Source organism: Tiliqua scincoides, chromosome 2 (assembly GCF_035046505.1).
Source record: "Tiliqua scincoides isolate rTilSci1 chromosome 2, rTilSci1.hap2, whole genome shotgun sequence".
In the NCBI taxonomy this organism is placed as follows: domain Eukaryota; kingdom Metazoa; phylum Chordata; class Lepidosauria; order Squamata; family Scincidae; genus Tiliqua; species Tiliqua scincoides.
The window spans coordinates 50484781-50556869 of NC_089822.1; the positions used below are offsets into that span (position 1 = coordinate 50484781).

At 41.8% G+C, this 72089-nt stretch overlaps 2 protein-coding genes and 1 pseudogene across 6 annotated transcripts in view; 1 reads left to right on the forward strand and 2 right to left on the reverse strand.

The window, feature by feature from the left end:
- Positions 1-16956: 16956 nt before the first annotated feature.
- Positions 16957-55175, reverse strand: PGGT1B (protein geranylgeranyltransferase type I subunit beta). Of its 2 annotated transcripts, XR_010793827.1 has the most exons (10): positions 55041-55122; positions 49447-49565; positions 44300-44367; positions 39234-39385; positions 35169-35301; positions 26963-27008; positions 24301-24485; positions 23939-24047; positions 19839-19906; positions 17538-17628 (listed from the first exon to the last, which is right to left on the reverse strand). XR_010793827.1 is itself a non-coding variant. In XM_066616144.1 (9 exons), the coding sequence occupies exons 2-9, from the start codon at positions 49526-49528 to the stop codon at positions 17447-17449; spliced, it is 957 nt and encodes a 318-aa protein (XP_066472241.1). In that variant the 5' UTR covers positions 49529-49565; positions 55041-55175; the 3' UTR covers positions 16957-17446. The 2 variants fall into 2 exon arrangements, 1 of the variants encoding a protein (XP_066472241.1); XM_066616144.1 differs by lacking the exon at positions 19839-19906 and having other exon boundaries at positions 16957-17628; positions 55041-55175.
- Positions 48457-48572, forward strand: LOC136643467 (5S ribosomal RNA; annotated as a pseudogene).
- Positions 55176-60090: 4915 nt separating the features above from the next.
- The window catches only part of CCDC112 (coiled-coil domain containing 112), a 14528-nt gene continuing 2529 nt past the window's right edge, over positions 60091-72089 (reverse strand). Inside the window, exons 2-10 of one of the 4 annotated variants that reach the window (XM_066616080.1) lie at positions 71457-71566; positions 70668-70789; positions 68422-68511; positions 67757-67832; positions 65845-66229; positions 62221-62637; positions 61362-61457; positions 60314-60432; positions 60091-60237 (exon numbers count right to left, since the gene is read on the reverse strand). In XM_066616080.1, coding sequence (XP_066472177.1) covers positions 60207-60237; positions 60314-60432; positions 61362-61457; positions 62221-62637; positions 65845-66229; positions 67757-67832; positions 68422-68511; positions 70668-70789; positions 71457-71566 — 1446 coding nt within the window. In that variant the 3' untranslated portion in view covers positions 60091-60206. Of the gene's footprint in view, positions 60238-60313; positions 60433-61361; positions 61458-62220; positions 62638-65844; positions 66230-67756; positions 67833-68421; positions 68512-70667; positions 70790-71456; positions 71567-72089 lie in introns of those variants that run through there. The other 3 variants (XM_066616081.1, XM_066616082.1, XM_066616083.1) reach the window with 3 other exon arrangements.

Consider the following 72089-nt stretch of genomic DNA (forward strand, 5'->3'; position numbering starts at 1 on the left):
CCTCCTCACTCTAGAAATAATAATAACAACAACAACAACAACAACAACAACAACAACAACAACAACAGGTATTTATATACCGCCTTTCTTGGTCTTTATTCAAGACTTTATTCAAGGCGGTTTACATAGGCAGGCTTTATTAAATCCCTATTAAATAGGGATTTTTACAATTTCAAAGAAGGTTCTTTCTTTCAAGAACGACTACATTCAAGGTGTTTCATTCTGATCTGGCTTCACATTCTGGCCTCTGGCCATAGAAATGCCCTGTATATTAAAAAAAAATTAACAAATGATGAAAGTAACCCTGGTACCTTAGGGAGAAATGTTCTATCTCAACCTGCTAGTTTTTTACTTGCAAGGTGTAGTCCAGTGGATCTCAAACTGGTGGGTCACTACCCACCAGCTTGAGAATGAGTGCCCCTGGCACTTTAAGGGGTGGGGAAGGCAGCAACATGATCTGCAAGATTGTGTCACTGTCAGGGTAACAGGGGCTTTTTTTAAACATACCCCTTCCCGCAGCAGCCTCCTGGGTATGTGGGGAGCCCCACAGAGCCCTCTGCAAGGCTCCCTACACTCAAAATAATAATAAAAAAATGCAATCATGACCCACTTCTGCCACTGTGGGCAGGGGAAAGTTTTTAAAAAGCTCCTGTGATCCCTGGTAGTGACACAATCCTGCAGATCACATCACTGCCTCCCACCTGCCCCCACAAAAACCGTGGTCTCAAACTCCCTGTGAGTTTGAAAACTGCTGGAGTAGTCATTTGTAAGAAGCGGCAGCATTAAAATATATGACTTCCTGCTCATGAGCCTACCATGTCATTCCCACTTATTCTGTGGATACATAAACCAGGTCAGAAAACAAATGACTTTTACTCACTTCTAGAGTTGGGCCCAACTACATGTCATGTGTTCCATTGTTCTCTTCCTCCAATGTTATGAGAAAAGAAAAGCAGTTGTGGATAATGAGACTCATGAAGATGGGTAATGGGGGCTGCTTAAATTCTTCTGATCAGTTGTGTGCTCAGAATTGCTTTCCCACCCCTAGTGAGAAATTGTTGCTTTTGAGTGTAGGTAACAGGTTCAACAATGTCATGTCAATTATGCAATAACATAGTTTGCCTGAAGCAGTTCCACAGGACACAGGGTTGTTTTGAGGATAAAATCTTCTTTAAGGGACAGTTTACAAATTTCAGCTTGGGCTACATTCGCATTCAATTCAGGTGAGTGAAACTGAATTGTGTTAAGATATTTCTCTTGGCACTAAGCACACAATCCAAAACAGATTTTAAACCCATAAATTGCAAAGAGTTTAAGTAGATTTAACTCTGTGTTGGATTGTGATCTGTAAATATGATCTATTTCATGCATATACTCATGAACAGTCAAAACAACACGAATAAATATTGCTCATTCAAAATTCTTTGCCTGATCAGATGAACAAAGGTGATGTAACTTAACGCCTTTGTTTGTGTGAAAATGGCATTGAATGATAGGATATTGACTAAAGAAGCAGAATAAAACATCTACTCATGCCACTAAAAATCAGATGTGTGTAAGGTATTCTTGAATATATAGTTGATTCTGGATGACTATTCTCTGGTTAGATTAATAATACCCCATGATGATCAGTTGATGTCTCTTCATGGAAGCTAGTTATTGGGACAGGTTCCCTGGGTACCCCGAGAGCTGTCTGGTATGTTTTGAAGAAGACAACCAGCATATCTTGTAGGTGACTCCCCCCCCACACACACACACACAAAGGGGGGAGAGCAAAGGTATGTGTGTGCATGCACTCAGACAGAGCTGTGAGCTGTCTGAAGACACCTAGGGGAATGCAGGACCTCCCTCTACAAATCTGATGTGGAGCAGTGGATATGCTGCTTTATAGGAGTGCTTGCTGATTGCCTCCCCTTATGCTCTACCTGTGTATTGCTAAATAAAGCAGAGCTTATAAAGCACTATATGTCTCACATGCACACTCACCCAAGGGAAAGCAAATCCAAAGAGCCCCATTCCTGGAGCTTCTCACACATGGGGAAGTAGGAAAGTGTGCATCAATACAACAAAAGCACCGTATAAGGAATAGTGGATCTCTATGCCTTCCTTTTCTATCACAGTCAAAAGCTGGATCTCATATCTGGCTCAGTTCAACCGTCTAAGGAAGAACAGTCTCTGCTGTTTTGGTTTGAAAGAAACAGAGTGTCTCCTGCTTTCTGAAGCATTATCCTCTTTGTCTTGCCTGAATTTTAGTGAACAGGGCCAGAATTTTCCCAACAGGTCAGGATTTGAATGGCTTCACAAAATAACAAACAAACATCCTGAGAACCTGGGAGCTACACTCTGCTGAAAAACCTGACCTGGACCTTTTATGTAACCTCATTGAACCTCCCTATAGAGTTTGTCTGCAGGTTACTTTAGAACAGCAAAATGGCTCTTTTCAGAGGCTCCAATGGTTAAGGTTACAGTAGTAATACTGCTCCTTCTCCTTTCTACAGGTTATCCCTCAAACAATAAACTCTAATTTCTCAGGAACCTGAACACATGAATACATATCAAGTTCGTCTGTTACCAAATACTCTGCACTGCTATCTGATGCTTCATTAGCTAAATAGCTTGGTCTCTTGGCACATCTCCACTCTTTGTTCCCCACCTTCTAATGCTGTCTTCCATTTTTGTGACAAAAGGATACAGACTAACAGCCTAAGCCTAAGGAGAAAGAAGAACTGTCAACGCTCAGTGCGGATGAGAAGAGCTTCATAAAAGTGGTAACTTTATGCTGCTTGCCTTATTTGGGTTTTGATAGCAAAGCAGATAAATGGGCTTCTGCCACTGTGGCCGATGAGACCTTTTCGCTGCCAAATTCAAGTCACCTCACCTCACCTCATGATAGTCCGATAGGCTGTACTCTTTGGGCGCTGCTTTCATCTTGCTGAAATACTTTCACCTGGCCCAGAGAGGCGCCTTGGGCATAGGAGTAGAAGCAGCAGCAGCTGCAGTGATACAACCCATCTCTCCAAGGCAGTTGAAAGGGCAGTTGGCCCTTTCAAGCCACACATCCCCCTCCAGTGGTCCCTCTACTGCTTGCTAGTCTTTGTTCTTCCTATTGCCTCTGCCGTATCTTGAACTCTGCACTGTACCGTCATATTCTGCTGTTGCCTGCCTTTTCATTCTTCCTGTTCACTTGTTCCTTTTTCACTACTTATCCCCTCCACTCCATGCTGCACGCTTTGGGCCCAATCCCATCCAATTTTCCAGCACCCATGCAGCTGTGCCAATGAGGGCAGTCACAGAGGTATCCTCAAGGTAAGGGAATAAACGTTCCCTTACCTTTGGGCTCTGGAAAGTTGGATAGAACTGGGCCCTTTAATTCTTTGTCCTCTTCAACCTGTTTGCTATTTCTCGCTAAATTTTTAGTAACACCGCCCCCTGTGACATCACTAAGGGGGTGCCAGAGGTTGTGTATTGCACCAGGTGACACCATTGGGGGGTTGACACCAAAAACTCTGGAGCCCAGGTCTACTGGACTTTCTGAAGCAGAGCTCAGGTCTACCTGCCCAGTAGAACTGGCCTCCTGGTCAGCTTGGCCTCTGCCATCTGCTCTCTGTGAGGCCAGAGGGGAGGGAGGGAGATGATTGGCTGGGCAGATCAGGTGTACCCAGAGCTCTGGGGGCAGAGGTGGTCCATGGGGGTGACACCAAGCCTAGTGATACCCTGAGTAACCCCCTACAAAAAAGAAGTGGGCAAAACATTTTGCCCCCTAAGATGAATAGAAGGCAAACAACTGCATGTTGTTAAACTAAATTTCTTCCCCCCTTCCATCTGAACAGGAAGGAGATTGGATGAGGGGAGGGCGGATGGGCATGGCAAGGGGGCAGATTTCCTTCTATCAAGGAGGCCCCCGCTGGATCAGGTCGAAGGCCCATCTAGTCCAGCTTCCTGTATCTCACAGTAGCCCACCAAATGCATCCTGGTGCCCTCCCCTGCATTTGGCACTCTGAGGCAGCCTACCTCTAAAACCAGGAGATTGCACATACCTATCATGACTTATAACCTGTGATGAACTTTTCCTCCAGAAATTTGTCCAATTCCCTTTTCAAGGCATCTAGGGAAGATGCCATCACTACTTCCTGTGTCAAGGAGTTCCACAGACTAATTACACACTGAATAAATAAATATTTTCTTTCGTGTGTCCTAACTCTCCCAACACTCAATTTTAGTGGATGTCTCCTGGTTCTGGTGATACAGTAGATGCTAGATTGGCACCACTACATCACGGTGTGCAGAGTTTCAGTGAATTGGGCTGTAACTTTCCTTAGCCTAACACAAGCTAGCATCAAAGCAACAACACTGTGCATTATTTTTAAGCTGCGTCTTATAAACTCCTTTTCACTCTTTGTCAGAAACAGAATCTGCTTTTATTCTATCAATTACATTAAGAGAAACAATGTACACTCCCGTGCCTGAGTGTTTCAGAATGAAAGAGCACTCGCAAGTAGTTTATGAATTTTGCATAGACTCTTCCCTCTCCATAGGGAGTGATGGAAACAGCCAGCAGCCACAGGAAAATGGAGCAACACCCTCCCCCAGTTATGCTTAGGGGGCAGTGAATAAAGGCAGTGGCGCTTTCTGATTAGAAAATCCGCTGTTCTGGCTAATAGAAAGAGAATTGTCTTTGTCCTATTTGTATGGCAACTTCATCAACATACCACAACTGAATTTGACATTTCAGTCTTATGAGAAAGGAGTGGGTGCAAAGGTAAATGTTCTCTTATAGGCGCAGTGGAATCTGATGCCATATTGCAATCTGTTTGTGAGATTTGTTGGGTGTATTTGTATGCCACACATCCTTCAGGGAAATCAGGGCCCAATCCTGAAGAACGCATGCCAGCTTCCTACCAGCACACACTGTCACAAATGTGCACACTTGTGGCAGTTATGGTTGGCAACCTTCAGTCTCAAAAGACTATGGTATAAGCCTACAGCACCTGGTATTCCCAGGCAGTCTCCCATCCAAGTACTAACCAGGCCTGACCCTGCTTAGCTTCCAAGATCAGGCATGTGCAGGGTAACTTGTGGCAGTTAGTGCTGGCCCTGCACTACGAGCAGGCTCTTCGCAAGCCCGTACTGGACTGGCACCGGTCAGAGGCGCCTTCCTCCAAGGAGGCTTCGGGAGCAACCGGCTGCCGGCTACCTAGCATGCTCAGGATGCTACAGCAGCCATTTTGGTGCCACTGCCGCCCTGGGCACTGCTGGGTTCAAGATTGGGCCATTAGACCACTGTACCCACCGTCTTCCCAAGCAGGGGCCGACCAAGTTCAAGACTGCTTCGTTTTGACAAAAGCACACACTAAAAAATAAGTAGGACAATAAGGGATATTGAATGCAGTGAACCAAGGACTCCAAATGAAGTCAACACTGCGCACCTCCTTGACTGCTTGGCAACAAGATGGTATTCAGGCTGAGTAATTAATCCTACTGATGCTCAATGTGACTTTGATCTCAAGTGTGTGTTTAGGTTAGGGTCCCAAAATGCTAACTAGGAAGATCTCAAGAATTTGACATCAGAGCTATGGAAACAGGTGGAGTCTGCCTTGATGGTTTTGTCTAGGGTTACTGTTCCATTCATCATACAATGCAGAAAAGGTCATTCAGGACAAAGGTGATTGAGTTTCTCATAAACCTGTTTCTCATAAGGACTCTCTAGCAATGCCATGGAAGAATCCTGTTACATGTGTGTGTGCCTGCACATACAGGAGAGTCCATGGCAGAAATATGGGTTAAGTAGGTAGACCGCTATTAATATTTCATGATTTCAGGCACAATTTTAAATCTGCTTTTGCATATTTATAAGCCACAATCCCGAATCTATAACCAAGCATACCATAAATACACAGAGGAATTAAAAACCTTTATTAGCAGAAGAAGGCTACAATCTTATGCAAGTTTACTTGGGAGCAAGCCCAACTGAATTCATTGGAAGTTACTTCTGAGTAAACATGCGTGGGCTTGTAAATATCACATGCAAAGCAGATGAATGCAATGGCATCCAGGATTAAAAACATTAATTAGTTTTCCAAGCGTTGGGTAAAGACTCAATATCAAAGATTTATGGAAATGGGGGAGAGAAGAGTGGGACTGGGCAATTCCTTGTGCCCCAGGCCAAGGCAGTGCTCTTCAGAAGCTTGTCTGGCTTAATCAAATCTACTTTGAAATGCATCAAACGGCACGGCCTCTCTGCTTCCGTCAGAAGCAATTCCACAGAGCCAAGAGTTACATTACTGGGACACTTTCTAGGTATTTGATTTTATTCACAATGCTTTTTATCCAACCCCAATCTAATGCTCCGTTCTTTCAATGCATGTATAATTGTTGCCTTGAGTGAAGACTTGCACAAAGCCACAAATTATTGACATTTGGTCTAGGGCAATTCAACAGTGATGCTATCTCCTACTTCTTAAAAGGATATGGTAAAAACTTTTAAGACATAAAGAACAAAAAAATACATTCCCTCAAGAGTAAGAACAGGAAGGACTCCTTATAGCAGGGAGAAATGCTTAGCAAGAGAGAATAAAACTGATGCATTTGTCCCCACCTGCTGCGAAGATCTAAATTTGTACTTTTCAGTATATCACCATTTACAGTGTTGTGGGTGCAGACAGCATCTCAACAAAGTTTTCTGAGCAGGAGCACACAGAGAGCTTTAGAATGCCCTTCAGCCACAGCTTTGATGTCTTTTGCAGGCAGTTTAAGGCATGTTTATTCTGGCAGGTGCTTAGTGGTAAAGGTAACATAGAATTGTTTTACCCCTCAATCTTATGGGCCATGGAGATGTAAACAGCTTTAGCCAGTAAGAGTGGCCTGGCTGCCGCTGTAACTAGTGAGCAGCCAGGTCCATATGCTGGTGAGCACCGGACACCCTCTGTTGACGGTAAGACTGCACAGTGGTTAAAAGGGAGGTGGAGAAGGGGCAGGAGTGGGTGGAATGGGGAGGCAACGGGGTGGGGAGGCAGGCAGGTTTGACCTGGGTAAGGTTTCGTGGCAGCAGTACCCACTGAATCCTAACCCACTTCCTAGGTCCGATGTGCCTTCACGGGTTAATACGGACTTGAACCAGTCACTGGCGTCGCTAGGGGGGTGCAGGAGGTGCGGGCTCCACCGGGTGATGCGCCGGGGGAGATGACGCGCCCTGGGGGAAGGATGTGCTAACTTGGCAGCGTTAGGAGCTACCCCGTCATGCCATACACCGTTGGATGCAGAATGGCCAGCGGAGTGCAATGCAAACATCAGAATTGAAATAACTCCTTTCCTTCAAAAGTTATGGCCAAAAAACTGGAAGGAAAAAATGCTTGGAGCCCTATGGAAAGTGAAAGTGAGCTGTATCGCGTGTTTACTCGTGAGTAGGCATACTTGCCATAGTCTGTCGGAAAGGACAGGCTGAGAGGAATCCAACAACACCACAATGGTCCCAATCTAATGAATGCAGTCCCAAAAAAACACCCAAGAAGCTCCCCCCTCCCAGCTGCGAATCTGAGCTCGAAACAAAGCCACGTGGTTGCATTTACTCACAAGTAGGCAGACTTGCCTTAGTTGAGGCAGGCTGAGAGGACTCCAAAGAGGTCAGAATGGTCCTGATCCAATGAACGCAGCTCCCAAAAACATGGAGAAGGAGGTCTCCCCTCCCAGCTGTGAGTCTATGGAGCCCTATGGAAAGTGAAGCAGCCTCATGTCGTGTTTACTCACGAGTAGGCAGACGTGCCTTGGCTGGTGGTCAGGCCAGGCAAAGGGGAATGTGAGGACACCAGAATGGTTCCAATCTGATGGAGCTGGAGTGCAACAGAAGGCAGCCTGCCCCCCCCCCTCCACCAAAAGAACAAAAAAGAGGCTTGAATGGTAAGGGGAAAGTTTTCTGTTTTGCACTTGCAAAGCCAGGTGGGTCTTTATTCTGATGTGCCTGAAATAGAAGAACTTGAAACTGGGCACTGGGGAGGGCTGGAAATCTCACTGATTCTTTTTGGGGGGGTTGTTATTGCAGGCAGACTACAAAGTAAGTTCCATTGACCACTATGGAACTTACTTCTGAGTAGACATGCATAGGATTGGGCTCACAGGCTGCAATCCTACCCACACTTTCCTGAGAGTAAGCCCCATTGACCACTATGGGACTTACTTCACAGTAGACATGCATAGGATTGGGCTCACAGGCTGCAATCCTACCCACACTTTCCTGAGAGTAAGCCCCATTGACCACAATAGGACTTACTTCAGAGTAGATTCACTTGGTGGAACAGGACTGGCTCCCCCTTATTTATTTTATTTTAATTTAATTATTTATAATTATTTTCATTTGCTTGATGATGTCACTTCTGGTCATGACATCACTTCCAATGGGTCCTGGACAGATTGTCATTCTAAAAAGTGGGTCCCAGTGCTAAAAGTTTGAGAACTGCTGCAATAAGTTGTTAGTAAGTTGACACCGAGTGTGTGTGAGAGAGACTCTATAAGTTTTCAAAATCACTAAAATCAGAGTTTGGAGGAATAAGACCATCATGTTATATATCAATCAATGTGTAATTTCATGCAGAATGCAATGAAACAAACCACATTTAAATATCTGTGTTATAACGAAAGGTACAGCCAAAAAACTGATGGGGCGGGGCAATGGTACATCACCACGCCCACCTGGGGCATTGCCCCGCCCACTGCATGGGGTGACATGCAGGCCTCCTGCACCGGGTGACTCAAATCCTAGTGACGCCACTGGCACCAGTGATATTGCTGGCATGAGTCTGAGTTGACCAATGGCGGCAGTGGGGCAAGGGAAAATATGTTTCTTTCCCCTGAGGAGGCCTCCAGCTGCCAAAACTTACCCAATATACAACAGATACCAAGTTGGAACTGCTACATCACTGCACAGGGAGTTAGGTAGGATTGAGCTGCTTGCCTGGTAAATGTGGATTGAATTGTGAGTTGAATAACCTTAGCCCACAATTGATTGGATTCATTGCAAATCTTCCTTCACTCAAAACATTTTCCCAAGCAGTTTGCTGTCAATAGCTCCCTAGTTAACCAGGGAGCTGATCTAGCTTGATGGGTCCACAGAGGCTTCTCAGGTACAATCTATAGTCATTTCTCTGTTCCAGAGGCTGACCAGGATCATAGTAAAATCATCATCTCTAGCAGTAGAAAAAACCCTCCAGAGCCCTCAGGGATTCATCTGAGTCAATACCATCACAGGGACAAAGGCATGAACTTTATAATTCCCCTTGCACTACCAGCTTAGGGGCTCCTAAGCCACGCCTGAGATCACCCTGGCCACCTCAGACATGAAGACAGAGTGGACAGTCTGCTAGTAGAATCCTAATCCTGTTCTGCCTGTTCAGCACCAAGAACACTTGAACCACAATGATTACTAGACAGGGCAGGGGGATAAAATCACAATAGTTCAGTGTTTCTCAAACTGTGGGTTGGGACCCACCAGGTGGGTCACGAGCCAATTTCAGGTGAGTACCCATTCATTTCAATATTTTATTTTTAATATATTAGACTTGATGCTACCAAAGTATGTGACTACATTTGGGGAAATGTTACAGAACTGTACATTTTACAAGCTACTATATTCTTTTAACAATGATAGTCAATGGAACTTACTCCTGGGTAAGTGTGGGTAGGATTGCAGCCTACAATTGTTAAAACTCTTTGTGCTTGGTGATGTCACTTCTGGTCATGACATCACTTCCAGTGGGTCCTGACAGATTCTCATTCTAAAAAGTGGGTCCCGGTGCTAAATGTGTGAGAACCACTGCAACGGATTATCACAACTTCACATCCTCACCCCTGTACCTGTGGCTGCTACAAAACCCAGAAATCTGGAGAACAAATCTGGGACAGACACATCTCACCCACTTCATCCAACCATGTCTCCATTATGCACACCTGATTGGCTTTCTCATCTGCAATTAAATCCTGAATAAATAGGTCTTATTATCCACCAACATGGCTTTTAAAAGCAGCAATTTTAGGCAAAAGGGGTTATCATTATAGTCCCATTGGCTGGAGGATGGATCAGAAAGAGGAACAGTCATTACATGATACAATTCCTTTAAGTTCACACCACTGCAATACCTCCCACTATCATTCCTTTAGTAACAGTAGTGCCCCTAACTCACCCATTACACCCAAAGCATCTCTTACTTGCCAACTATTTTCATATTCAGCCTTTCCGCAATGGAATTCGCTAATAGATCGGGCTGAAAGACACTGATTTGCCAAGGACCACCTACCAAGTTTCACATGCATGCAGAAAATTTGAGTCCAAGTTTTTTTTACCAAATCAACTTAAGAACATAAGAACAGCCCCACTGGATCAGGTCATAGGCCCATCTAGTCCAGCTTCCTATATCTCACAGCTGCCCACCAAATGCCCCAGGGAGCACACCAGATAACAAGAGACCTCATCCTGGTGCCCTCCCTTGCATCTGGCATTCTGACATAACCCATTTCTAAAATTAGGAGGTTGCGCATGCACATCATGGCTTGTAACCTGTATTGGATTTTTCCTCCAGAAACTTGTCCAATCCCCTTTTAAAGGAGTCCAGGCCAGTCGCCATCACCACATCCTGCGGCAAAGAGTTCCACAGTCCAACCACACGCTGAGTAAAGAAATATTTTCTTTTGTCTGTTCTAACTCTCCCAACACTCAATTTTAGTGGATGTCCCCTGGTTCTGGTGTTGTGTGAGAGTGTAAAGAGCATCTCTCTATCCACTCTGTCCATCCCCTGCATAATTTTGTATGTCTCAATCATGTCCCCCCTCAAGCGTCTCTTTCCTAGGCTGAAGAGGCCCAAACGCCGTAGCCTTTCCTCATAAGGTGCCCCAGCCCCATAATCATCTTAGTCGCTCTCTTTTGCACCTTTTCCATTTCCACTATGTCTTTTTTGAGATGCGGCGACCAGAACTGGACACAATACTCCAGGTGTGGCCTTACCATAGATTTGTACAACGGCATTATAATATTAGCCGTTTTGTTCTCAATACCTTTCCTAATGATCCCAAGCATAGAATTGGCCTTCTTCACTGCCGCCGCACATTGGGTCAACACTTTCATTGACCTGTCAATCAAAATGCTTGCGATATTGCACTTATTGAACTGCACTAGCTCTTCAGCTTTGAAATGACAGGATTGCTTGCAGATATGGACAAAATGACATCTTTCATTGTTAATACAAGGCATACTACTGTTAAATGTTTTATGAGTTTTAACATACCACACATGCCACATTTAAATGTTTTACGTGTGCTGGGATTCAAAAGCATAGACAATACATTAAAGAGCTGGAAGGATTATGAATGTTGTATACAGAGGTGTCTGCCGTTAAACAAAAGCATTTACAGCCCCATCTAAACCTGTTCTCTGATTCTGCAACACATGCAGCCCCTTTTTTGTATGATTTGGTAAGTGCAGAGAAGGTCTTCACTGCCTTTGTGCTTCAGTCTCAGAAATATTTCATCCACTGGACACAAGCAAAGGGGGAAGCAAAGAGGGAATCTAATCCAGACTTGGTATCAGATCGACAGCTGCGGCACAATTCTGTTGCCTTTTTTAGAAAGAAAACCGTGGGAACTCTTGATCTCCAGCAGCATTCCACAGTCTACACACACTCTTGAGAGAAGCGTGCAAGAGGCCCACATTGCATGCGTCCAGATTCCACAGCTCTCTGAGAGCCAAACAAAAATGTATGCGCTACTCTAAAACAACAGGTGACTATTTTGGGACTGCAAACATCAGACCAGACATTAGAACCACATTATAGATATGTGGAAGGAGAGTCTGCAACTAATGCAAGCTGCAGGCATCCTAATTCTGTATCCTACAAGCAGCTAGCATCACCTGCCCCTTTTGGACAAATGGCTCCAGGTACCTTGCCATACACACCTATTCAGGGCCAGCGTCAACCCCTGCTAACTGACCACAGACACCTTTTAAGGTTACGTTTGGCAGGGGATAACTGTCCCTCTTCATTACAGGATAGCATTCTGACAAGTGGCTGTTGCTGGCTTTTCCAACTATATTTCATTTCAGGCTGCAAAACCGACAAAGGCACACCCTAAAGTGTAACATTTCTTCAGGCACATGTTTTAATTTACTCGCTTTATCAGATGAGTGTGAATCACAGCTTGGACATCACATGACAGGGCTAACCACTTAGCATTGCAATGAAGTGGTCATCACTAAGTGAACTGTCACTGTTTATTTTGCACAATTTTAAACTTGTTACAAAATCAGCCTTAGTTCATTCCCTCTGCTGTTTTCAAATTTTTCCCCCTATAGAAATGAATATAAATATCCATCTAAAGAGGATCTCCCTTCATGCATCTGATGCAATGGACCACAGTGCACACCAATTTATGCTGACATAAATTTGTTGGCCTTCTACAAGACTTTGTAGTCTTTGCTACTACCTATTAACTTTAGGTTATACTCCTCTTTGGAACAGGGAATCACCTTATTATCCCTTTTGCGAAATAAGCCACTTTCTGAACTTTTATTGGAAAGCAATCCTGATGATTCAAAAGGCCATGGCATGCTGCCCTAGTTGAGGGAATTTGATTTCACATAGATGGACTCCTAAAGTATTACGAACATGCCTGATGCTGGTGCCCTAGGGAGCTCCCAATTGGCCATAACTCCCCACATGTGCACACTTAGCATGAAACTCTAGCCTTTGCAGTCACATCACTTGAAATGGTCCTTAATTTATACTGCTCTGTGCAGTGAAATAAAAACCCCTAGAAACCCCAAAAAGAAGCCATACAGAAAGCCAAGTGGTATACTCCTGTTTTGTATCTTTCATATTTATCTGCTGCACACAGTGTAACCATCCTATCTTGTAACTGCACTACTGTTCTGCATTTGGTAAACCAAACTGGAAAGCACCCCTTGCCTGATATTTTAGGATTTTTTATAAGCTACATGTTAACACCCATCTGCCAGTGATACAGCAGGAAATCCTTTTATTTGAAATCTATCTGCTAGTAAATCCTTTTCCTTGGTAGCTGTGTATTTTAGGGCCTATTAAGAATGGCTGTACCAAAGGCTACATGCTTGGGATGCTTGCAGCTGATCTACGGTGAGGATTACATGCAGGGAGCACAGAGATCACATTGACATTTGATGAACTTTCAGTGTTTGGAATGTGCCTGACAAAACCACCTACGGTTCTGAGAATGACATATCCGCCTTTCATGGCGTATTCTGCATAAAAGCATTGAAATTAAGTCAGTAGACTATTACAAATATTAGCTACCCTAAAAAGATTCATATAAAACATGCTTTAGAATTAATAATTTCCCTACATGTAAAGGAAAACATTCTTTTAAAAAGAAAAGTTTCAATAGGATATTACTCAGTAACGGTGGACACAGTGCCATACCAATCCACTATTTGTCTCTTAAACTGGCTAGTCTGGATAGATGGTTAGGCAGGTCAATGATACACAAAGAGCCATCTGTTTGCTTTTCCTAAATTTAGAAATATGAGATTAAACATAAAACCATAGTATTGATTTAATAATTTAGATCTTCAGTCTCCATGTTGCAAATACCCATTTCTCCTTTTTGGAGAGTTCTCAAAAATGACAGATCCACAGAATCTGTCCTTTGCAGAACATACGAGTCATCAGCTTGATGGGACATGACGTCAGGTGCAAGAAATGACGCACAAAGGAACGAGAGAACACGAAATGGCTCACATAACCATATCCTTGATGTTTATTAGAAAGCCTGTAAACTTAGTGCTTGTCTAAACTGCAGTTCAAGACAGTCAAGACTTAACATGGTATTACGTTGACAGGTTTACATCACCTTTGTATTTATTTATTATTTCCAGCTGGATTCCTTCCCGGTCTGGCCTCTCTCTGGCCCTTTGCCTCCTGCGCTCCACTTGACGGCAACTCCTCTCTGCCACTGAGGGTCAGCTCATTAGTATATCAGCGTGTCGTCAGTTCTCGGGTACTTCTGGTTGTTTCGAACTGGCAGCCTCAGATCTTCAGGCGTACAAGGCGGCAGCTCTACCAACTGAGCCAGACCTCCTGCCTAAGTACATGTCTCCTACCTAAGCACATGTGCCCTCTTGTCACTAGTTTGTTTGCTACTTTCATAATTCAAACCTACTTCACAGGGCCATTGCGAGGAGAATGCAGGGGAGGAGGCATAGGGAACTCTGATTGCCTTGGAGGGATAGAAATGTAATAATAATGAAAAGCAACACTGAAATGGATGGCTTAAGCAATAGTCACCCACAGGGAACTTGGCAGACATTCAAAAGCACTTTCACTTCAGGCTATCCCCCTTCAGCTCTGTGCTGTGCTCTACTTTCTAATTTAGCTTATTGTGCTAATTTTTATATTTTTGCAATTCTGAAACTGCATTATTTTAATAGTGTTATTTTCTTGTATGTATTAGTGTATATGCTTTATGCTTGTAAATTGTCCCACTGCAGGGGAAAAGGTGGGACAAAAACTAACTAAAAATAATTACTTCTTGTAAGATTCACTACAGGCATACTGTTATTCTATGGCAAAAATTCTAATTTCTTCTAAAATTCATCAGATAATGTCAGAGCTGTAGAAATGACCAAATTAAGTCAAGAACAAATTAGGTAAGTTTTGTAGATAATTGCATCTGAGAAAGATCCAATTGGGTGATGGTGCTTTGAATGCTGCAATAGGAACAGTCAATTCTCACTATCCACTAGAGTTAGGTTCCTGGAAAACCCAACAGATACTGAATCAGCTGATACAAAATCATTGACCTAATGAGATCAATGGGGTTAGGGGGAGGAGAAGCTAACCTGATCAGGAATGCCAGCAGTGGGTAGCTTCAGAATGACGCAGATGGCTCCAAAATGGCCACCATGGATACAGTAACTACTGTCAGGATGGCCACGAATAGCTGAAAACAGGCAGCAGATTGTGCGACTTGACTGTAATTTATCATGAGGATACTTTTGGAAAGAAAATATATGACCACATATGAAGAGCAATTGAGTTCCTCTTCACAAATTATCAGGAGTATCAGAATCTACCACTATTCTCTGCCAAGAACGAAGGTCCGTATCACAGATAATATTTCCAACTATGTATAGAAGGCAGCTTACTCGGTCTAACTCTGCCTCCTATAGAGGCAGAGGTCAAACATATGGTGAATTTGCGTCACCAGTTTACAGATCAGTAGTTTACAGCAGACTGATTAAGAGAAAGGCTTTAAGAGCAAGTTTGGAAAATTAGGGGAGAAGTAAAGGAACTGAAATGTTAGAAATTTCCTTGAAAATAAAAAACAATACTTCAGACATACAAACTAGACAAACCTTGCAAATCCCAATACTGTGTCTTAAGAAGGGTAAATAGAAGCTCTTTTTTCATTTAACTGAGTTTATTTTTAAACTGAGCATTACATGCTTGTCCCACATCTGACCCCCTTCCTCACACAGAGTTTAGGCAAGAAAACGTTTTTGTAGATGACGCAGGGAAACATTTAAATGAAAACCGTGTGGAAGAGTGCAAAAAGCATTTTGGGTCTCAGTTGTAATGAGTGCATTCAGAGCAGCACTCATTACAAATGTTGGTGCAATTTCTGCACAATTTGCAATTTCTGTGCATACTCCTTTCTCCCAAAAAAGGCAGGCTAGGATTTTTTATTTTTTAAGCAGAAGCTTGTTTTGTGCAGTTGTACTCAGTAAGCCATATAGTTGATGCATGTCACTAATAGGAGGTAGAAAATAGCAAGATCATTGTAAAAGGAACTTCGCTATACATCTAGGAGAAATTGACATATAGTACTAATAAGGTCAGCCGGGGTCAGCCTTTCCATGAAGTAATATGAAAGTGTCACACTGAGTGGCAAATCTGAAGGAGTGGTGAACTAAAAAACTACTCTCCCTATCTGTCACCTTCTCCAGCCTGCTGCTCTGGTCAGCGCTCCAATACTCTTCTGACTCACTGAGAGTGACTCGGAAGTTGTTTGTGGCCATTGAAGGGATTTCTTCCACTGCTGATGGAAGAAGCAGGGAGGGGAGAGAAAGATGCCATGGTTGCAGATCACCCTTCCCGCTCACCTGCCTGCTTAAGAAAGCACAAAGTGGGGCCATTTGGAGCCCACCCTAAGCACCCTTCTTTTCCCGTGAACTTCTCTCAGCCTGCAGGCCCAATCCTTTGTCCCCCTGCTCTTCTGAAATGAACAGGAGAACATGTTAGGTCCCGCTACTCCTCCTGTTAATTTGAAACAGGAGCAATGTAAAAGATGGAGACTGCATGCCAAGAGAAGGTTTCAAGAAAGGAAGAAAAGCAAAGGGGGTACAGGAACACCTCCCCCCCCCCCCCGCACATTACCCACCAGGTGGCAAGCATGGGATTGCAGGAGTGACAAGATGGGAGAGGGATTTGGGTAGCAGGGAGGCACTGGCCCCTCTGAGGTAGGCGAACAAATGCATGGAAACAGTTGTACAAAATCAACACTTAATTAGGAAAAAGGGCCCAAAAGGGAAAAGAGTAATAGAAAAGATGGCTTCAGTAATGAAGGAGATAGGAAGATGACAAATATCAAGATCAGGGACTGTTGTAAATTCCGATCTAGACCAACAGTGCAAAAATATGCATTTTTAGAGAAGTATAAAATTGTGTGTTTGTGTGTGTTTAAAGGAAGTGAAAAGCAAGAGCAGATCACACAGTACCGGCTGCACCATCCCTTTCTGTAATTTTCTGTGGCAAGTTGTGGTAATTACCATATTAGACAAATCCAAAGAACACCAACAGCAGCCTGTTACTGTACTTCCTTTTCTATTCAGCTGTAGATGTCTTAAAATATCATTAAAATTCAGACAATATTGTTATCTAAAATTCTTAAGTGTGGCAGTTAAGTGCTTACACAGAAATAACACAACACACTGGGTCCAGAATATAATGAATAAAATAATTTTTATTCTTCTATTTCTTTTTACAAAGTTTATATAATTGTCATCTACCTTAAAAGGATACCCTTTACCAACCAAGACTTAGTTTATAAGATTTTATATGAAGGATGTGTCAAATAAACATAATTAAACTCAAAGGATTAAGTATGAAAATATGTCAATACATTTTGAAGTTCTTTTTCATTATTATTATTACACTTTGCCATTGCACTGCTTAACGTAACACAAAAGAACTAATAATTAATTTTGCCTTGAAGGGATTCTTCAAAACTGGGTGTTACAGCATCTGTAGGCAAGCTATTTTCTTTTTAATTCCAGTCCAGAATAATTGGCTAAAGGCCATTTGCTGTCAAAACGATGCCAGTCACATCAATTTGATTGTATGGTTCCAGTACTTAAAAAGAGCACATTGGTTATACATGGCTTTTAACCTTGGGCTACAATTATGCTATCAAGCTCAACTGGAGTCCAAATCAGTCATGTGGCATTCTGCAAATCATCTGAACACTGTTTGGAGTCCTTGGTTGCCCAGAGTTGATGAAGGTGCTGAAGGCGCTCTGAGGTTCTTGTGCTTACATTCAGGGCAGGCTGAACCTTGCGAATGCCAGGCTCATCCATTAAAGACAGGCCACAGATCCCAAAGTATGCATGCAGAGCATCTGGAAGGAGAAACCAATGTTAGCAAATGTGTATTCTACACAGTTGTAACCAATTGTTTCTAGGTCATTTCTCCAACATAATGATTTTCTCACTGGAAGTCAGCAGTAATTGCAACCTCATCACATGATACTAATGTCAACCATTAGTTACAATTTACAGGTGATAACACATGTAAGTGAAAGGGAGACAGGGAACCAACAGTGGGTCAAGCACAATGCAAGTCCATGCAATTCCCTGGTAAAGTGCTTCTGAAATTTTAGGACAAAATAGGCTTGTGATCATTAAAAGCTTGTATATCATGACAATTTTTTTTCCTATACTGTATTCTAATATTATGACCTTGATGCAGGCAAAAAGATACCCCCCCTCCCTCTACTGGAGCAAAACGACATCCATATTATTCTTGCACATCACATTAGATATGCTTTTTCATCTTAGCCTTTATCTTACAAAGCATGGAGTATTTCAGCAATGAGAGACAATTTTAAAAACAGTTCAATTTTTTTTTTTTAGAGCAACACAATTTTTTTCTATAAATACCATTTAGCAAACAGCACAAGTGATACCAGAAGCAACTAAATCCAATGACAAATTTTCAGGGTGACTTCTGAATCTAATTTAGAAGATCATTTTAATAGGGTACCTACCTGGGAGAACTACACCCTCTACTACATTTAGTAACATTCTTACTGTCAGAATGCTTAACTCGCATAACCTGCACAACTATACTTTGACCTGGGGTAAGATGGAGGGAGAGTAGTACAAGGAGACAATTAAAAAAACATTTCATAGCTATTTACTGATTTATTTACTGATTAGATATAATGACTTGAAAGACTTGGAAAATATCTTCTTGGATTCTGCCCCCATGCCCATATTGCACTCCTGAAGCTAGCATGTACACTGCTCACATAACTCCAAAATCACTACACATCTTCCTGGGGCATTTAGTGGGCCGCTGTGAGATACAGGAAGCTGGACTGGATGGGCCTTTGGTCTGAGCCAGTGGGACTGTTCTTATGTTCTTATCTCCAAAAACCAAACAAGTCTCTTCAGGGACACACCTCATAGCACTCATGTATGGAAACACCCCACAAATGAATGAAGGGATCTAGAAGAGTACACTGACAGTGTGTGCATGTTTGTGTATATGCATGTGAACATGTCCAGTGGTGTCGCTAGGGAGGTGTGGGTTGCACTGGGTGATGCGCACGGGGAAGTGACACCACTAGTGACCACAACAGCTAAATTCGGGGTCCTTAATTCAAAACAGACCAATGAGACTGATTGTTCTAAGAGCCAATGAGATGTTATGACATAGAATGGAATAAATAAGTTATTTGTAAGGTGACATTCTTGGAGGGGTGATGTGCACTAGTGACAAAGACAAAAAATCAAGGTTTGTAGGAATAATACCATCATGTTATATACCATTCAATGCGTAATTTACAGCAGTATGCAGTGAAGAAAACTGCATTGAAATATCTTAGTTCTATCAAAAAGTATAGCCAAAAAACCAGCAGGGGCGAGGCAATGGCACATCACCATGCCCACCACCTGTGTCACTGCCGTGCCCATTGCATGGGAGGAGGTCCGTCATGGGGGTGACACGCTGGTCTCCCACACTGGGTGATGCAAAACCTAATGACGCCACTGAACATGTGTCCCTACACAGATGTGCCAATGATTGGTTATTTCTACCTGTACAGTGTCTGCTGGCATACTTCCCAAACCAGCAAGATTAGATCCTAATTGAAGTGTCTATCTCTCAATCTTACTCAAACTCCAAGGCCATTTCAGTTTAAACACAAATTTGCAGCCAAAATATTTTTCAAGTATCTCTCATTTACTCAAGCCAAATGAATTTCTTTCAATCTTACTGATTGAAAGCCAACCCCCCCTCCCCCATTAGCCCTCATTACTGTGCAGGCAGAACAAAGATTTGGCATACAAAGTTTGTTTTGACTGACCCAACAAAAAGAGGGTCAGCCAAGGACTGCTCATTCCAAGGGGGAAGAAAGCCTACTGAGGTATCTTACAAATACGCCAAAAATGTTCAAAGTCTCCCTTGCAAACCAATGTCTAATATGTGTGCATGTGTACAGCACACAGCACTCTGTGTACAGCACTCTGTGTATAGCTTCACAAAGATTAAATTAAAACAGCATGTCTACACCAGTACAAATGCCAGACACTTCAGAGTACTCACTGTCAGTAGTATGTGCCCCTCTTTATATCTTCTCATTAATACACATGGGTTTCAACAGATCCAGATTTCTGCAGCCAAACAATTCGCAAGAGTGAAGGCACCTATTTAAGATGCTATCTAGGATGCTATTCAGTCATGGTATTCAATATGCAATCCGACAGGTTAGATTACTGGCTATAAGGCATGATGCAAATATCAGGAAACTTGACCCTATTATTTGACAAGGTTTATCTTCACAAAGTCTCTATCACATTCTGGTTCCATTCCGGAGGTTTGTCCGGAAGTTGGAACTTACACAGGTCAAAACAGCTGGTTCCTGCCAGCTCAGCACTATTCCATCTTCTGTGAAGGGACAAGCATCCACAATCAAGGGGAAAATCTCTCCACAGGTATAGTCTTTTTCTGTGCCACTGTTGTGTCCATGTAGGTGGGGCTCTGAAGTGCACAGGCTCTGGGACTTTCCAGCATGTCCTACTGACCACATATTCACTCTACAAAGAACAAACCTCCAAACAGGGCTATCGTTCCACAGCTCTGCACTCTTGAATGTGATTAAGGCCTAACCAATGGCCTGAAAGACAATAGCCAAGTCCTCAACTGTGATGATTCATCTCTTCCTTCCCACATGCCTCAGACTGCTAGAAAACGACTACTTAAATGATTAAAGCATTCTAGGCACAATCTCAACTAGTTCCACAAACAAAAAAGATTTACTATGCCTCACTCAACTTAGCAAGACAATTTTACAAGTAGTTAATGCTTAACAATTAGTAAGCACAAAAACCTCTGAGAAATTATTATCTCTGGCCCTACATCTTAATCCAAAAAAAGTGATGGAAGGTTCCACACTGAGGAAAGACGCTCTCCTCAGTCAGCCCCTGCAGGTGCATAATGTACAGTACAGAAGTGTGACAGCAGAAAGCTGTAACTGAAATAGAAAACTGCAGCTACCTATTCCACTGTTCTAGTTACAACAACTACCTAGTTAAATGAACTTATTCAGAAAGTAATCTCTAGCAGTGGTAGATTCTAGCCTACCTTCCTGTAGAATAGCAGAAGTCTGGAAAAGATGCTAGCTGGAGCTGGCAGAATGTTCTTCTACAGCAGGAGATACCAACACAGGCATTCATATCATATTTTTAGAACTGAATTGTAGCAACTCTCCCTACATGTATGGCTGTCCAGTTTGTCTCAGATTTTAAACTGAGCATGTCACAAACTCTGAACACACAGTTAATGTACAGCATTCAAATAATGGGATAGTTCTGTAAGTAGGAGACCTCAAAGTCCTCAACTGCCTGATAATGTCATCGCAACAAACCTTTAGAACCCAGAACTAGTATCTAATAGTATCTAAGACACTACTGCATCTTCAATCACATTTTTGAAGGAATTATACAATTGTTTTTTACAACTGGAAATAGAGCTGTTAAATAAAGCTCCTTTATTTAACACAACACGTTTATTTTACCCCTTTAAAATCAAAGCAGATAAGTCTGTTTTCAGACCTAGTAATCTCAAGGCTTACATAATAAAGCTTTAAGACATTGTCTGAACTTTTTTCTGTTAGTTGAGCAGTTTCATATCCTTTTTTAAAGTTAGTAAAACAAATGCTCCACCAAGATTAAACAGGAAAAGACTCCTTGTGCCCACAGCAGTGCTTTTCAACTAGCAATATTTCACAGCATGACAGGTAGTACTTTGCTCCACTGCTAAGGTGAGCACTGCCAAATAGCACTGCCCTGCTTGGTCCCACCTCGATAGACCTGGAGATAGTTGGGGTTGGCTGTGCAGTCGCCTGGCTCTTCAAAAGGCATGGTTTGGGGAGGGATGGTGCAGAGCAAAGCCCGAACTGTTGGACAAATTGCCCATACCTGTAAACAACTGCCATCCCTGGAGGCAGCAGTGGTACTGGGGGGGAAAAAAAGACTAAGAGACCCAGCCTGTAGTAATATTGATTAGTCTACTTCGTAGGTGGTTTATGCACATAGGTCAAAATCAGAGGCAGGTGAGTCTGCCATTCATACCCTACTTTCAAACTTTTGTGATGTCTGCATTGAGTTTTCTGGCAGAGCATGCAGTCCCATTTGCCTATCATTCTTGACAATTACAAAATTAAGCAGGATCTAACATTATTTGCAAGATAGCTATCTACTGACTTTATTGTCCATAAGAGCTCCTCCCAGATCAGATCACAGATCTATCCAGTCCAGCATCCTATGTCTGTAAGCACCTAACCAGATGCTTCCAAGTCCACAGTTGGAGTATGAAGGCAACAAATCTCCCACCCCATTGGTCAGTATTTTGAGATTTACGATCTCTGCACAACAAGAATCCATTAGCTAACAGGATTAATGGTTAATAGTTATTAATCAACCTGTCCTTTATGAATTTAAAACCATTTAAGCAGCAGCCATCACCACATCTTGTGCAAATTTCACAATTATGGAAAAACACATTCTTGGGTGCCTGGAATCCACTGTCAATTACACGAATGACTAGGAATTCTAGTATTATGTGAAAGGGGGGGAAAAAAACCTATCTCCACAGCATGCATAATATTTTATAAACCTCTCATTTCTTCCAACCCTGATTTTTCTAAATTTAAAAAGTCAGATGCCTCAGTCTTTCCACATTGGAGAAGATTGTCCAGTCTCCTAGTGATATTGACTGCCATTTTTTAGCTCTACCATACCACTATTGAAACACAGCAAGCAGAATTGCTACAATCCATTCCCGGAAGCCCTGCAGATGCAAAAAATCACGGGTAATGAAATCCACGGTCAGATCTCTGGATGCAACCAGAAGTGTTCTGATGCCTACAGAGCAGCATGCAGCCTCTATAGGCCTCAGAAAGCCTCCTGGATGCAGCTGGAAGGCATTTCCGGAAGGTTATCTGTGGGTCCTCCCATGGGTTTGGAACCCATGCGGGTTCCAAAGCCACAGATGAAGAGAACCCACTGTTTAAATTTACTAAACACATTACAGTGCTGTCTTTCTTATTTTCAACCCCTTTCCTCATAATTCCTGGCATACGACTTGCCCATTACCACAAATCAGACAATGAGTTGATGTTTTCAGAGAGCCACCCACTGTGATCCAAAAATAACTTTCCTAGTTAGACACCATCAGATTCAGACCTCAGTGTCTATGCAAAGGTATAAATTTTTGGGGGGTCTTACATGCCTCACTTTACACTTGCTTACAATGAGCCATATATTTGCCGTTTTGCTGCCCTTTCACACAGATTGAAGAGATCCTTCTGTAAGTCTTTGGAGTTTTCAACATCCTGAAAAATTTTAGGTCATCTACAAACTTGGCTACATCACTACTCATACAATTCAAGATCATTAAAGAACACAAAACAGCACCATTCCAAATACAGATGTGTGACAATGATCATTTCTGCATTCTACTCCTTGTTTTTTTTTAACCCATTAGTGACTCATAAGAAGAGCAATCCTATGACTCAAGGAACTTTCAGTGAGCATCGAAAGCTTTTTGGAAGATTAAGTTTATGTTGTCTGCTGAACCACGCCTAGCTAATGTTCTGTGACGCTCTGAAACTAAAGCTTAGTGAGCCAGGACTTCCCTCTGCAGAAACCATAGTTGATTCTTCCTCAGCAAAGCTTTTTCTTCTACGTATTTAACAAATTGACTCAGTATTATTTTCACCAAGTTACCTGGGCAGATGCTATGTTAATGGGCCTATCATCTAAATACGAACATACTGAAGATAATTTTCTTGACAAAAGTAAAGCAAAAATTTTCTTTTTCTATATAGATATAGCTCAGATACACAGCACTTTCACTCAGTCCACTGGATGAAATACATTAGTACTTTAAATCTATTGTTTGGCATCTAACCAATAGTCATATGAATACTGTGCTATCTGATAACAAAAACCATAGATTAAGTAGTTATTCAAACATATTTGTACTGATTAGTGTTGTACTGTAACTTTCCTTTTATTCCTCATCAAAAGTATAAATTACTTTCTTTCTTCATGTAAGCATTTAAATAAGTCTTGCATCCCCTCCTCCGACAATCTTCTCTCCCATCCCTCCCAACAAACAATCCCCATAAGTCATAGGTTTACCTGGATGACTGTCTGGCCATTTAGCAAATCCACCAACAAGGCGGTCTTGAGTTGATAAGATGTAATTTCTATTCTTTTCGTAGTTTGTGTACTGGAATATTTTCAGAAGCTGAAAGAAAAAAGTCAATCAATTTAAATATCACAGAAGCAGTGTCAATTTTCACTTGAATCAGCAATAAAGAACAGTATCTAGTAAGTTTTAATATCCTGACAAATGTATTACTAGAGGTAACAGTAGGAAAGAAAATATAAAATTTGATATTAAATGTCAAAAGATTATAAGTCTGTGTACATTTAAGTATGAAAAAGAGCCAATAAGTATACTATGAATAGCAAAAATTCTACTTTTACTTTCATATTACCTTAAGAGTAGCTCCCACCCAAAATGAATAGCAAGTATCTACAGGTTTGTTGGGTCGGCCATGATAGCCATTCTGTTGCCTCATGATGCACCATCTCCTTATTCTGTCCAGTTCTTTCTCTGAAAAAACTTCCTCGAGTTTACCCATCAGGCACAGTGATGCAATACCACAAAAAGTGGAGCCACCTATAAGGTGAGAAAGAGTTTCCTTACTATATTTTGCAATGATGCACTCAGTTAGCAATGAAAATACAGGTTAATCTCAAGTTTGCAATACAGGTTGAGCCTCATTATTTGCAAGGGTTCCATTCCAAGCACTCATGTGGATGGCAAAAAAAGCACTAGAGCAAATCAATTTAAAAAACAAAGTTTCTTTGCTCCAGTGATTTAAAAACAGCCTTGATGACCTTTGTGATGTAAGATAAGAGACATTAAGAAGATAATCCATCAATCAGTCCTCCTCCAAGTGCTTACAAAGGTGCTTCACTCCGCCCTTCTCTTCACCAATGCAAAGTGATCACCTTTCTTTCATGTGCTCAGGGGGAAGTGTGGGGTACGCTGGAGAGAGAAGGACTGATGGATTGTCAGCCAGCTGCCTCCCCTCTCTCATATATTAAGGAGGTTATTGTTAAAAGACTGTTCAGTTTTCTAAACTGATTTTAAAGGGGTGCATTTTTCCCCTTCTCCAGGGATCAGCACATTCCTTCTCATTTGCAGTGGCCATTCATGTTGAGTCAAAAAATCCATGTATAACAAGGCTGGACCTGTAATGGACCTCCCTGGACGCCTAGGGAGGTACGTGGGGCGGCAGCAAGAAATAGGGCCTTCTCAGTAGTGGCACCAACGCTATGGAATTCCCTTCCCCTTGACTTAAGAATGGCTCCCTCTCTTGAGACTTTTCGGCAAGGCCTGAAGACCCTTCTGTTTAAACAAGCCTTCTGAGTTCTCAGCCTTTTAAACATCTTTTCAACACCTTTTAATATTTTTTAAATACTTGGTTACAGGCCTGATTCTTTTATGATTTGCTGCTCTATGCTCTTTTTACCCAATTACCTTTTATCTGACTACTGTTTTTATGATATGTGTTATATGCTTTTATCTGTTTTTTAAATTATGTTTTTAATCTGTTTTAACCTGTTGTAAGCCGCCTTGAGTCCCTTTGGGGAGAAAGGCAGGGTGAAAATAAAGTTATTATTATTATTTATTATTATTGCTTATAAATTCATTTGATCACACAGAGAGTTCCAAATGGGGATTTAAAAAAACATACATTGTTGGGTAACACAAAATATAATTTCCAAGCAGCAAGCTTCTCAAACATATTACTACTTGTTTGCTAGCCAGTTGTTAATTGCACTGATGACTGATCTGGTTATCACAGATCATAGAACAATATACCATGTTTCCCCCAAAATAAGACCTACCCTGAAAATAAGACCTAGTGTGTTTTTTGAGAATTGCTGAAATATAAGACCTACCCGAAAATAAGACCTAGTTGTGATCAGGGCCAGGAAGGGGGGGCAGGAGGGGTCCTCGGGCAGGGCGGGTGGACAACATAACTGGGAACGCTGCACTCCCACGCACCACCTAGAAAGCGTCTGCTGTGCTGCCTTGGGCAGAAGACACTGAGGAGGAGCTGAGGTGGGAAGCAGCAAGCGAGGCAACCCTGCCTACCGAGCTCTGAAGCTCTCCACACCTTCCAGGAGTAAGTCCCATTAACTATAAAGGGACTGACTTCTGAGTAGACAGGCAGGCAGGCATCCTCCTGGATGCTGAGGGGATATTTTTGTACGGTATATTTTTGCACTTGAATGATTGTGGATTGTTGCACATTAAAAAAAAAAGACCTACCCCAAAAATAAGACCTAGTGTTTTTTTGAGCCAAAAAAAATATAAGACAGTGTCTTATTTTCAGGGAAACACGGTAAGTCAACATTTACCAAAGCAATTAAGTAGCAAAGAGAACTACTATTTCCCTATTACTACTGCTCCATTCCACAGGACACTTTGGCCAGAGAAAATCAGACTGTCATAATTTCTTTCTGGCTGCCACACTACTTAAGGACTGTTACTTTAGGTACAGCCAGATGCAACAATATGCAGGGTTCCAGGACTGGGAAGATCACACACTCTTCGCTGCCCCACTGTATGTGTACAACTTTTCTCTCTTCTCACTCTCTACCCAGGAATAATATCTAGCCATTGTTATGCTGACTAAAACTGAGCCTCATGATACTCCTTAAAATTGACCTCACTTCAGGGACTGGCTCCATTCCACCACATGTTAGCCACATGTACAAACTTCAGGCTCTTGTTTCCTCTAATTCAGATTTCTTTAGTCTGAAAACCTAACAGTTATTCCAGAACTTATGTGGAAGTGAGAACTGCTCAGACAACTCTGGCAAGCATGACTGAAGATGCGATGGCTCAAAAAAAAAACCTAAAAAAAAAAACTAGCCACCCTTCTCAGTGAAGAATGATCAACACAGCTATTGCTTGCATGACAGGAAGTTTCAACAAAATTTGCAACATCCAAATGTTATCAATGTTTGGGTTGAAGACAAAGTGAACAACAAAGTTTCTCAGAATATACAGTTTTCAATGCAAAAAAAATGCTGATGTTGTAAATAGGTTAATACAGACACTAATGCAAATGCTCTTACCATGAGATTCAAGTCCTGCTCCTTGGGCAAGTCCATTATCATAGGACTGAAAAATAAAAGAAAGCCAATTATTCTTGCAAACTTTTAATGCCTACTTATTTAATAATTACTTTAATAACATACTTCAATAATGACATTAAAATCTAGGGCCAGGCTGCAAGACTCTGGCCTAAAGCCAATTACATTCCACATCACAACCTAGGAAACAATGTATCAAAGGTAGAGGAGGATTTTAGAAGTTGTAACCAGATATGGAAGGCAAGGCAGTAACTCCAATCTAGATGAGGTATTAATGTACGCTAAGGTATTTCCAAGACTACTTCCACAAAGTTCTGAAGCATCTCAAAATTCCTCAGCAGGCCCATCCCTTGAAGAGGGTAACTGGAGGGCACTCTGGGCCTGGTACTTAGAGGGGTCCCACAGAGTGTTGCACCTCACTTCTGGTCCCCCCATGTTGCTGCCGCAAGCAAGTACTTTAACCAATTTAACTAACCAATAGTTAGAAGTGCAGGGTTAGGCAGGGGTTGATCTGCACCCAATTCTACGGGGGCTGGGTGGAGTCAGACAAGAGGGGCAATCCTATGAATGTCTATTCATCTGAAGGTCACCTGTTCAGGATCGCCAAAAGTACCAGGAGTGGCAAGACCTTGACAAGCTGAGCAGAGCTCTTTTGGATGAGAGCCAAAGAAGCAGCTCTGAAGCTCTTTGTGTGGGAGGAGATGGCAGCCATAATGTGACTAGACTGTGGGAAGATCCACCTGGAATGTAGTCTGTTCTTGAAAGATAGAACTTATCTGTTCATTGTAAAAACTCCTTTGGGGGTTTAGAGAAAGACTGCCCATGTAAACCGTCTTGAATAAGGCCAAAGGAGCAATCCAATGGCCAGAAAGGTGGTATATAAATACCTGTTGTTGCTGCTATTAATTATTATTATTATTATTAAGAAGAAGAAGTACAGGAGGCCCCTTGTATCCATGGGTCCCATATTCATGGTTCTCAACCCCCTCCCCATTCACGCTCATGACTCATCACTCTTTGTTAGCAAATGCTTTGCATAATGAAGATTTTACTTCCTTTCACTTTGGAACAGGAAACAGACAATGAGAGCCAAGACTCATAGCTGCTAGAGGAACACTACAGTAAGTGACAGTGAAAGTACTAACAGGAAGTCCTCTACTGTCCACTTGCTGTTAGTGTTCTCACTGCTGAATCCTATAGCATTCCTCTAATAGCCATGACCTCACTCCAGATTTGTATAGGGTAAAGAGAATATTAGCACTCCTGATCTTGGTCTTTCCCGTAATGACTTTCAGAATGGAATTTGCCTTCTTCGCAACTGCTGCACTACTGTGTCAACATTTTCATTGAGCTATTCACCAGGACCCCAAGATCTCTTTCCTGGCTTATCACTAACAGCTCAGGCATCACCAGTATATATGTGAAGTTGGGATTTTTTGCCCCAATTGTGCATCACATTTACATTTATTGACAAGGAACCACATTTGTTATTTGGTCCTCATTCATCCAGTTTTGAGAGATCCTTTTGGAGCCCTTCACAATCTGCTTTGGTTTTAATCACCCTGAATAGTTTGGTGTCACTTGCAACTTGGCCACCTCACTGTTTACCTCTAACTCCAGATCATTTATGAACAACTTAAAAACTATTGATCCCAATACAGATCCTTGAGAGAACCTACTTCTTAATTCCACTGAAAACTGCCCATTTACTCCTATTCTGTTTCCTGTACTTTGTTACCAATTCATAGAAGAGCTAGTCCCCTTATTCCATGACAACTCAAGCATCTTTAGTGAAGGACTGCCAAAAGTTTTTGAAAGCAGAATATATAATGCCTGTTGAACAGTCATATGGCAGAGGATAGCTAAGGCTCAAGAAATTTTGGTACGCTTTTTGGATCTTCGGAGGAAAAAAGTCTAGGGTGGATAACTATGAGGTAGCAAACACAGGACATAATCCTAACCCCTTATGTCAGTGCTTTCCAGCACTGACATAAGTGCAATGCAGCTCTGAGGTAAGGAAACATACATTCCCTTACTTTGAGGACGCCTCCGTGACATAAGGGGTTAGGACTGCGCCCACACTCTATGTGTCCCTACTTCCATGCCCTTTCCTGATCAAAATCTCAATTCACCAATATAAGTGTGCGCCACTTAACAACCATTCGCTTAATGACAGTCCGCATATATGACAGTGGTCAAAGCATAATAAAGATGCTCTTAATGAGGCAATCACGTCTCCCATAGTCTGCAACCGAGTGTCTGTTTATACAACAGAGAGGCTCTTAATGCAAAGAAGAAGCAGTTTATCTCAATAGCCTGTGCAGCCAGCTAGTGCCTGGCAGGAAGTGTCTGTTTACACAACAAACGCAATAGATTGGACTGAAAGTTCACTTAATGACCTAATCACATAACTATGGGGATGGGACAACATATCCCTATTGTTAAGTGGTGCACACCTGTGAAAACTGAATAGAAAAGGTTGCCCCTTACAATACCACAAGTGCATAGAGCAGGGATCTTCAAACTTTTGGCAAGAGGGCTGCATCAAATATCTGGCAAGTGTTGAGGGTCAGGAAAAAAATTAAATGTAAAATGTAAATAAATTAGAGATGGAACTTAGATGAGTGAATAAATTAATGAATGGGCTCATTCATTCAACCTCTCTGGCCCTCCAAAACACGCTCCAGACACAACCAGAGCAGAGCTCTGGTCGTGTACAGTTTGAGTGGGCCAGAGGCTTTCGGGGGACAAGAGGCTGGCCCCGGGCCAGTTAGAGGCTTGCTGCGGGTCGCATCTGACCCCCGGGCCAGGGTTTGGAGACCCCTGGCATAGAGTATTATTACACACCTTAAGATCATACTAGTCTTGTGTTTTTTTTGGGAGGGGGGGTGCCATACGTGCAACCCCAGCAATGGCAAAACCTGGGAGTCTGCTTAGATACATCGCTTTTTCATCATCACAATATGGTATTATTGAGGTCTGATATACATTGTGCAGTTGCATAGCCTGGCAGATTTACACCAGCCCCATAACTATCACACAAACAACTGCTGATGCACAATATCAGCAATATTGTTTGATTAAAAAAATCACACAACTGCTGATGAACAATAACTGGTCCTGCTAGCTTTGTGTAGCAAGTCCCCAAATTAAATCCTTGCCTAGAAGTTGGAACAGTGCTATAACACAGGTATGAAAGCACACGGTTGGATGGACTGCACCTGAATGAAAGTGCCAATGCAACTATTCATCTGGCTCTTGCCAGCTCAGTACTTTTGTGAAGACACCTTCTGCAACAGGGGTGACCAAACCTTTTGACAGGAGGGCCACATCATCTCTCTGTGTCAAGGGCCAGAAAAAAAGAATTAATTTACATTTCAAATTTGAATAAATTTACATAAATTTACACAAATGACTATATTGGAGATGGAACTCATATGAATGAATGAAGGTCTTGCAGTAGCTCAAGGCCTATAAAAGGCCTTGCACTAAGCAAGGCCAGCCTTTCCTTCACTGCTGCTGCATCACAGACATGAAACAGGAAGTAGTGGAGGGAACCCTCATCCCACAGCTCATGCAAGAGGTCAAACAGTTGCCCTCACGCTGAGAGCAGTTGCTTCGGGTCAGCATGGGCTCCAGCAAGTCTCTGGAGGGCCAGAGGCTCATTGGGGACTGGAAGCTCCCCGCGGGATGGATTGGGAGGTCTCAAGGGCTGCAAGTGGCCCCTGGGTCAGGTTTGGGCACCCCTGGTCTACATGAAAGTGTTAGTGAGACTGTCCTTAAATTGGGACTTCCATAAGTTGGATGTCCATAACTCGGGGACCACCTGTATAAGCTTTGGAAAGAATGAAGGGAAACAAATTATGCCTGACTTTCCCTAAAGTTATATCAACTGTCCCTGAATAATCTGATATTTGTGAGCTGTCACTCCTGCTTGTAAAAATAACTGGAAACTTTATCCTTTTAAAAAGAGGAAGTGCAAGCCTCCACCCACCCAGCAGTTACTGCAATTGTAGACAGAGATCTATTGCAGTCAGGAAATGTGTGAAATCATACAAACTATCAGGGCAGCAGGGGAGGATAACCCTTGCTTTCCCGATAGCAGAGTGGCACAGGAGCGTAGGAAGACAGCACAAGAAGCAGGCGATCCCAAACAGAGCCAAAGGAGCAGACACAGGCTTGTTTGTTGCAGAAGCATGTATTGGTAAAGCAGCAGGCAGAAGAGTAGTCAGTCAAACAGTCCAGGAATCAGGGTTACAGAGAGGCACAGTCACGATAAGCAGTCCAAGTCACAAAACAAACCAGCAGCACAACACGCAGAAACTCCACCACAGCAACCCATATCTGGTGTCTGCTCTTGCCCCCATATATACCGGGGCCAGCCAATCAGAATAGGGCGACCTCATAGTCACAAGACAGTCTTGTGACCCACTCTGATTGGCTGTCCCGTGGTTCATTGCACCACTCCACCATAGCCTCTGCACACAACTCCCCAGGTCACATGGCTCCCACCTGCAACAGGTGCAGCTGACTGCATCAGCATACATATACAGTACAGTGCTGCTGTTCCTTTAATTTACATTTCACAACAGGCCTGGACATCAAGACCCCTCCTGCCACATCCTGGCTTACAACAGGGCCTGGGATGCCAAAGGCCTGACACAAACAGAAAACTGATCTTCACTGTCTTGCTAGTATGGAATTTACAGTCCTGTTGAGCGACCTTCTGAGTCGCCAAGCAGATAACGTGACTACTCAGAGTATCCATGTCCTCCACTTTCAGAGAACATTGCGTGGTGCCCGAGTGGAACTCTCAGATGCAGTCTGGATGGGGACTGTATTCCTAGAGAATGCCTAGAGCCTAGAGAATCTAAGTTGTACAAAAACTGGATTACTTCTTATCGATCAAAGGTATCATTTGAATGCAACACCACTATGAAAATATTGATCTGAAATAATATTTGCCAGATCAAGATGGTGGCTACTGAAAAAATTACGTGTCTCAGCCACAGGCCAATTTGCAATACTGAAACTGTTTAATAAGCTTTATTTTCTTGCAAATAGTGACATAAGATATCATGAAAAAACCACATCTTTGTACAACAGCAATCTTCTAACAATGACATCTATTTTGTCTCTAATGAAGGGGACATTATTAGGACAAGCTAGAACAGTAGAAAACTAAACATACTCATCTGCCTAAATGACATTTACTTTACAGTACATAAGATTCACAGGCATGTCCCTCATATATCTACAAGTTTAATTTTGAACAGATATGATTTCATTTTCCATTATGCAGTTTCCTTTTAGAGAAAATGTCATGTTGTAAGGTAGCTACTATTCTGAATTTTAGTGCTATAAAACAGTCTAAAGTTTTACAGTAAAGTAAAACAGTATTGCCCAAACTGTGGGTTGCAATGTCACTGTTGCAACACAAAGCATTACTGGGAGCCACCAGAGGCCACTACTAGGTCACACTGGGCCCACGACCCACTCCACTGGCCTCTGCAGGCCCCAAAACGCCTTGTGGAAGCATCCAGAAGCGACTTCTGGTTTGCTTCTGCAAGGCATTCTGGGGACCGCACTGACGAATGAAGTTGGTTGTGGGCCTGGCACAACAGCAAGCATTGAGTCATGATCCAGTGCAGAGGATATGGTGAGTTGTGGTGGCACAAAGTTTGGGAACTACTGGAAGTGGTGAGAGATTTGGAAGTTGTACTGGAAGTTGTGAGACATCTTAAATATCACCATTACATATACATCTATATTTGTATTAACTGACCTCAACACAAAAACACCACTGCATTCAAAAAAGATCCTGTAAGTCCAGCACTCCAGGGAGGATAAGACTGAAAGTTTTGATAAAAAGAGTGTCCATCTGTACCTTTCAACCTATTATACATATAATAAAACATGAAAGTACATGGAAGCCTCTAAGAAATTCAGCTAACTGGACAAATTATGTATACAATGGATTACTATCCTATCATCACAACACACATTTTCCTATTTTAAAAAAAGTATAAAGATAACTGAAAGATTCATGTAGCAATAAGAAATGCATGTGCATATATTACAACTTGCGTCAAAGTAATAAGCCTAGTTAAGCTACACAGAATAAGTTGTAATTTTAAATTATGTAAGGTACAATCCTGGACACTGAAGATGCTCAAATTCTATGGATATGAATGCAATTTAAGCAACTCAACCACATATAGCACTGCAGGTGAAGTGCCTACTGAGCTTCAAAATGGTATTAATCAGTACAGAAAGAAGTGATCTGAAGTAAAATATCCAGCAAAATTTGTTCCAAAAGTATTTTATATCAAGCAATTCTTCATACAGAAATTTTGAGCATTAATTTCTACACAGCAATTCAGATGCTGGCTGCCTACATGGTGACAGAATTTTAAATAGCCTTTATTTCCCCCCCCCCCATCTGTTTGACCTGCTTTTCAAGGTCAGTGTTTTGGAGTACACTTGATTTTCCAAGAGTGTCATCAAGGGTACTCAAACTCAAGTGTCTCACTATCAGTGCTAACTATGGAGGCACTACTCCAGTCACTCAGTGCTTTCCCCACATCATATTAAGGCAAAAAAGCATGCCATACTCTTGGCACTATAAAGGACAGTTGATGCAGTACAGCAATCCCTTTTCAAGAAGGGATTAGTAGCAAAGCTACAGCCAACTGGCTACTGCCCCTCAAAAAGAAGGTCAAAGTGAAAGGGTTCAGAGAGGAGGCATTCTAATATGCTAGAAGAATGCATTAGCCACTCTTGCAGGCTTCAAACCTCTTGTGTGAACATCAGCCACTTAAAGTATCAGCAAAAAGAACACAAAACTCTGAATTCAATTATTAATTTGCAACTCTATGCTGTACCCTATTTGCATTGAGAGACAGCATTAGAACAGGCAACTACATGTTTAATTCAAAACACAGTTCTGGGTTCCATATTTAGGAAGGGCAAAAGCAGATCACAAGCAGTTGAAATTTAAATGTTGTAAACTAAATAAAGTTGTGACCAGATACTACAGGCATGTTTTAATCATATTAAGGAATCAGATTAAAATTTCACTGCTCCAACCAAACCAATATGATAAATAGAAGCGTACATATGAACGAAACATACATATGAATGGACAACCTTTTCCTATGAAAATAACTTTGAAGCCTTTTAGCTGGAAAATGCAATGTTGATCAATAACTTAATAGCAAACACACCAAAACTAATTTGCCTGCAATTCCATGTGATCATACTAGGGAGGACATCCCACGGAACTCAGAGGACCTTACTTCCAAACAGACAGAGAGGATTGTGTTGTAAAAATGTACTTTGCTCAAAAAAGGCAGAAACTATTAATAATTATGCATTGATTTTGCTTGGTATACTTAACATCTTTTGCCCAAAATAATAGGAAATATTTTTATATGAATGCTTCCTATTCTCTGTGTATATGTGCATGCACATGCAACAGATGATAAGTTCAACAAGCAAAGTCAGTACACTAAGTGGAAGCTATTTTGCTCAATAGTAATCATGAAGTCTCTGCTCTTATTTCTGGTATAAAAAGGAAAACAAAGCAGCATTATGCTATTACAGGTTGGGAATCCCTTATCCAAAATACTTGGGACCAGAAGTGTTTTGGATATTAGATTTTTCCATTATTTGGAATACTTGCATATACATAATGAGAGACCTTGGGGATGTGGCCCAAGTTCAAACACAAGATTCATTTATGTTTCATATACCCTTGATACTCATAGCCTGAAGATAATTTTATACAACATTTTAAATAATTTTGTGCATGAAACACAGTTTATTTCTCTAGGCAAAAAAATAAAAAAAAATGTCTCAAAAAGTTCCATATTTTGGAATTCCAGTTTAGGAGTACTTAACCTGTACCACAAATATTTCACATTTTAAACACTCTTACGTACTCAAAAAACTTTTAGAACGTGCCCTAATGTTGGAGACCCCTTATTCATCCTGTTCATGCCAAAGACAAAGTTGTGTGTATTGTACTTTGCATGAAATAATGTGGTTCAACTGCAACAATGTTGTTGGGAGAAACTGCTTTAGTTTCTTGATAACACACTGCTACAAAATATATATGTTCACAAAAAGAGCCCTTAGATGTATAAAATGGGAAAAGTCAAAGAAGATGACGTGTGGCAAAACTCACCATGCTTCTTCTAATAAAGTCTATGGCTTTCTTTGTATCCATCCCTGACCAATTGTTGAGCATGTAGCAAATACAAGAAGCGCAGTATACAAATCTCAGGTCATTTTCACTTCCTTCAAGGACCGCACAAAAACTGCAACAAATATTGACATTATACTGAATATGTGTGTGTGGTGTGTGTGTATATATAAGCGTTAACAGTTATTGCAACTTCCATACAATTAAATCCTGAACTCTTCATTATTTCTCAGGGGAAAAAATTACTAAAACCCACTACTTTCTCAGAGAAAATCATCATTTACTGACTGGGGCGACAGACCTTCACTGGGTGATTACAGGATCTCTGCATGAGAAGCTAGCATGTATATCATCCTGATGGCAGAGACAGAAATCTGCACTTTGTCCTGCCACAATGCTAACTGCTTAGCTAAGTATTTCATGTTTTGACTAAATGGACATACCCTCCCCTTCCCAGAATGAAAGTGGAAAGGCCAAAGGTTCTATAAGACCAGGAGGTGAAGGGAGAAATGCATCAGGAACCTGAAGCATGAATACATGCTTTCCTGAACCTCCTTCTCTGAACCACCCAACAGAACTGTCAACACCAGATGGGGGGGAGAGATTCATGTCCCCTTGGCAACATACCCTATTGAGGAATTTGAAGAATCTACAAGGTAACTATTCAATGCTCCTGAAGGAAGCCACTTGCACCTGTATTTCTTATGCCTATATTCTCACCCAAGATGGCAGCAAAATAATTTACCCCAATGATCCAAGTCAGTGTTTGCACACATCTGCCAAGGTAATATAAACAGTACTCATTGTCACACACAATTATAAATTTAATATTCTACATATTACATGAAGAAAAATGAAAAAGAGAGGTTCATACAACTTAATCAGGCGCCTGACTGGCTATTAATATTTTAAATAAGGTTTCATTGTGCGTATCCTTTTACCTGCTACTATACCAAATAGAACACTGATGAATTACGATAACAATTCATGCCAGAATCTCTCACCTGGCAATTTTCCCTAGCAATCACTGATAGCCTCAATGTAATGCAAATTATAATTTACATTTTAAGTGCATGCAATGTAATTTTGATCAAGTTTCCCTCAAAAACACAACAAAAACATAATCAACTGGTATAGAGAGAGAAACATGATTATAGTATTTCTATTTGTTCACCAGGAAATATGCAAAAATTTGAAGGCATCAAAATCTTAGTTTTCGTAATTGTCAACACCTGACATAAGCTTTTCAGGGCCTTGGGTTACAGTTTTCATTTGGCCAAAATCTGACTCATTAGGATGTTTTTTAAAAATACAAAGGCCTACATACAACTTTGTATGTAGGCCTTTGTTTTTTAAAACAACAACTTTGTATGTATGCCTGTTGTTTAAAACAACAACTTCGTATGTATGCCTTTGTTTTTTTAAAATACAAAGGCCTATATACAACTTTGGCTGTTAAATCCCACCACCCATAAGACAGGCACTTGATTCCAATTATCCAATCAGCAGACTCTGGGACACTCTTTCCTGTTCATGCCATGATCCTGTGGCTCTAATATACACTGTACATGCAATATCCTTTTTTAAAATCCCTCTTTCATTCCATCTCCACCTCCAGCATCATCCACATGTCACATGAGTATACTGTTCACCTCTCTTGCCATTTTCTAATTTCACTGCTCTCTTCTGCATCATCACATCCTCACCAACTCTGGTTATCTCCTCTCTACAAGCTGAAGCACATGTTGTCTGTACCAAAGCTTTAATACCACAGGCATAGTATACAAAAAAAATTCTTGTGGCAGCCAAAGGATGCCTTTGAATACAACCTATACATTCACATTTTTTAACCAACATCGCATGCTAGAAAAGAACTTTATAGGCTATTTTTCTTTCAAGTAGGATTAAGCCTTTTAATACTTTTGAGAGTTACTGGCTGGCCTGCACACTTGGTTAGTGCTTTTTATTCCATGTCGTATATCCTTAGGAGTATTGGCAGGTTATAGTTATTATCTCACTCTGAAGTTATTAACTCCATTATTTGCATTGTCTCTCACATAGGAATCAGGAGAAGACAGAGAAAAGAATTCTGCTCCCATTGAAGAGTCATTTTTTAAGTTCAATAAGTGGTAGGAAAGAGAAAATTATATCGCAGGATATACAGATTACATGTATAAACTAAACGCCATCATGGAAGGAAATTGAAGTCATGGTGTCATATTGAAATTCAAGTCATTCCAATCATATTGTGCTCATGTACAAATTGACCAGGTTACATGAAAATATGGCTAATGGAACACTCTCCCCACACTCAACTGATCAAAAATTTTCAAAATGTATATGATGGGGAAAAGTCAAAATACATTTAATACTGTAGTCACAAGAGAGAGAGACCACAGTCCGTTTTAAGGCTGCATACTAGAAGTTTACTTTATGAACTACATTCAGAGTTAATCTAAATAATGCATAGCCAGCTTCATATTTCTCTCATGCACCAACCTATGACTGAGGCATTATATGCTATTTGGAAACCAAATCCAAACATGGCCTTTAAGGCTTAAAGTAACAGAAGTGACTTCTACTCCTCAAGTGCTTTCTTCAGTCCTCAGCAACAGTTGAAATATGGTACCCAGAACTGGAACTGACAACCTGAATGCTCACTTTCCTCATCACTTTAATAACTTGTAATCACTTTCTCTTTATTCATTACTGTAATCACTTGCAATGGCAAACCGACTCTATACTCAAATTTTAGATAAAAAGGAGATACAAATTCCACATTTATAACTATGTCCTCTCCTCTTCAAAAAAAAAGCACGATTGCTAGTTGCACCTGCTTTCTGGGGAGTAAAGGAACTAATAGTGCTGAGATACACAGCATGGCGAAAGGAAATCAGATACATTCAAGTACTAGCGTGATTCATGTTTTCTGTCTGCAACCTATATCCAAGAGAAAGCGGACTCATTTTTCCCATCCAAATCATGTCCGCAGCCTGGACAAGAAACTAGTTATGGATGGAGATCACGTCAGAGAGATGAACAACAGGAATTGTTATGGGTAATGGAGGAATGGTTAGTTTGAGAAGCTTTAAAAAAAAAACACAACTCAGAGCCAGGTTTATTGGTATACAGAAGACTAGAAAAGCAGGTATTTCAGAAAAAAGGAGAGTAGCGCAAGAAGTTCTGAAGCCCAGCAGAACACTAACAAGTCAAGTCTTCAGCAAGTTACTTTGAGTGGAGAGCTGAAGAATTTGTGTGAGTTACAGAATACCTATGTAGTTATATAGTTACATCCTATGTGATGCCACTCTCCCCTACTGAAAGACACCTAAACCTCCCAATTCACTGTTTTTATCTCTGACTTCTCCAAATTCAGCTTTTGGTAACCTAGAGTCCTTCCACTTCCCTCATATGACTTGTTATCCTAAAAGCAGGAAACTAGTTATACTAAAAGTCTACTTCTTGTCTACTTCTTAACAGATGGGCTTTGAAAATCATGATGAATGATACCATTAAAGGCAGGAAGTCAGGCTGCTATGTCAAATGTTCCAGAAGAATGGAAGAAGATGCAAATTCATGACTCAGCAGAATGCATACAACTCATCAAGTCACCAAACTAGCTAAAATATATTGAAGCCTAAGCGTGTGCATATCAAAGCAAGAATAATAGTTTAAAGTTCAGTTTCTGGAGCACATGAAACTTTGATCAGTGATGCAATCAGACTCATACAGGAACTCCAATAGACTGAAAGTACGAACTTCAAATCTAACTTCTGTGCTACTTAAAAAAGAGGAAGGAGCCAAAGAAAGACAACCCTTCACTCACTGGTTACACCCTAGACTCTATTTGCCTTCTCTGGAGGAAGAAAGAATAAAGCACATGAGCAAGAGGAAAACCCATTTGCTCATATACTTGAGACTCTCTCTTATTTCAAGCTGAATTTAGTCTGGCCAATTCCTGATTTACAGTAGCTTGCATTATGTATTTTGATCCACCTTTTCCCTTCTAAAAATACCTAGTGCTCTGCAACAAGGAATTCACTGTACCTCCCATCTTCCAGCTGGAGAGCTCTTAGTCCTGCCAAACAGGCTTCTTTATTTACTCTGCTCAAGTCATCGCCAAGAATAACTAAGCAGGACAGGCCAGTGTAAGTCATTGCTATGTGCCCGCTGTCATAGGGATGAGAAATACCGGGACCCTGAAATACAAGAGAGAGCAAAAGTTAGTTCATTAAACAGAACATAATTACACGCTCATAAAGACAAAAGCATTTATTTGAGAGGTAAGCTAGGATCATCTTCCTGAACTCTTTGGTCAGGAGAAACCCATCCAAAGAGCCGTGGCTGATAGACTATATATAAATGCCCACCTCTGCATGACCCACACATATCAGCAGCTGTGCAAGTGGATAGCAGGAAGCACAGCAGCTATTTTAAGATGAGTGTACATTTCTGACACCAAAAGGAATTAGATTTTCTACAAACTGATGGTTGGTTGTAATGTGCCAGTTTTGCCCTACAAGACAAACCTCAACCACCATTACCCCTTTTACCTAGACAATCATCTGAGGAGAGCCCTCTGCAAAGAAAGTGGGGTGGGGGGAGCCAATGATTGAGAAAGAGTGAAATATCAGTAGCCTCTCTACTGCCTGCTAAAATGGCCATCTTTTGCTAATGTCCAAACAATACTTAAGCTAAAATAAGGCTCAAGTAGAAGGGTAGAATAAGGCTCTTTTTAGCACAATCCTATCTTGCGCCAGAACATGCAAGCCAGGAGGCTTGTGCTGTATCCAGCGCAAGATAGGGCGCCAAAGTGGCTTAGCCAGAGGTACCCATATCCTCTTACCCCTGGATAAGCCACTGCAGCCCCTATGGGTCTCCTTGGACTTGTGCCACCTCAGGAGGTGGCACAGGTCCAAGGAGAGCGGAGCGGCTTTAAGCTGCTCCACACTGCTTGGGAAAGGGGGTTGGGATCCAGCATTGGGAAAGGGGGTTGGGATCCCCTGGGACAGCACTCCGCCCACCCTTCCTGGAACGCTTTCCTCCTGCCTCCTCCCTGCCTAACACAGAGCTTTGTGTTGGCTGAGCTCGGCTGACACAAGGCTCGCCCCACAAGCCACCACAGAGGTTGGATACAGCCTCTGTGTGCCAGCGCATCTCTGTGTGCTGGCATGGCTTGCTCCCAAGGAGGCACAAACGTACTTTATGGCATGTTTGCAACTCTCTTAGACAGGCGCAAGGGATTTGCGCCAGACTAACTCATGGTTAGGATTGTGCCCTTAGCAAATCAGTCCTGTTAAAGCGGCAGCACTTAACGTTCACTGCACAAAAGAAGCTATTTTCTTTGAAATATTCTCCTAAATTTATGTAAAATACCCTGTTACAGAATGCTGAAATTAAGTAACAGCTCCAAAGGGATTTCAGGTATTTATTTGGGGTACAATTTTCAGTGCCTGTGGAATTAAGATCATGTAATTCAACAAAAGAAACCCTAAAACTAGTTTTGAGTTGTTCTGTGGGGTGGTTTGCTTATTTTTGCAAGGTCAGTCAACAAAATAAGCTATCTTATATCTAGGGATGTATGCTCTCCTACATGCATGGGTTTTGACGCAAATAGGGGCATACAAAAGTACAGGGGCTGAATTGTACAGGTCTCTGGGATGTTTGTGACAAAACTACCTGTGCAGTGTGGCACGCTGTCTGTCTACATATGTAAAGAAAATGTAGATATTTGTATTTTATTACTGCAGTGTCAAGGGGGAGCATGTGCTTACCCCTTTTCTCTATGGGCCTTTTTGGATACCAAAATTGCCCTTACTGGATAAGCAGCCTAAAGCTGATTACAGACACGGCCCACAGGGAGAAGGGCTATGCACCAACTCTCCAGTGAGATTAAGCACTAACAACACCAACCTATGCCTGCATTTTCCTTAAAACACAACTTGTCAGAAAATCAATCATGGATCTCCCAGCATTATATTTAGTTTCCAGAGATGGCATACTTGGCATCCTGAAAACCTACTGTCTCATTTAAAAGGAGAACCTTTTAGCTTTAATAGTTACAAAGAGTGTGAACATGTTTGGGTTGTATCTCTTCAGAGAGACACCCTTTATTTGTGTCTTTCGCTCCTGATCAGTATACGTTCCTGATATCAGCAGGGCAGAAAAGTTAGCAATGGAATCTCTGTGCATGCAGCCAGCCGAGTGATACTGCAGATGCAGCTGGCTCCTCTGACCTTGCCTTTGGCATATCTGCTTTCCGCTCTACCTCTAGCCTACTTTCCATTCCAAAGACTGGAGTTGGAATATGAAAAGTTCAATATTCTTTCTGTTCATGCCCCCACCTGCCTGCCTAAAATCTAATCATGGAAAAGACTCAAAGTCTTTGGTTTCTAGTCTTCCGTCTTGGTCCTAATCTAGAACATACACATCCTGCCTTTCCCTAACTCCTATACTCTCTCCTCCAGACTGCCTAGCAGACTCTGGAATGGGCTTCTGAATATTACTTATTCCTGTTACCCAACACAAGGTCCTCAAGAAACATAAGGAGGGTTTCACATTTTGAGAAGCCCCACTTGCCATGTCTGTCTCAAATTTAATGACATCAGCAAGCTCTGACAAAATGTTGAGACTGCACTTTTAAGCATCAACACCTTTGACTGCAAAAAACAAAAACAGCAGCACACTGGCAAGGGTCTGCTTCTCACTGAAACATACCCAGATCTAATGCAACACAGTATAATAAGTTTTCAGGAAGCACTGCAATATTCAAGGTGTTAAAGCAATGTATTACCGGGCAGCACAGAAAAATCTCAACTTGGCCAGGGGTGGCAGAGAAAAGAGGTGGTCGCAGGGGATTCCCTGCTAAGGAGTGTGGAAGTTGCACTGTACTGGCCTGACTCAATTGCTCATAAGGTCTGCTGTGTTCCTGGTGACAGTTTCTGAGATGTGTTGATTGCCAAACCTGGTCAAACCCATAGGGATCACTATCACTATCTCTTCCAGGGATCACATCAAGTCCTACTCATTCACATAGGAACAAATAACACTACCAGGCACAGCTATAAGCAGGCCAGTTCAGACTAAAGGCTTTGGAGAGGAGGGTGAAAGACTTAGGGGCTCATGTGGTATTCTCATCTGTTCTCCTGGTCATAGGTAGAAGACTTCATAAAGAGAGAATACTACAACTGAACAACTGGCTACGTCAACTGAATACTGTGTCCAATTCTAAGCATGAGAAGATGCAGACAAACCAGAGCAGGTTCAGAGGAGAGCGACGAGGATGATCAAAGGGTTGGAGAACAAGCCCTATGAGAAAAGGTTGAGGAAATCTGGTGTATTTCGCCTGGAGAAGAGAAGTTTGAAAGGGATATGATAGCGCTCTTCAAATACCTGAAAGGTTGTCATATGGAAGAAAGAACAAATTTGTTCTCAACTGCCCCTGAATGTAGAACTAGATCCAAGGGAAACAAACTGAAAGAGAGGAGATTCTGGCTAACAACACGTCCTGATGGTAAGGGCGGTTCAGCAGTGAAACAGATAGCTGAGGGAGGTGGTGGATTCTCCCTCACTGGAGATCTTCAAGCAGAAGCTCAATAGTCACCTACTGGAAGTGTTCTAGGAGGATTTCCTGAGAAAGGCAGGGGGATGGATTTGATAACCTGGTTGGTTCCTTCCAACTCTATCATTCTACAATTGAATGTCATGTCAACTTATGTCAACAGAGAAAAGCAAACAAGCATGATTAGCTTCTAACACCCAGGCCTTAAGAGATGCAAAGAGATTCAGCCCAATCCTGAAGCCAGCAGCTCCACCAGGTGCAGTGGCGCCAAAACAACTACTGCGGAAAGCCCCAGGCCCTGCAATGAGGCTTCTCAATACTGTGCTGGCTATTTTGCCAGCGCAGATTTGAGAGACTTCATGTTGGGCTTTTCAACCTGACACGGAGTATAGGATACAGCGGAGCACAGCTCTGCCAGTCCCACCCCTCTCCCTCCCCACCACACCCTCCCCTATTCCACCCACTTCGTGCCTCCCCCAGCCCCAAAACTATTTAGCGCCAGCTGGCCCTCCACACAGTGCTGAGGCTCAGCACCAACTGGTGCTGGTCCAGCACCAGTGGGCCCTCCTCTCCAGGTACCATGGATGTGCCTTACGGCACTTACACCCAGTGCCTGTGCTGGAGCTTAGTGCCGGCACTGAGACAGTTTAGGACTGGACCCTAAGGCTCATGAGTACAGAGACATGCTCAGCAGCAGTGTTTGGTCAGGTGTGTGCTTACAGCATTCCTCTTTATTAGGAACTCATAAGATTGCCAAGATGCTAACCTAGGACTTACAATATCAAATGATCAATTTATTCAGGCTTGTTCAAAAACAGAATAAAATCTTCAGTTAATTTGTACAGGTTCTGTGGGTATATTTTGGCAACTCTATGCCTTCCAAATCAAATAATATCACTGAATACACACATTCCAGCAAGTACTGTGATGGGCAAATGCATTTTCTGCAATGGACCTTGAGTGGAACTCTTGCATGGGTTCACTGAAATGAGTGGAGGCTGCATAAGTTCGATATTGATGGATTCTGTGTGTGCTGAATGTTATGGAATACTACTTTACACATTTATATCAATCTGCAGCATCACAAAATATTGATTAAAAGAAAATACTACTACCACACCCAGCTTCCATTTTGATGGGTTTATTAAGTGTAAACAAATACAATACATGTATTGTGAGCCACGTGAGTCACTTAACCTTCCACTTAAGGACAGGTGGTCAAAGAGCAACAAAGAAGCTCTTAATGAGGTAGTCAAGACTCCCCTAGCTTGCAGCAAAGTGTCTGTTTACACAATCAAGAGGCTCTTAATGCAAAGAAGAGGCAAACTATTTCCAGTAGCCTATGAAGCCAGTTAGTTTTTGGCAGGGAGTGCCTGTTTACACAACAAAGGCACTAGAATGGAGTGAATGTTCACTTAAAACCTAATCACATAACGAGGATTGGAGAACGGATTCCCATCGTTAAATGGCACACACCTGTATATATTATTATAATTAGAAGATCACAAGAGAAAACATTCAGAGACTACTTCTCCATATACCATTAACTAACCTTGGATGGATTGAATGGCATTCCCAGATATGAAGAACCACGGAATCCACAACGATGCAGGTTTGATCCTGGAGAGGGAATAAACTATTTTTACTGAAGCACAACCAGTCACATTTACACAAGCACTTAGTATTAAAAAACTGAAACTATAAACCTCAAGGAAGTGTTCACATTCCCTATATCACTGAGTTACAGAAATTAAATAGGTTAAAAAATCCCAACGAAACTGCAATTAGTATACTGAAGCCAAATCAAGTATGTACCAACTTCAGAAATTACACACAGCGGGCAAAGGGGGGATCCTTGATGCATGCTCACCGTGAACTTCAAAAATGTTTTATTAGTTATTTAAACAGACATACGAGATGTCCAATGCTTACATGATTAACAAGTTACAATTAAATGAAAAAGATCTATAAGTAATTTTCTTCATAACATACATTGTCAATGCATCCTATGTTCAGACATACATAGGTAAAAACAGGGACAGTATCAGCTTGCCACACAGCCTGGAACCTGCAGAAAACATTGCAATTCCTTGCTTAGAATGGCTCCATATTTGGCACAACATGGCACAATGGGCACAATTGCCCATGCTGGGTTTAGGTGACTAGGTTTGCAGAAAAGTTTGGCAAGTGGTTAAAAAAAGCTGTGGACATATAAACAACACAGGTTTCACATTGTGAGGGAAATGGGAAGGCACACATTCTAGTTGGGATCCCCCTTCCAGCAGTTACTGATGAATATGAACCTCATGTCTGAGTCTTAGCTAAATCAGGACTCATGCATGGAAGAACTGATAGCTATGAAACTTGACAGGCACCATGTTAGGAAGTTAGAAGACTGGCACCTCCCTACTGCCAAAGCATGGCATACTATGAAGAGACATGCTCTCAACACAAAAACCAAATTACTACAGCAATTGTACAACACTTTTTGTATAAAGTAAAATGTACAATGAAGAGACAAGAAACTGTAAGACAACTGCTCCAAAGATAAAGCCTCAATTATTCATATAGCAGTACTGGTAGCTCTCAACATACATGGTCTTAATTCACATGCTTTTCAAATAGCGCAATTTACAAATTGATACCAGAAGTGCAATTTGCACACACTCATTTCTGAGATCTCGCAGTTAAGCTTCCCACACTTCTGCATGTTTAGCCAGCAAGAGAGACACACATGGAATATTTGGTGCACTATTCACTGCGAGATCATGTCTGGAAAGCTTCCATCTGCACTGCCCAGGGACCTCAGACTGAAGGAAGTGTGAAAATCTATTATAACGGATGTTAAGCTGGATGTGATCAACCAGTCCCAGAAAAGGAAGAGTGTCTCAGATGTCAGCCACATGCTTGGCTTATGTGAGAGCGCTGTTTATAACATTTGGGACAATGCAGACAAGATAAAGAGAAGTGCTCAAAACAGGGACAGCTGCAAGTGGAAAGACCACCTCTTACTCTAGAAGCACCATAATGGAGCAAATGGTGAGCATGTTGATAGAGAATCAAAGTTAGCACAACATCCCAGTCACCATGTTCCTGGCCCAGGAAAAAGCCTGCACAATCACACTGCCGAAAGAGGAAGACAACCCCCTTGAAGCCATTCAGAGTTAGCGCCAGCTAGTTCGCTAACCTTTGGTAAAGGTACAGCTACCTCAACATCAAAATGAGTGAGAGGCTGTGCCTACCATGGCTTCTGAGGGGTTTGTGGACACTCTGAAGGCTATCATAGAAAAGGAGGCTAATCTGTAAAGCAGATGTTTCAGGTGGACGAAACAGCTGTTTTGAAAAAAGTGCCAGCGTAAACATAAATTTCATGGGAGAAGAAAACAGCACCTGGCCTCAAGGCCTTTAAGGACTGCTACATTGTATTGTCAGGGATAATGCCAAAGAAGACTGAAAGTTTAAACTAGGGCTTGCCTATTATTCTGTATGCCCCTGTGCTCTCCAAGGGTATGTTTTTATCTGCTATTTGTTTTAATTTATGTTTTTAAATGTGTTTTTATATGTTGTTAGCCGCCCTGGGTCCCTTTAGGGAGAAGGGCGGGATATAAATAAAGTTTATTATTATTATGTGAAAAATCTTTTACCAGTTGATTTCTTCACAAACAGCAAGGGGTTACCGGTCATGTTTTCGGCAACAGATGAATGGCGCTGGAATGGCCAGGAGCACTGTCCACTAGGATCTGTTTGCAATAAATGCAACTCATCTTTGAACTTAGATACAAGATAAGAATTGCTTATGGGAAGTGATATAATGGTGCATCTATGTTTAAATGCCTAAAAAATTCAAGCTGCTATTACTCCAGTGGCAGAAGTTAGTTCCAAACCAATATGAATGAAAGTAACTGTGTTAATACATAGTTATTCATATTTATACAGATGTTGGGGAGTAAATAAATAAGAATGATAAAAATTGTACAACTCATTGTTTTATAGTGCTGCTCTCCAAGAAATGTTCTAGGTTACATATTTTGCTGTGATTCATAACTTCAAGGTCTTGTGTTTAAAATTAGCTTCGCTTTAGATCACAAAAAAAATGCCATTACCATCAGAACTACTGTAATGAACTAGGGGGATAAGATACATTTTCTATTAATTAGCTCAGTCATGGCAAGTGAATCAAACACACTATCTTTCTGAAACATTGCCAAGATTCAGATGCCAAGATCCACTCCATAGCAACTATCAAGCAGTATCTGTTTGTATCCTAAAGTATTTCTCCATGATCAGAAAAAGCCTCATCTGCACAAGGAGGAGTCATTTTTGCTTATTTCCTTCTCCTCTACAGCCCCCTGAAAATTTGTTCCTGCTGACTGCAGGACCCTCAAGAGCAGTTGAGTGACCCACAGCCCTGCAAGAGAGAAGGAGAGATCAATAAAAATCACCACTCATTCTGGAGGCAAAGTGGCTTCTTCCACTTGCAGAAGGTGACTGCAGAATACAACCTATGTTAATGGAACACAGGAAAGTCTTTGTTGATGGGACCTTTAATGTCAAGTAGTGTTCACCATGAAAAAGAAGAAAGACAAGACCAGGCAAAACTGCTTGTGGAGAATGTACTGGCTGTTTTGGAAATGTCAGCTATGACCTAGAGCTCACTTTAGCAGATGCATGACACATTTTCTCACTTGGCAAATATTTCTACTTATGGGTAACAAAGGCGAAAAAACAGGTCCAAAATAGCACAAAATGTGATATTTCTGTGATATGTAATATTATTATGCAGAATCCAGATGAGTCAGACATGTCAAAATTGGCTATGCTCCATTAGCTTTTATTGGCAAGAAACCTAAAAAAGACTGCTGTAACCTCAAGTATTTTGTAATTGCATTATGGAATGGCACCACCTAGTGTTCAGTTTCTTATAAATGGCACTATACTGAAAGAGTCCAAGTATTCACAAAAGCAAGAACACACTCCACACAGTTGCATCAATTGTTATTCTAGAAACACAAGAGAGTGTCTTGTGGCAGCTTAAAGAACAGAGCTATTGTTCAGTCTGAAAGGTGCCAAAAGACTGTTTACTGTAGCAGACTGGGGACCCAATCTTATCCAATTTTCCAGTGCCAGTGATGCTATGCCAATGGGGCAGTAGTCACAGAGGCCTCTTTAAGGTATGGGGACATTTGTTCCCTTACCTTGGGGCTGCACTGCCACTGCACCGGTGTTGGAAAGTTGGATAGGATTGGGCCCTGGAATGGCTACCTTTCTAAAGACAGCTAGAACTATAAAGCTTGGTGATAGCAAGGGGTGGTGGTTGGTGGTGGATGGATTTCATTTTGTACAGATAAGGCAAGTTATCCCCCCATCACTAACTTAAGTACAGGTTAGGTTCCAGGGGTCTGTACTTAAGTTGAACCATCCAGTTCTTGCTAGTCCAGCACTATAGCACCTTTGCAAAAGTATTACAGAAGGAAAAAAGGATTTGGCTTTACAAAATACTCACTTTAAGTATTTTGCCTGTGCAAAAGTGCCAACACAGCCATCCATAACTGAGACATCAATAACTTGGGGAGCCAGTGCAATTCCAAAGACTTGCCTGAAGACAAAAGTACAACTCCTGTGTGTCTGCTGGGCCAAAGCAATTACAATACAGAAGGGTGCTGTCATACAAATGTTCCTTTGGTCATAAATCTTAGTCACAATAATCATAATTACATTGTTACCCTGCACATGCCCAATCTCGTCTGATCTTGGAAGCTAAGCAGGGTCAGGCCTGGTTAGTACTTGGATGGGAGACCGCCTGGGAATACCGGGTGCTGTAGGCTTATACCATAGTCTTTCAAGACTGAAGGTTGCCAACCATTTATAAGATTTAGACCAGGGGCCTGCAAACTATGGTCACAGGCCAGACCCAGCACACCAAGGAAACTGCACAGTCAAAGAACCATAGAGCTGAAAGGTACCATGGAGGTAATTTAGTCCAACCCCCTGCTCAGTGCAGGCAACTACTGCATCCTTGACAGAGGAACATACAGTCTTTGCTTGAAAACCTCCAATGAGGGAGAGCCCACAACTGTATGAGGCAGGCTATTCTAGTGCCAGACAGATCTTACAATCAAGGTCCTTAAAACACAATGTTTAAAACTAAACACAGTATTCCAAGTGAGAGCTGATTAGTGCAGTATGAAGTGGAACTATTACCTCTCACTACTATTACTTATTACCTCTCTGAAAACTATGCCTCTGCTAATGTAGCCCAGCAACACATTAGTTTTTTGTTTTTGTAGCTGCATCACACTACTGGCTCATGTTCAGATCACAGGCCACTAAGACACAATATCAACAGATTCTTCTACAGTCTATCAGAGCAACAATTTTAAAAGATGCAGAGACAGAAAAGCACACCCTCTACTTGAAAACTGCCCACTTTGCATGACAGCTGTATCTATTACACACATAGTAAAACCACTGTCAGCACAATGCAACACTCTTGCCAGATTTCACTTCATCAGCCTGCAACATGCCTTAAGTGGGTATTAGCCATTTTAGAACTGCTCAACATTTACAACTGTGACCCAAGAAAGGTGACTGCAACAGCTCAGTGTTACTGTGAACGAGAGACCACTCTATTCTCAAAAGCTAAAAACACAAATGAATGTTATGAAAAGTCAATAATAGAAACGCAAAAAACTCACTCACTGTCTTCTGTGGGAAGAACCTGCAGGGAATAGATCCATTCTATTATGTCCTCTTTGTTCACCACATCTAAGGAATCCAACATATCCAGACCAGAGAGTGCAAAAAAAGCAACTGTCAACCTGAAAGAAATAAAAGAAATAGCATTTTACTACAACCCAAAAACAACATATGGCTTCTAAGGATAAGAGAGATGCTTCTAAGAGGCACGAGCTGCACAAAAGGCACCTGCACACATGTCAGTTCCAGCATGAACTGAAAAAGACAAGAGCACTGCAATTTGACAATGCTGCAGGGATCTACTTGAAACAACTCCATAAGCAGGTGGCTGTACTGCTGTCAAGCTTAACTAACCAATTTCACTTTGAGGCAAAGAGTGCAGAAGTGATACTATGAGCAAGCAGGAAGCAGTCCATTCTCAGAGAAAGGACAACAGCAACATGTTCAGGAAACTGTATAACGAATAGCTAATCAGCAGTAAGAGCAGAGGGAAACAACTTCTTCAGCAGCGGGAACAATTTTAGAACAGAATATCATGACACAGATAACATAGCAAATTTCTCTCACAGTGAGCTGTTTAGTCCTAGAAATCATACAGAGATGGGAAGATGATAGAGGTGCCCTCATGTTGTGACCCCAGACAGCTGGGGATGGTAATGTGAAAAATGCAACCAAGTGAGTGGAACAGATCTTCACTAGAGCTGCACTGAACAAAAGCTCCAGCATGGCTGCAGGTGAAAAACACCATAACGGCTAAGACTAAAAAATCTCTCTTCTGAACAGGGGATTCACATTTATTTCAGGATAAGACAGACAACACTACATAGCCATACCATGCTGAAGGGTTTACACACAGGATAAAGTAACAGTAGAAGAAGTTCTTTTAAAGATAAATTATTGAAATGAATGGGGACCCACCTGAATTTGGTTTGCAACCCACAGTTTGAGAAACACTGATATACAGTATACTAGTAACTGTGAAACATTCTGCCCAGAAAATGGTGAAGAGACATACTATGAATGCCCTGAATTAGTATTTTGCCTCAATCAGAAATTTCGAAATACAATGTTGGAGAAGACTTTTGAGTGTCCCCTGGATTGCAAGGAGATCAAAACAGTCAATCCTACAAGAAATCAACCCTGACTGTTCATTGGAAGGACATATACTAAAGCTGAAGCTTAAATACTTTGGTCATCTCATGAGAAGGGAGGACTCTTTAGAAAAGACCCTGATGCTGGGAAAAACTGAAGGCAAAAGGAGGAGACAGCCGAGGATGAGATGGTCAGATAGTGTCACGGAGGCAATGAATATGAATTTGGACAAACTCCGGAAGTTAGTGGTAGACAGGGGGCCCTGGCATGCTGCAGTCCATGGAGCATCGGAGAATCATGAAGAGTCAGACATGACTTAACGAATGAACAACTCCTCAATCAGAAAATGACTCTGGGAAATTCTCCTATATGACTTGCTAAATGTAAACTGTATCTTAATTCCATAATTTTTTAGAATTCCTGGATTCAGACTTTGCACTACTATAAATATCCAAAATTATAGTAGCATACAAATCTCTTTTAAACAAATGAACAAAAATATATTCAGGACCAAGACATATTTGCTTCTTATCCAGATTTTGTTTTTCCAAAGAGTTGGAAATCCAAGACTTCAAACAACTAGAATGCACTACGCCAGGGGTGTCAAACATAAGGGCCAGGGGCCGGATGTGGCCCACAGAAGCTTTTTATCTGGTCCTTGGGGTCTCAGCTGCTTAGCAGTGCTGAGGTGCTACTGCTGAAAGAGCAGCCCACACAAAAATTGGGCTCTCCCATATCTTCAAGTATGGTCAAGATTTGTGTATTTTCTCTTCTGTCATTTGCAGCTAATGAGTTCCTAAGTGAGAAAAGGTGCTTATTTTTGGTTATGACCTGTTTAATGACATCACTTCCTGACTAATGACATCACTTTCAGCCCTCAGTAGGCATCATGAATCCTATTCAGCCCTTGGTATGAAACAAGTCTGACACCCCTGCTCTACGCATTCTTGGACCAGCTGTTCTCACAGGTGCAATATGCCATGTGAATACACTACCGCACAAGACTCCAGAATATTTTTGTCCTGTCTTGACTTCATCTTGAATTGTCTAACATCTCCCTCTATTCTATCAGTATACACGTATGACACTTTAAACACTGTCCAAAATGGAACATAAACATTCACTGTGTATAGCACACTGGCCATTAAAAAGCTGAACACTAACTTAGAATTGTTATTTATCTCAAGAGTTGCTGCAGAAGACAATTACTTCGGATCTTTTTGATTAGTAAGCAAAATGAATTTAAACTGGTAAGATTTCTAATTAAGTACACAACAGGAACCAAGAAATTACTGGTTGAACACGACCACAACTACAAAGAAACTGAAGAGCACTACTGAACTCATGTACTGTCATGTTTTCTGTAAGACCAAGTACTGTATTGCTTAACTCCACTTTGGAGGTACACAGTATTCATTAGATAGAGACTAATCACTCATTAATATTTGAGTCAGGCACCATTCACAGTTTAAAATATTTCAAACAACAATAAAGCATGACTTACACCAGGATGCCAAATTTGTTTGGTATAGGTTGACTTATAGTAGTCATAGTGCCTGTTGACAGCCTAAGTGACATCATTAGGCAGGAAGTAATTCCAGTAAGTAGATGATGGCCAGTAATAAGCACTGTGTTCTCACACGGAAGCTCATTAGTTGCAAATGACAGATGAGGAAAATGTGCAAATCTTGATTACATTTTCAAGATATGAGAAAGCCCAGTTATCTCATGGGCCGCCCTTTCAACAGTGCCGCTTCTGCCATAGCACCACTTCGCAGCTAAGAAGTGGTCAGCAAACTTGGCAGAAGGAGCACTGCTGAAAGGCTGTCTGCATGATAACTGGGCTCTCCCAGTGCCTTGGCAGTGTCTCCCTCTCTCACCCCTCTTGGTCTGCCCCTTAACCTATTGTGGGTTTCCTTCCTTCCTTGCCTTCTGAGGCCTCCTTCCCTCTCAGAGCCTCAGCACTGCTGAAAGAGCAGCTCTAGGAAAGCCCAATTATAATGGGAGCTGGATAAAGAGCTCCTGGGTGCCGCATCCAGCCTGCAGGCCTTATGTTTGACACCCCTGACTTTGCTTTGCAGCCTTGGATGCACCTGCATCTTGATTCATGTTTACCAAATCTGGTAATGTAATAATAACTACCAAGCACATACATATGTGGTGCACCCATTTTTACTGGCAACCAGTTCTTGAATCTGACTCTGAGATCACAGACTAGTTACTAATGATGCATCTGCATAATTAGTAAGAACCACAGTGGAATGAAGAAGACAGATGACATGTTTCCATAAGTCTGTAGCAGTAGAGAGGTATGGAGAATTTATTTAAAAAATAACAATGCTGTACAAGTACTAAGCAGCATGCTGTTAAATCTAAGTCCAAGAGGTCAGCGTTCCCCAAGCACCTGCATCTGAAGGGCAGAAAACTAAGCACCTTTTACCATGTACTTTTCTGGACATTCCTACAAGATGTTTCAAGGGGTTTCATTTAAATTAGCTAGTTAAGACTCTCTAAGTAAGAAGATTACCTAAGCTTAAAGGAGTAATTGATCTCTCTCCATGTGACCTGCAAAATAAAAATGGAAACTATTCCCAAAATACTGAATCCATTCATAAGCAGAAATATTTCAAACTTTTAGTCCTTGGTAAGAGAAACTAGCTCTACTGATTTCTTGTTGCCCAAATTCAACTTCCATATTGCCTTCTTCGGTTCTCCCTGTCCCCACTCCCAACAGACCATTTCTAAGATTTCCTGGTGTTTTTGTCCTCTCATAACCCTACCCCCCACCCCTGTATCCTTCCACAAATCTTAGGGGGAAATGTCTGTGGAGATCCTAATCAGCAAAGCTCCAAGTTTTCTCTGCCATTCCTGTAATACTTTTAAGCAGTGACCTAACTGGATTTGTCCAGAGTATATGCATAGGATGAGAATCAGCACAACAAACCTTCTAAAGAAATGTGTTTTTCTACCTCAGTTTCTAAGGAATGCTTTTATAAACTTCTCCCAAAATGTCTTTCAAGTAATGCATGTTCTTTTTTCTCCTTATTTCAGATTGCAGAGACCTTGTGTTACAAGTCTGCAAAAGTCTCACAGCCTAATCCCACACTTATGTAATCAGAAATAAGTTCCACTGAGTCCAGTGGGGCTGAATTCCACATAAACTGGTATAGAATTGCTGCCTTACAGTTTTACAACTGTTATGATGGAGTAGTAGTACTGCCCAAAGAAAAATAAAGGGAGTACACCAGTGACTGTCTTGTATGAAATGTGTATGAGATAAGGACCATTATTAACCTGAACTCTGCTCATTTCTTAGAAGAGTAGTAGCCAACCTAGTACATTCTATTTAGTACTACATTTATTTACATTTATTTAGTAGTACATCCTAGTACATTCTATTATATACAAAACACTGCTTTACAACAAGACCAGGAACACAGTGCAGCATCATGTTTGAGAAGGCCCATGGATCTTCCTGTTCCCATCAAGATGCCTTACCAAGTCCCAATGACCATACCACAAGATGGCCATTCATTCCCTCCTTAGATGCCCAAAACCTGATTCTACTTCACAGCATAGTTACTGTATATCTAAGGGACCTATCTGGATAACATACAGGAGACCGGGGAAAGAAATGTAACTGCCTGCTTCTCTTGGAGAAGGCAGAGGACCATGTTGAAGTTGAAAAGATTGTTGGCACAGTAGGCAGATGCAAGTTCAGTCTTTGCAAGAGCAATGTACTAATGGTACTTTTGTATCTAGTTATTACAGCTATTACAATGAAGCTAAAGAACTGAATGAAAAACAAGTGTTGAAGAACCCCTTCTAGTGTTTATTTCTCAGAGCTCAGCAGCTCATTTATTCAACTCTCTTTCATGCCCCATATGACATGAGGCATACAGCCATCCACCCATTGATCAATTTTCACACAACAGTGCCTGTCCCACACACATAAAGAGTAATACCTATACTGGAAAAAAACAGGGGAAAGGAAGAATCTTTCACCATCAGGGGAAAGGTATCAATCTTTCACAATCTCCCCCCCCCCCGTGCTGTGGGTGGGAGGGAGGGAGGGAGGGGGCAGGTGAGGCAAAGCCTCCAGGTGGGTTGTGAGTGCTTGAACGACTCACATGGCAGCAATGCTTTTCAAACGACTCTTCTGGGGAGGCTCTGCCTCACCTGCCTCCCCACCCACTGTACGTGGGTTGTGAGTGCTTGAGTGCCTCACATGGTGGTGATGCTTTCTGAAGGACCCCGGTGGGGAGGCTCTGCCTCACCTGCCTCCCCACTACACGTTCAGACCCGGCTTAGCCTGGGCACAGCTCAGCCCAGAGCCTGCTTCCAGCCCTCCCAGACCCAGGACCGGGCTTGAAGGGAGCAGCGCCCCTCCCGCGAGGAGGCATCGCGGCAGGGCAAGCCACGGGAGGGGCCGGAGGGCTCCGTGCCGCGGGGAGAGGGGTGGGCAGACACTCGCGGTCCCCCCTGCACGGCGCCTCCCGCGGTACCTGCTGGTCTCCAGGGACGAGTAGCGCTCGGGCAGGATCTGGAGGCAGCGCTGGAAGAACCGCACGTGCCTCTCCTTGAGGAAGTCCAGCCGCTCCCCGTCGCCGAAGCCCCCGTCCCGCTCCTGCGCCGCCGCAGCCGCCATGTTGCCCAACCGCTCCCTCCCCCCGCGCGCGGCGTCCACAGCCGGCAGCAGCCGGTCACGTGGCGCAGCCGGGAAGCCGTAGAGCTCGAAAAGCTAGACTCACTCACCTTGCTCTGTTGAGGGACTTCCTCGGGGCGGGAAAATCAGAGCAAATAGAGTAGAGTGCAAGTCTTCAGGGAGCCATCTGGCTGGCTTTGGCTGCAGCTGGAGGGGTGTTCTGAGGAGTTAGGCTGCAGTCCTGTCCGCACTGACCTGGGAGCAAGCCCCATTGACTCTAATGGGACTTACTTCTGCGTAGGCATGCATAGGATTGGGCTTTCGGTTGGGTGGGCTGGAAATCCAGACCAAACTTTCCCTGCTCTTAGCTTTGATAGCAGCTTTTTCCACAGCCTCACAGCCCAATCCTATGCATGTCGACTCAGAAGTAAGTCCCATTAGAGTCAATGGGGCTTACTCCCAGGAAAGTGTGTGGATAGGGCTATTAGCTCCCACAGGCATAATAATTCAGTACCTACCTTACAGGGCTGTTGTACAAACACATGACACACTTTTGTACTCAGAAAGTGCTACACTACAGTGCAATCCCTACACATGTCTGCTCAGAAGGAAGCCCCACTAGGAAGTCACTGGAGCTGACCATTTCTAGCACAGTGGTTGTCACACATTTAGCGCCAGGACCCACTTTTTAGAATGAGAATCTTTAAGGTCCACCGGAAGTGATGTCATGATCAGAGGTGACATCATTAAGCAGGAAAATTTTTTACAATCCTAGGCTGCAATCCTACCCACACTTACCCAGAAGTAAGTCGCATTTACTATCATTGTTAAAAGAATATACATCGTACCTTGTTAAAAGTACAGGTCTGTAACATATCCCCAGATGCAGTCACATACCATGGTAGCATCAAGTCTAGTATAGTAAAATATTGAAATGAATGGAGACCCACCTGAAATTGGCTCACGTCCCACTGTGTGGGTCCCGACCCAATTTGAGAAACACTGTTCTAGTGGACAGCAAAGGGCAGTCAGAAACTGTTTTTATTTCAAACTTTTCCTCTTTATCTCAAATATAGTACTGTAGAATTTGACTATAGGTAACTCAGCAAGAAGGCTTTCAGTTGATTGGGAGTCACAACAAGATGGAAGGCTTGTGTTGTGGCCTTCCTTATAGAGCTGACATGTATGAAAGGTCATGTTCTATGTGTGGTTGATGTGATCAGAAGGCAGGGAGAGGTACAGATTCCAGAAGGCAAGTTGAGATCTTCTCATAACTCTCAGAAATCACTACCTACCCATTCCTGGATTCATTCCTGGATTTCTGCCCCTCTTCTGCCTGTACTCCTCCTTCACTTTTCTCTTATTATTCTTTTATAGGCCTTTATAGGCTCATTACTTCCTCTTCCTCCTGGCAACCTCATTCTTTTCAGTTCCACCTCACTCGCCCACCCAGTTACTATGGCAGTCTTCTTCAATTTTGTTATTTGTATGTATGTACATTGTATGATGCAAGACCACACCACTCAGGCAAAGGGCCTGCTTGTGCCAACCACACATTGCATTCTGGACTAGCTGAATCAATAGACACTATTTGTTTTGAAACACAAGACCTGATGTTCAAGACGCCTGTTATCATGCAAGTTGTGTATCCCAAGAACGTGCAGATGTAAGACAGTTCTGGCATGAGTTTGCTATTCTTTCTCTTATCAATGTGGAGGTTCGGGAAAATGAAACATCTTCCCAAACAATTGACACAATTACATAGTTAGGCTATTCCAGCTTACCAACCCTCAATACTGAGGACCAGCCTAAGTTTTAAAGATGATCTTAGAGTGATTCCCTCCCCTGGCAATATTCTTGGATCTCTAGCAAAACCACACACAGTTCTGTGCTGGAATTTGGGCATGCTGTCTTTAAGAAAGTAGCTATGATTGAGTCCTGGACTTCTTTTCATCTTTGTAATTTGCCTTCCCACTGTCAATCCCTCCTCCCTTTCCAAGGGCAAGAGACCAAAAAGTAGAGCATTCCTAAGCCCTCTTTCCCTGAAAGCCATCCCTTTTCTTTCCTTATCAGGACACCTAATGCATGCACATACATACACATGCATAATCACACCACAAGTTAGCTTATGCATGTAGTTGTTAGGGATGATTGATATTTCTTGCTATATCATTTTGGAACCATTGGTGATTTTTAGTATATGTTCTTCAACAATAAATTCTGGATCAGCCTATTCTTTAATAGATCTTTCTCTTTGTATTGTGCCAGTTCATAACCTGTTAGAGATTCCTTATCAGTTTCATTAACCATTTCTTCCGGGGGGGGGGCAGGACTGATCACCCTCTATCCTACCCCAGGGAAATATTTAAAAATAATTCCCTTATGCAGCCCCCTGGTAAAAAACCTCTTTGCCCTATGCTTTTGGCCCTTCCAGCAGCTTTGTAGCACTTGACAGCAGCATCACTGGCAAATGATTCCAACAGCTGTCAGGTTGCTGCCATTTCTCTAGACATTGCCAGGATTTTTGTCACAATATCCTCTCTCACCATCTGGAATGGTGCAGTATTCTTTACCAGCTGTTAGACAAAAGATGCAAGAACTGCCTATGTGGAAGTTCACACAACTACACCAATAGCCTAATCCTAATTGGGCTGCCAGCAGCAGAACATGTTCTGTTGGCAGAAGTGCCAATACAGCAGCATTTATGATGAGGCCACCAGTGCACACAGCTGGTTAGGATTGGGCTGCAAATTTCATAGTACTTATGCTTCCAATATCAAAATCCACATTGACCAATCATCTGCATGATTATTTGGAAGACTGTTCCATTGTGTACAGTGAATGGGACATACTCCCAAGTTCGCATGCCTAGGATCTCTCCACAACCTATTATAAAAATACAGTAGAACCTCCAAAGTTGACCACCTCCTCAAGTTGACCTAATTTCCACAGTATGAACACACTGCATATACACTATAGGATACCAACCTCTCTATACTGACCACCTCCATAAGTTGTATCTTGACCACTTCAACCATTGCACAGAGTATTAATTTACCCTCCGAAAGTTGCCCACTGAACGCAATACTGTGGGCCTGTGTTTTGTCTGGTTTGTCCCATCCTGGAAAAGCAAGAAGTCTTCACCTGCTAGTGCGTGTGTGAAAGGGTTTTTATAGGTGGGCACACTGCACATAGCTGACAGACCTGCGCCAGCTGCTGATTGTACCTGGACATGTACCAAGTTGTGAGGGACATGAGGTTGCTTGTGCATAGTGAAGTCACTGTCCTTTCACTTTGGTTCCCATCAACAGTGCATTACTTTACACTTATATTGAAACACAACTGCTATTTTGTTGCCTATTCTCCTGATTTGGAGAGATCCTTCTGGAGCACTTCACAATCCCTTCTGGTCTTCACCACTCAGAAAAGTTTAGTGTCATCCACAAACTTGTCCACCTCCCTGCTTATCCCTGTTTTCATGTCATTTATGAAGATGTTGAAAAGCACCAGTCCCAGAAAAGATCCTTGAGGACTATTCTATTCTTGACCTCTATTCTAGTCTGAATGGGGTGGGGAATTCAGCAAACACTCCCTGTGTTTTTTAAAGCAATCCCCTCTGTTGCTAGGGCACCTGCCCCTGTGTGTGCATGAGATTCCTCCTGCTGTCTACTCTTTTCAGGCACCCATGCCCAGGTTTTATTCTCTGAATTACTGATACACTACACCTGGGTAGCCAACAACCAACTAAATCCATTTTAAGGGGAAAGGCACTTGCCCCACCCCGTGACAGGTTGGACCTGTAGTAAGCATCACAAGAGGATCTAATTGATATTTGCAATAAAACTTTTAAAAAATCCAGTCTAAATAATGGCCTTGCATTTGTTGTCCTGGGAGGTAAACATGATATTTAAATGCCTTCCCCCCCCCCCATGTTGACCACCTCCCTATGTTGACCAATTTCCTCCAGTCCCTTGGGTGGTCAATTTAAAGAGGTTCTACTGTATATATAAAACAATTCTTAACTATACATACAGCAGCATAACCAAAAAAGATATAGAAAAATCCAAGTTCTAGGAAATAAAGCTCAGTGGAAGAACATCTTCTTTTGCACGCAGAAGGTCCCAGGTTCAAATCCTGTTATCCTCAGGTTGGGCAGAGAAATATTCCTATCTGAAACACTGGAGTTTCACTGCTAGCCTGCACTGACAATATTGTCAGCACTTTGCTACATGGACAAACACTTTGATTCAACATAAGGCAGCTTCTTATGATTAAGAATGCTTAGAATGATTTCCTTCCGTTTATTACATACTACTAATCAAAACAAGAAAGAAGACTAGTTATCTGACACAAATGGGGATATCAAAAGATACATAATCAAAATTCATATAAAATTTGGCTTGGGGCAGGGAAGTGGCCAGAATTAGCACCAACTTTCCTTCACTATTAATGTCTTCATAAGAAGGGCCACCCACCTTGAGAATTCTGGTTCCCAGCAGTCGAAGTATGTATCACTTGCATGCATTTTTATGAAGATTTGAAACCAACCCAATAACCAGCCTAAGAAATAAGAATGTAACAAAATGCATTATGTAAAACACAATGCATCTACTTGTACCCCAGTCATATGACAAGAACTCCATTGCTAAATCCAAATTCCAGCAAAAGGAGAATGCAAAGGAAGAACATTTGCCTTCTCACTTGCTTGCTTGCGCTCTCTCTCTCTCTCTCTCTCTCATACAAACACACACAGAGCTACTACATGATGGAACTAACACAATGTGTTTTAATCTTTTGTATAACATAAATTTATATTTATTTAAATGTATTTAAATGTATAACAAAATTTTGTTATAATTGTTATAATTAAATGTATAACAAAAATTCATATTTACATAATTACATCCAAAACAAAATGAACATGTTTTATCCCATTGTAAATTTTTACAAAACCACACAATGATAAAATACCTAGGCAAATTACACATTTATGCATCTTCTCAAAAGGCTGTGTCCAGACCTCCAACTACAGTCCTTGTCGCCAGCTTGGGACACCCCTATAAAAGATAAGCAGGAGTAAGCAGAATGTAATTGTTTTTATTAAAATATGCAACTATCCTTTAGTTTCCTTACTTGTGTGGAATATGCAGAAGTGGTACTGATCCCTGTGGCCCAATCTCTTTTGTTCGTTCTTCCCAAACTTTGGTAGGTTTGTAGAGCCTATAAGGGTCTCGAGTTACATTAATTTCAACCTGTTAACAAGGACATTTTTATTTTTGACATTATATGCTGGCAAAGACAAACTTCAAACAGCAGCTTCAGTACTACTATGTAAAAGGTTCATTGCATACTAAGTGCCTAAGGCTCCAATGCTCACCATACTTGCTAAACATGCTTTGGTTAAGTCCCACTGTACGCAGAGGACATTGCTTGGGAGTAAATCTGTTTAGGATTGCACTGCAAGTTTTGCAACCCTAAATGCTAACCGTCAATTTCTTTTCCCTTTGACCCATTTTGTGGTGTCACTACAGCTAAGAAGAAATAAACTATTTTCCAGATATCTTCAAAGGTAGAATATAGGCATTTCCTCTTACAGAAAGGAAAAAACCATTTTGGTCAGTAGTAATTTAAACAGGAATACTAACTGATTTCAAAAATGAACTTAACAATGTTTAGTACACAAAGGAAAACTGCTGAGAATTCTATAAGTACTTTTATTTTATTATTTAAAAACAAATCTAATACAGTTTAAAATTATAACCTACTGAAACTGTTTGGCTTGTTTGAGAGTGCGCATGTATTGTATTGTGTGGGGGTTGTTCTTTGGGTGGGGGGGTCACTATGAGCTTGTAGCATTTTCTTTCTACCACAAAAAATTGGGCTGTGCAGCTCCTAAGGATAGCCTTGTGTACATCTGTTTCAATTACTACTGATTTGATCTTCTTCGCATTATTCAGAAATTAGGGTATAATAACGCCCACTACATTTCCAAAATAAACGTACAGCCCCCTTACTTGGCAAACCAGATTAGATCTTCTCTTTAAAACAACAGCTGAAGGGAAGGATCCTGTTTTCTTTTAACAGATAAGGCTGCAATCCTACGCACACTTATTTGTAACTGAACTCAGTAGGACTTCTTGGAAAATATGCAGAAGATTAGACTGCATGGTTACTATGTTACCTTCTCTCTCAGCTTAGATAATCTTTTTTCCTTTTCAGTCTTTTCATCTTCTTTTGCCTGTTTTTCTAGAATTTTAAGCTCAAGTTTATGCAGATCCTAAAGAAAAGAAAATACAATAACTTAAATATTTATTTCTAGGAATAATCATAATGCGTGTTACAGATATGCACCATTTGACAGAGATACGCTCCACAGACCCCAACATTAGGCACATCCATTGTTGCATACTTCGAGGCGCATACCTGTATACACTACAAAGCTGCTTCTTATATAATTAAAGTCAGTTGCTATTTTCTAAAAATAATCTTCTGCATGGCTCTTGCTTAAAAGTGACCAGAGCATCTAGTACAGTTCTACCCCTTCAAACACCATGGGTATGCAGAACTCTACTAATCATGAAGTTTGTAAATAATAAAATCAGTTTATTAAAATAATCAGAAGTTACCATCCTTCAATTCACTCTTCCAACTGTCCAGTGTTCTAGCTCAGTTTCTCCCTCCCCTCCTCATTTCCTCTTCCTCTCTAATCTCCTCTTCCTTTTTCAAAGAAAGCAGGAGGAGCAGTGGAGACAAGTAGGCAGGAACAGAAATGGGCATACCCTACCAATCTGCGGCCAGGGGCAATCACTTCAGTTGACCTCATGGATGGGCTAAGCCCTAGGTACCTTCAAGGAAATTTGGAGTAACACATATAGTGGGGTTCATTGAGGGAAAAGAAGACAAGCAGCTACATGTGCTCCTCTTCCAGAGCAACTGAACTGGTCCGTCTTGTCTCAACCCAGTATTATGACACTCCTTTTAATTATGTGAAAGGATACATCAAGAGCATAAATGTGCAAGAGACTAAAGAGACTACCCACTCGCTCTTGAAACTTAAGAATTTCTTCTGCTGCGGTTCTTTTCCGCTCTTCTTTTTCAGCTTCTTCCCTTCTCTCCTTTTCTAGCCTCAAGAGCTCTTCCTGCTCCTTTTTCTGCCTGGTATACTTTTCCAGCAGCAACTTCATCTGGAACTGCCGCTGCCGCTCTCTCTGCTTTCGGGTCTCCTTCTCTTCTTCCTCTTTCAGCTGCGCTGCTTGTTTCATTGCATATTCTATTGTTTTATGCCTTTTCCAGGCTTTAAGCTCTTCCAGTCGTTTTTTCCTATCTTCTTCAGCTTTTTGCTTCTGTGCTTCTTCACGCTGATGCATATTTGCTGAGAGCACTTTCTCTGGTCTCTCCTTTTGAGTCAACATTTTCTTTTTTTCCTGTTGCTTTTTCATTTTCCATTTTTTAATAGACTAGAGGATAACAATAAAAACAAATTATATTTCTGTATGCTGCCATATTAATTCTAATCCTCTGAAAGCTGAAAATATTTCAAAATTTTTTAATCTCAGATTCGATGAGACATCTGGTTAAAAACACAAGTGACAGATTCTTGACAGAAATGCATCAGAAGTTTTTTCCTTAACATATATTTGTGAATTACACATAAATGCCATTTACCATCAATTTACAAGCTCTTGCCCCCAAGGAGGGACTTCAGTGACAGCGATCTGTTTCAGTTCTGAATGACTTGATTTACAAAGGGCTACAATAGCATCTGGCATATGAGCAGCATCTTTAATAGTTAACTTGTGGCAAAATGACAGGTTCTGCCTCAACTTCATGGCCTTAAAACCTAGCCGATGCATCTCATAAACAAAAGGAGAGTCAGAGGGCTTGACTCCCAGCAGAGAACATTTTAGAGGAAGAACAACACTTACTTCTTCCTCTACTTGCTGGTTTTGCCTGTACTTTCTCCCAACTAGGTATTCTTCCCATGCTTCCCATCACACAGCTTCGATCCTAGACCTATATTGTGAAGAGGAAAAGTGGGCAGCCCAATCTTGACCTACCTGGTGCGCAGGACTGCAGCAGTGCCGGAAATGGCTGCAGCTGCATCCTGCACGCTCAGAGGGCAGCGCTGGCAACACCTTGGGAGAAAGGGACCTTTGTCCCCTTCTCCCTGGATAAGGCAAGTAGCCCCACAATGGGGCTACTCCAATTCAACAGCAACCCAAGTGTCAGTGGAGAATTAAGAGCCTCCATGTCAAGCAAGCAGCCCAACATGGAAGCTCAGGAGCCGGTGCAGTGAAGCTCCATCAGTCCTGCCTCTCTCCCACCCCACTCCCTCCTTCGGCACGCCTCCTCCCTGCCCTCTCCCCACCCTCCTTCCATCTCCCCCCGCTTCCCCCCACATCCCCACCTACCTCTCCACTGCTCAGCAGTCCGTGTGACCGCTGAGTGGCGGAGCACCAGTGCTCCACTGGCACTAGCCCAGCACTGGCTGGCACTGAACTAGCACCAGCGCTCCACCGGCACTGAGGATCACAAATGTGCCTTATGGTACATTTGTGACAGTGCATGCTGGCAGTGAGCCGGCGTGCACTGCATAGGATTGAGCTCTAAGTGCCCTCCTCCTGCCCAAAGTTTCTCTGCTGCAATCACAAACACACAAAATTCAGGCAGAATGTGTAATTGTACCTTTATGCTGCCCTGAATAAGCGGGCATTCAAATATAAAAGATTTCAGGTCAATCTGTATGTAAGAGTGCCAGCACAAACATCAAGAAGAAAGGTTTGTGCTGGAGAATGCACATTTATCTGCTGCATGTAAATGACATACCATACACTTACAGCCACTGTTTGGAACGATTTAAAGATGTCTCTGTATAGTGACAGTAACATACAGGAAGGCTTTTGTGCCCCATGAATTGCTTCATAATCCAGCTCATATTTCATTATAAAAAGAACTACGTAAATGTTAACATCTTGCAATGTCATTAATATAATGTTTTGATTAAACTTTTTGCTTTTCTAGCATTAATAACCAACTTTAAAAAAATGATAGTTAAAACAAATTTTTTAAAAAGACACAAGGCTGTATAGCCACTAGGGCCATGTAGCACCTCCTCACTCCTAGCAAGCCGGCATCATGGAAAAGGCAGAAATATGTCCACGGTGGGTGACAGCAGCTTCTGAATTCTGCTCATGCTCTATAACAGGGGTCTCCAAACCCCGTCCTGGGGGCCAGATGTGGCCCGCAGCAAGCCTCTTTCTGGCCCGCAGCCAACCTCTTGTCCCCTGAAAGCCTCTGGCCCACTCAACTGAACATGGCCAGAACTGTGCTCTGATTGGATCTGGAGGATGTTCTGAGGGCCAGAGAGGTTGAATAAATGAGCCCATTCATTCATTTATTCACTCATCTAAATTCCATCTCCAATTTATTTATTTAAATTTTATATTTAAATTTTTTTTCCGGCCCTCAACACCACACTAGATATCTGATGCGGCCCTCTGGCAAAAATGTCTGGAGACCCCTGCTCTATAAGAAGAATAGCCAGGGCACAGTGGCAACCTAAATGGATGGAACTACAGCATGGGTACATGCGGTCAAGAAAGGGTTGTAAATGGATACAGGGAAAGCAGCCACCTCAACAACCTTGTAAGAGGCAGGAGGGGGTCAGAGAACAAAAGGCAGCAAAGAGATAGGGCTGCAACATCAACTGGTCCATCAGCTGCACCAGGCACATTAGGTGTTAATTCTATCTTACCAGAAACAAACATCTCTACCTGTAGTCTAAAGGTAGAGCTGCGCAGAGGAGCAGGAAATGATCCTGACCTGTGGGAAAATGTCTCAGCCCAGCCGAACTCCAAGTTCTCATAATGACTATCACAGACACATGAGCATTTCACAAGGGAGCTGTGATCTCTGAGGATACAGAGTTAGGGTAAAGAAGATAGTTGACAGAAAGTGGCCAGCATCATTCCCCACAATACTCAATTAAGTGAGTGCCAATCAAGATTTTGGTGATGGCAAGAACATAGTAATATGGTCTCCTGATAGAGCAACACTGCTTAGGAAATTTCAGTTTATCAGTTAAAGCAGCGGTTTTCAAACTTTCAGGGAGAGTTTGAGTCGCTCTAAGTTCTTGCGGGGTTGGGGGGAGGCGGCAGGGGGAAGGCGGCCGGGGCCTTGCGTGCACTTACCCAAGCCTCCTGCAGCCTCCAAGAGGTGCGGGGAGCCCTGGGCAACCTTCTGCAGGGCTCCCCACAGCTTCAGAAGTGAAAGTGGAGCAATCGCACTCCACTTCCACTTTAGCGGAGTGCAATTGCTCCACTTTAGCTTTCAAAGCTGCGGGGAGTCCTGCAGAAGGTTGCGTAGGGCTCCCTGCACCCCAGGGAGGCTGCAGGAGGCTCAGGTAAGTTCACCCAAGCCATTGTAGCTCCCCTGAGTAGCGTGATCCTGGAGATTGCGCTGCTGCCTCCTCCCTGCCTCCTGGCTGCCCCCGCCCCTTAAGGGGGCAGAGGCCAGGGCCCACAGGCTGGGGTGTCTTGACACCCCATTCTGAAAAGCCCTAAGTTAAAGAGCAAAACTCATTGACTGAAACAGAGCTAGAGGTGCAAGTAAGAAAAGGTTATGCATGCACTTAGAAATAGACACACTTACCAAACTTCTCTTACCTCCTTTTTTTGTGCCTCTAAAATTAGATATTCCTGATACCATTTCTCATGTTGCTGAATGTCCTCTCTCGTTCTGTCAGTGAAACAATCCAGGGCTTCATCTATACATGAAGGTTTCCCTTTATGCTTTCTCCACAGTCTCAAAAAAACTTGATGATCAAATTCATCCCAACCTCCTTGTCTCCCTCCTGTCTTCTGAAGGAATCTTTCCAGCTTAAGTACTTCACCAGGCAGATTATTTTGAATTTCCTTATCCAAGGGGACTTTGTCTTGCTTTAAAATTCTTTCTGTTGGCAAAGTACCTAATGCCCACATCTCAATTTTTTTCTCCAAGGCATTAAGGTCATTAGTAGCAGTCTTCTCCTCTCTCATAAGCTCCTCATATCTGAAATAAATAAAAACCAATTAAACTAGCAACCATTGGGTGCCCTTCAGGGAGAAAAGCGGAATACAAATCTAATAAATAAATAAATTAGCAAAATAATTAACCCACAACCCTATGGCTGGAATCCAAAGCAGCTCACAACTCATTCTGTGTTTCCAAGGACTTTTGTTGTGCAAACAGAATTCCCATGCTGCATCAAGAAAAGTGTTTGAATCCGAGAATATTTCCAAAAGCAGTTTAGGAACATAGGATTCTGCCTTCTATCAACCATTAGTCACACTATTCAGTATCATCAATAGTAACTAGCAGCGGCTCTCCCAATGCTTCAGATGAAATTTTTCTCTGTTTTATCTGGAAATACCCAGCATTGAAACTGGAACCTTTTACACATAAAGCAGATGCTCCTAGTAAGCCAGCCATGGGGTCTGCTGTTCAAAGTCAAAATTCCCACAAGGGGTACTCCAGATTTTGAATACTTTTAACATAGATCATACTAATAAATAATAATAACTAGGTATTTATATACCGCCTTTCTGGTCATTGGATTACTCCTCTGACTTTATTCAATGCAGTTTACATAGGCAGGCATTTCCAAATCCCTCAAGGGGATTTTTACAAACATAGAGGTTCTCTCTTTCAAGAACCAACAACATTTCAGAATGGATCTTCCTGGTTTGGTCTCACTTCTGGCCTCCAGTTCTCCCACGCAGGCTGACAAGCAGCTCCATCTCTCACATGGAGGGCAGCCAAAAAGCTTCTTGCTCACACCAAGAGCAGGTGGAATCACTCAGCTTGGCAGCTGCTTCAAGGTCTCATTCTCAGCCGTTCAGGGAGCTGCCGGTGTTCTCGAACTGGCGACCTTCTAATGTTATCTTCGGGCTAACGGAGGCTCTACCCTCTAGACCAGACCTCCTGCCTGTCATTGGATCCAAGCCAACAGTAGCAAGCTTCTGAAATATTCCATTTTCAGACAGTATTTACTCCAAAAACAACTGTTAAATATATGCATATTTTTTTTACAAGTTCATATCTTACCACCTATTAGCAAACTCAGGTCTTGAGTGAGGGTCAGATGGTCAGATGGTTGGCAAAATGCAACCAACCACAAAGAAAACTGGTTTCTGGAAACTAATTGAATTTCTGAGGTTTGCAGAAGCTAGGAATTTTCAAAAACAAAATCTCCAAAGGAAGGAATGAAACCCAAAAAGATTTTACTTCCTGGAGAGCCTGTTAAGGAGAGAAAGTTTAATGTTGGGTCTGTGACCATAAATAAAGAATGATGATGAGAGAAAGTTTGAATTTCCAGAGAGAACTTTATAGTGCTTGGAAAAATCAGGCAAGAGATGAGTATTTATTTTCACCGTAACAATGCATTTGAAATATACTGGAGAGGAGGCAAGATTGGAGAGTCTTTTGAAAGAGAAATGGAAAATGTGAGACATAACAGCTGCTGCTTCAGAATTAGTATTTTGCAAACAACTGCCATGTTAATGACAATCAGAATTTAAACAAGAGCACATAGCATACATTTGCCGTTGTTCTTCTTTAAAAGTGTTAATTGCTGTTTCAACTTCTTCCATAATTTCTCTAAGTCCGTCAACAACTACAAAATGGAGAAAAGTATAATGTTTACAGATTACTGTAGAGAAGTTCAAACATGGAAAATATTATAGAAAATGTCACATGTATTTTAAAATAACCAAAATTAAAAAATTGTTAATTAGAGTACAGCAGATAATTCTGCTTACACAAATATCCCATACAATGCTTAACATCCTTCTGTATCTACTCACTAAATTAATGCCAATAAGAGCTATGCAATCCTTGAAAGAATAAGCCTGTCATATTATTATTAGAAATATCCAAATGTGACTTCCATTCAAGTTATAGTAATTCCATCCATCACATTTAAACTGAAATTAATACAAATTAGCAACCTTTATTGAAAACAGCAAGCTGAAAATCTCCTGCATTTGTAAATTACAGTCAAAGGAAATATTTGAATGTTGGGCTGCAGGTCTGATCATTTAACTGAGGTCAACTGAGCCAGCAATGTAAACCCTGACAGATTTATAGGCTAGAGAAATGACAAGAGAACACTCTAGCGTTAACACAGCTGTCAGTCTGAAACATAATTACTCAATAAAATTAGAGGGATTTTTCTTTCTAGCAAATAAATTATTAAGCCTTACATTCTGGTGTTGGCTTCACATCTTTTAATTGCCGTTGGAGTCCTTGAACATTATTATGAATTTTTGCCAGTTTCTGCTGGATTTTAGTTTCTATGGTAGAAAACAAAAATATTAAGTTTTCATTTTAAACAGCTTCTAGTTTCCTAGATGTTCTAAACAGGACTTTTCACAAAAAGTCGTACATTATGCACATCATATACATTTCTCTCCCAATCACCTTGTATATCAGTTTCATCCTCTTTCACAGTTTGCATTAATAGACCTCAGCTCACCTGAGAGACAATCCCATGCTTTCCTTCACACTGCACCTTACAATCCTTGCTATTTTAAATTCCATACAAAATCCCATTTTTATCACAAAACAGAGGATTTGCTCAGTAATAGACCACATGCTTTGTGCACAGAAGGTCTTTGGTTCAATATCCAGCACCTCCACATACGGCAGAGAAAATTGTTCTCTATAACCCAGGAGATTGCTGCCACTTGGTGTCAACCTCAGAATAATAGTCTGAATTGGTATAAGAAAGTAGCCTATGTTCCTAATTCATACTTGTCATTAAAAATTCACACATGCCTAAGGGCCAAATCCTATCCAACTTTCCAGCCCTGGTGTAGCCGTGCCAATGGAATGTGCACTGCATCCTGTGGTGGGACGCCAGTTACAGAGGTCTCCACAAGGTAAGGGAATGTTTGTCTCCCTGCCTTAGGGCTGCATTGCAGCTGTACTGGCACTGGAAAGCTGGTTAGGATTAGGCCCTAAAGCATCATTCTGCTACTATCATACGACCATCTTTGATGTCCTCTCTTCCCTTTTATTTTGACCCTGACAAATTGCTTTCCATTTTTCGTATTTTTTACATTCTGTTGAACATGAGTAAAATCTATCAGGTTCCAAGGGTTGTCTTCTGGTCTCACTAGTTGATTAAAAGTACTATATACACCATTTCCAATTACATCATGTTCCTGGAAAAACCAAATGTAGCCTTTTAAAAATATTTGCACTTTAACCCTAAACCCAGGAAAGATAAAATACGAACAATGACAAAAATGAAGTCCTAAGAAATTGTCCATGATAAAGCTCAATTCTAGAAATATTTACAGGACACAATTCTGAGAATGAGTTGGGTCAGCAAGTCGGCCTTGCACCAGCCCAGAAGGGTCGCAAATGTGCTGCAAAGCACATTTGTGCCTCCTCAGGAATAAGCTGCATCGGCACACAAAGGTGCGCTGACACACGGAGGCTGAATCCAGCCTCTGTGGCAGCTTACTCCATGAGCCTTGCACTAGCCCGGCTGGGCCAACGCAAGGCTTTTGGATGGGCAGGAGGGAGATGTTCCTGGGCGCCTCAGTGCGGGCGGGTGGGGAGCGGGAGTGGGGCTGGCATCCAGCAGTTACGCCAGATCCCAACTCCGTTTCCGGGGAGAATGGAGTGGCTTGAAGCTGCTCCGTTCTCCTCAGGCTTGTGCTACCTCACAAGGTGGTGCAAGTCTGAGGAAGACCCATTGGCGCCTTACCCAGGGAAAAGGGGAAAAGTTTCCCCTTGCCTCTGGCTGAGCTGCCTTGGGCCCCTATCCTGCGCTGGATACAGCGCAAGCCTCTTGGCTTGTCTGTTCCAGCGCAGGGTAAGATTGCACCCTAAGTTCAAAAAGCTTTGTCCCAAGTAACTGTGCATAGCTTTTTGTCAAAATACTGCTACACTTTACAAAAATTCTCAGTAATCTACAACTTTTGCAAAACAATGGAGTAGCAGTTATACTTTTCCTTCATCTGGAGCAAGGAAACAGTGGATATTACTCTTGGGCTGCAATCCCATACGCACTTACCTGAGAGTACATCCTATTAAATTCAACGAGACTTGCTTCTTAGACATGCATAGGATTGCATGGTCAGTGTTTAAACTACATTATATTTTCTTCTGGGTTCCAATCCTAAAACACACTTGTGAATACAAGGGAGGAAGCCCCACTAAATACAGTAGGTGCTCTTTCTGAGAAAATCTCATATAAGTAGTACCGTGCTGCAAGTCACTGTGTGTTACATCTGGATGTTTAAATACTGAAGCATGCTTAGGTATCTTTTAAAGGATAGTGGGTAGAAAGTCATTCTTTAAAATTCTTTAACAAAAATTATACACACTGAAAATATAGTATCTGTTTTCTCATTTCAGAGACTTATAATGGAGCAGGAAGCCCTTCAATATCAAAATGCTACATTAATAAATATAAATAAGAAAAACAGGATTTTACTTTCTGCTTTTTGGTTTTTAGTCAGTTTATATTCCAATTCTTCCAGAGTGCTGTACTCCATCCTAAAATCACTTTTCTTGTTGAAGAGAAGGTTATTTTTATCCTTTTCAATATTCAGGAGCCTGAGAGGAAAAGGCTTGATTTTAGAAAGTTTTTAACAAATTGAATGCTACTTAATATCAATTAAAGCAATGACTGATATTATTGTCTCCTTGCAACATATACTGAAAAGTTCACTATCATATTTTCAGTTAAAGGGTACTCGTATATAAATCAGAAACAATAAATACTTTTAATATTTAGCAAGTCTGTATTCTATTAAGTACTCCAATATTTGTTCAAAGAGAAGATATTCCTAATTTTTAGATAGATGTTCTATTCTTATTGAATTAAGTAGGACACATCTGAATAAGCATGGATAAGATTGGGCTGCATATTTTTGAAAACTTGTATAAACCCTCAGGGGGGGAGTCACCAAGTCACAATAGCATTGAACAGTTAAGGGTACAAGCCTAACCAGGCCTACTCAGAAGTAAGTCCTATTTTGCTCAATGGGGCTTACTCTCAGGAAAGTGTGGTTAGGATTGCAGCCTAATTGTGTTTAATTGTAAACATACAGTCACCTGCATTTAACAAGAACATTAATCCACATGTATTCCAAAGCACCAATGCTTCTTCATATAACCTCTGACAAAATAATTCAACTTTTGCTTTGTTACAACAACAGTATTACTTTAAGCATTTCTTTATCGTTTTCATAGCTTGTGTCATTACAAAATCAAAACTTACTCATGTTTGAGTTTTTGTCCTGTTCTTATAAATTCCATTTTCTTTAATTGATCAGTTTTAATCTTCCCATTTTGAACATGCTGGCCAAGACCTATAAAACAGCTGAAGTTCTGCACCCAGAACACAACAGCAAGAATTGTTTTAATCAGAAACACTATATTTACTATTTAAACAATAGGGAAAACACACACAACTGAAAGGTTAAATGTAGCCTAAATTAATTATATTTCACACTAATATTGTTCATTTTAATGACATCATAACATAAAAATAGAGTGAGAGAAGAGATTCTGAAGCAATATACTGTACTAAAATATCCTAAAACATCTGAGATGTCCTCAGAAGACCTCTCATTACAAGCTGCTCAAGATTCTCTCATTCCCTAGATGCTGTGGGAGAGCAAGATCCATTCTCTAACAAGGCATTTGGCAATGAAGCAGCAGAACATTCAGAAAACCCACTGAGATCCATGCCAGGGCCTCTGAGAAGAATTTTATCAGGGGGTACAAAATTTATTTTGGGCCCCTTCCCAAAAGAGGGGCAAAACAGGGAAGGGGGAGGGTGGCAACAGACAGAATAGTCTTTGGAGTCCAGGTCTACTGGACTTCCTTATGCTAAGCCCAGGTCTACCAG

Coding starts and splice junctions, on each gene's coding strand:
- PGGT1B (XM_066616144.1), bottom strand. CDS start 49,528: ATGTTGGATTCCTTAGATGTGGTGAACAAAGAGGACATAATAGAATGG. Junction 24,048..24,300: donor GGGTGGGAGCTACTCTTAAG/GTAATATGAAAG, acceptor TTTTTCTTTCAG/CTTCTGAAAATATTCCAGTA. Junction 17,629..23,938: donor ATGGCCAGACAGTCATCCAG/GTAAACCTATGA, acceptor TTCTCCTTCCAG/ATGCTCTGCATGCATACTTT.